At 36.7% G+C, this 72,089-nt stretch overlaps 2 protein-coding genes, 1 long non-coding RNA gene and 1 other non-coding gene across 4 annotated transcripts; 3 read left to right on the forward strand and 1 right to left on the reverse strand.

Moving 5' to 3' along the window:
- Positions 1-7,213: 7,213 nt before the first annotated feature.
- LOC126616535 (ubiquitin-conjugating enzyme E2 variant 1D-like) lies at positions 7,214-12,992 on the forward strand. The gene is made up of 4 exons (XM_050284602.1): positions 7,214-7,402; positions 8,365-8,504; positions 11,759-11,884; positions 12,584-12,992. The coding sequence occupies exons 1-4, from the start codon at positions 7,369-7,371 to the stop codon at positions 12,722-12,724; spliced, it is 441 nt and encodes a 146-aa protein (XP_050140559.1). The 5' UTR covers positions 7,214-7,368; the 3' UTR covers positions 12,725-12,992.
- LOC126617503 (5S ribosomal RNA) lies at positions 11,281-11,399 on the forward strand. The gene has a single exon (XR_007621382.1). It is a non-coding gene; the product is annotated as a 5S ribosomal RNA (ribosomal RNA).
- A 4,317-nt stretch (positions 12,993-17,309) lies between the features above and the next one.
- Positions 17,310-20,195, forward strand: LOC126617032 (NADH dehydrogenase [ubiquinone] 1 alpha subcomplex subunit 9, mitochondrial-like). Its single transcript, XM_050285109.1, has 6 exons — positions 17,310-17,380; positions 17,692-17,777; positions 17,888-17,972; positions 18,057-18,127; positions 18,513-18,644; positions 20,070-20,195. Exons 2-6 carry the CDS (start codon positions 17,760-17,762, stop codon positions 20,193-20,195), a joined length of 432 nt encoding a protein of 143 aa, XP_050141066.1. The 5' UTR covers positions 17,310-17,380; positions 17,692-17,759.
- A 34,418-nt stretch (positions 20,196-54,613) lies between these two features.
- Positions 54,614-56,400, reverse strand: LOC126616143 (uncharacterized). The gene is made up of 2 exons (XR_007621036.1): positions 56,256-56,400; positions 54,614-55,296 (listed from the first exon to the last, which is right to left on the reverse strand). It is a non-coding gene; the product is annotated as an uncharacterized LOC126616143 (long non-coding RNA).
- Between the last annotated feature and the right edge of the window lie 15,689 nt (positions 56,401-72,089).

Raw genomic sequence — 72,089 nt, forward strand, 5'->3', positions numbered from 1 at the left:
TCATCCACTACACCCATTACATTCACTCATTACCACAACACTTACCCACTACACCCATTACATTCACTCATTACCACAACACTCACCCACTACACCCATTACATCCACTTATTACCACAACACTCACCCTTGTCCCCTTCATTATTTCTATTTTCATTCACCATTACATTTAATCATTGCACTCAATTGGTGCACATCCTTTGTCCCCTTCACCCATCAGATTTCATTCACTTTCACCTCCACTACATGCACTCATTGATGCACCACTCCTTCACTTTCCTTACTCATGTCGTGCATCATGAATCAACCTACACCTATGACGCATTTCTGCACCATTCCACCTCCCTTTCCTTTATCTACCATGTGCACAATCATTCATGTTCCCTACTTGCATTCATAGCTGCAACACCACTCCATTTTACCCCCCATGCTTTGCATCATTACTTCACTTTCACCTTTGAATCATTGCTCACACCACCATTCATCCCTCTATGCCGTGCACTTCCTCTATAAAAGGATATGTGTGTGTGGCAACCATTACAATCAGTTTTTGCTTGAGAATTCATCCCCATTTCAATACAACTTTCATCCAAACACATTTATTCATCTTCACATCCATTCCTCCATACAACCAAACCTTCAAACACTCACCAACACCTTGTGCCGTAGCAAAGGAAGGGAAGGAAAGTGCTTGGACGTGCATGCTGTCCAACTTGGATCGTTTGAGCGTTTAGGTGTCTTCTTTCTTTTGTTTTCAATGTCTAAATTTGTTTATCGTTGCTTTGTAAGTATGAGGAACTAAACCCCTTAGATAGGGGGAATTCGAAACCATGTTCATGCTTGCAATATGATTTGATTACTTTCAGTTGTGATTCATAAGTTGTGAATTCAGTTTACTTATCCATTTGAATTAAAACTGATTTGTGTATGTTGGTTAAGAGTGCACACTTAATTTTCATGCATAAATTTGATGCGAGGATATAAGGGAGTTTCACCTAATCGTTATGAACTTATATTCACAAGTAGTAAAGGTTGCTCATCACAACCGTGTTAAGTAAATTCTTGGCATAAGTTTCATGCAATTCATAGTTACAAGTGTTTCGTCAATGCTTATGATTTTCATAGAACTTAATGATTCTTGCTTGTATCTCTATTATGCAATTCATGTAGGGAACTTGTGGGGAATGCTTTGGGTTGTTGTATGCAATCATCTAATTCAATGAAACTAGGAAAATCTAAGGGTTAATTAGTGCAATTCACAGTTAATCTAGGGCATTGAGAATTCGTAGTTTATTGAAAAGCAACTGGAAATCTTTTTGTTTGCAAGTCTGTAATGTGTGGAGAAGAACCTCCTAGCTAGCCTTCCATCCATTCAATTTACTCAAATTCGTGCAGATTTCATTAGTTCTTTAATTTACTTGTTTTGTTTTCAAATTTGTCAAAACCAAAACCCCCTTTACCTTGTTGAGTCATATTAGTTAGAAACTTATTTAGTTTGTGTTTTTAAGTGTTTTGAACCAAGTTGAAACCAAAATTCGTCCAAAAGTGTGTTTAAAGTCCAAATCTGCCCAGTTTGTGTTTTTAGGCAGATTTGAGCGTTTTTAGCTTGTTTTGAGTTCTTTGAGTGTGTTTTGATTTCTTTGAGTCTAGTTTAGTGTTTTTAACTTTGTTTATATGTTTTTAAATTAGTTTAGAGGTTATTAGCAAGCCTTCCTAATCCCCAGTCCAGAACGATCCCTACTTATATTCTTTACTACAATTGATACAAGAGGGTTTAATTTATGTGTTAAGTTAATTTTCACATCAGAGCTTTCGAAGCTGGAGCTCTGTAAATGAAGCTTTCGAAGCTGAAGCTTTATAAATGAAGCTTTCGAAGCTAGAGCTATGTAAGTGAAGCTTTCGAAGCTGATTGACATGAGTGATGCTCATGAATGTTTATGTTGATTGACATGAGTAATGCTCATGAATGTTGACATGAGTGATGCTCATGAATGTTTATGTATGATTGACATGAATGATGCTCATGTATGATGGTGATTGTCATGAGTGATGCTCATGTATGTTGACATGAGTGATGCTCATGAATGTTTATGTATGATTGACATGAGTGATGCTCATGTATTATTTTGGAATATTGGACGTACTTTTGATCACCTGGTTGGTGATAATAGCGGCAGGCTTCCGAATAATTTTGGAGTACTAGACATACTTTTGATCACCTAGTGGGTGATAATAGCGGCAGACTGCCAAATAATGTTGGAGTACTGAGTGTACCTTTGATCACCTAGTTGATGATAATAGCGGCAGGCTACTGAATGATTTTGGAGTACTGGGCGTACTTTTGATCACCTGGTTAGTGATAATAGCGATAGGCTGCCGAATAATTTTTTAGAGTACTGGGCGTACTTTTGATCAACTGGTTGGTGATAATAGCGGCAGGCTGCCGAATAATTTTGGAGTACTGGGCGTACTTTTGATCACTTGGTTGGTGATAATAGCGGCAGGCTGCCGAATAATTTTGGAGTACTGAGCGTACTTTTGATCACCTGATTGGTGATAATTGAAGGTGAACCTTAAGTGGAGGGATGGAGGTTGGAGTTTGAAGCCATAGGGTCTGGCTCTTTTGAGCATATGGGCCTTCGCCCTCCACATAACAATCCAGCCCATTATTTTGGGCTTGCCGTTTTTTATTTTTTATTATTATCCTCTGATGGGGTTATACAGATGTCTCCGAAAGATAAAAAAAATAAATCACATCATTCAAAAATAAATCCGACCCTCTGCTAAATGGGTCATGCCCATAATTCTCTTTTTTGCATGCTATCACCAACGCAATTATGTCTGCTTCTTTTTATCTTCTTTTGCTTTCTGCTTTTACTTTCTGCTTTTCTCCATACATCATTTTGCTTTTTCTTTTCTCTTTCTCCCTTTATTCCTTGCTTTTGCTTTCGGCCTGGTTGCTGCTGGGACTTTGTAGTGGGATCGCAAACAGCATCATCAGCCCATCCTTGCAGTTCTTGCCATCTTTTTCACAGCTGGCAAAGTAATACGGACTCTACTGAGTTAGCTTCATTTTGAAGCCGTCGCCAAGACTCGCCAGCAGCTTGGCGTTGCTAAAGTCGCAAGTTATGTAGCTTCATAGGTTTGGCAGTTGGTATATGTTGTAACCGGAGTTCGCCTCACTCGGTGGATCGTACTTGAACACTAGTCATCGACGCCGAGACCCTATACCCTTGTTCAGATGGTGCCTATGTGCAGGTCCGTCATGAAATGTATTTGAGAACCCATGAGGAAATCCAACACTTGCACCAAACATGGTGGCCTCAGGAAACCCATGTAGCGGAAACCTATGCACCAAACAGTTTTCTTATCCTTGGCAGCCACCTTCACCGCAGAGGAGACCTGACTCGAATCATCGTTCCCACTGACCGTTATCGATCCAGTAGGCCTTTTTTTCTTTTTCCTACACACCAATTGAAACCCATCGTCTATGTCCATAGTTGCACTTGTCGGCCGTTTGGCCTCCTCCGCCTCCTTCTTCATAATCTTGAACTCGTCCATTGACGAGTCAAACCTCTCCAGAGCCTCATCGTTCACAATAACGAGCCAATCGTGTGCGTCGTCCAAGTCATCAGGGAAAGCCATCGGTTTCCCCCAAACAGGCGCCATCGAGCCAATCGAGCCGAGCATCGTCTGCAATTCCTTGGTGATTTGCTTGATTGGGGCTCTGAATTCGTAGAAGTCCTTGCTATTAAGCAAGAATCGCGATGAGTCGGAGAGCTTGGAAATCGAGAAGGAGAGAGGGCCTTTGGTCAGGGCTTGGATGGCGTCGGACTTCGTCTGCGATGGCGGAGATTGGTCCACGATCACAGCGTCTTAGCCCATGACGGTTGTGCAAATGGGGGATTTTTTTGGAAAAGCCCAAGGATGGGGGTTCTGGGAGTCCAAGAAAGAAGAAGAAGCAGCGACCATAGATCTGGGAGTCTATGGCGCTTGAAAAATACGGTGAACAAGTCAGACTTGCTATTGGGTAGCTGGCGATGGTAATGTTGGTGCACGAGTTTTGGAGTGGGAGTGTTTGGATGAAGAGTTTTGGGAGCAAAAGTTGTGTACCCAATTGGGAACCCCATTAAAAAGCTTCAAGCTTTGAGGTTTTGGGTTGTGAGTCGGTTACAGAGTTTGGAGATTTGAAATGGGTTTTTTGTTTAGTTTCTATGTGTTTTCCAGAGAGAGAGAAAGAGGAGTGATGGTGTTTAAGGGATGAGTTTTGGAGCTTAGTGAATGTTTTTTCTGGAAAAGTCCAGTGGGGTTTGTGGGTTTTTGCAGATTCACGGCGGAGGTGAAAAAATGAAAGAGAATCGACATAACTTTTCGTATCGTTTCCTACAGACGGTACCAAATGTTGATGCACAAAACCGGGAGGTCTTGGAACAATGTAAATCCGACTGTGAATCTGCAAGAAAGTAAAGAATACAAGATATATCGTGGTTCACCCCAATATTTAGGCTACGTCCACACTGATGTTGATATATGACTTATATATACAAATGGCTTCTTCAGGGTCTTCATTTTGATTTGTACATTAATGGGGATGTACGAGCTGGATTGATATTTTGACTAGTACGAAAGTAACGTGGAACTGCGCTATAACCGGAATCAAGGTAGGGGTTCTTGGGGGCCTCTATAATGATTGAATGTTTGGCCTTATTAAGCTTTGTGAACTGTAACTCGTTCTTGTTAATTTGTGAGAATTGATGTGCTTATGTTTGTTTGGTAATTAGAATGATTGGTTTTGACCACTTACTATTCTTGGATATAAATTGCTGGAAATGTTATATAACTATTGTTGATATTATTCTTCAAGTAATTATGGCATGCATATACACGATGGAATCCATATCATGCATTTCAATTATGAGAGGCATGAGTCGTGGGAGTTATACGGGCTTGTGCCGTGAGCATTGGAAGTACTATGTATTGGAAAGATGGATCCAACTCTCCTAGGGACCAAGGTTTCCGGTAAGCATAATTGATGGGCGGAAAAGACGATCTTTATGTGACGGACAACTTGGCGACCAAGAGAAGGACATTGTGATTGAAAGAAAAATGGAAAGTGAACGAATATGTATCATGGGTGATAGTTCATATAACGAGACACTCGAGTCCAAAGCATGGTATGGGACGTGTGAGGCCTTGTGTGTTTTGGAGTATAGATTAACGAGAATAGAGGTGGGCATGTGGGAACATTCATGCATTCATCATGGAATCATTGTTCGTAATTTCTAATGACTGAAATCGATGATTATGTGCCACTTTGTTTAGTTTGATCAATTATTAATGATGAGGTTTATGTCTTTGTTGAGCTGTGGTTTTGCTCACCCATTTATAGATCTTGCAGGTATTGAACCAAAAACCTAAGGTCTTTGTACAACATATGTAAACTAGAAGTTATCGTTATACTTTTCATATGTAATAGGTTCTAGACAAAAGAATAAGGAACCTTTGCTGTAGTTTATGAGATGTAAATCCTTATGTACATTATTAGTATCTCTAGACTTCCACTTCAAAATTTTAATGTTCAAGGAATGCTTTGGTTTCATTTTTATTTTATGTATTTATTTTTAATGCATCTTGATTATAGAAGTTCCTAATTCTATAATTGGGATGTGGTTCATGCCTCAGCTCAAAAAAATATATATTATCCCAAGTCTGGGCGTGACAGAAAAGCTGAAGCAGTCACAAATCTGTATCATTATTGTGTTGGGATATTTATGTTGCTTTGGATTGGCAACTTCTAGAACTAAAGGATCATTTTAATGAGACCAACACCAAGTTACTTCTTTGTTTGCCATATTTATGTCCAGTTGACTCCTTCTTTTGATATCCAAAAGTGATTAAGTCTTGCTAGTTTTATTAACTATAAATGAGCATCTATTTGGATTCGATTGGAGACTTACATTCTGGATATGCAATCTAGCATTGAGTTTTCAGGTTTAAAAGAGATTGAAGATCTTGCAAAAATATGGTTTAGTGGAAAAGGACAAGGTATATCCACTAGCTTGCTTGTGACATTAGCATTAACTCTTAATGTTGCTATTGCTATCGATGAAAGAGAATTTTCGGCCATAAAATTTCTAAAGATCGATTGAGAAACTTGTCTTGGAATATTGATACTAGCTACCAGTGTTGTAAAATATGTTAAAGCAACTGGTTCCTTATCTAGTTTGCTAACTTCTTGTAAAGATTGGATATATTTACTCTTAGTTCGAGAATCGATCATCAAACTAATTATCTATCTATTTTATTATGTAACTTTTATACTTGATTAGTTATCTCTTCTTACACTAATTAAATATTTTGAACTTCTAATTGTTGGGTTTCGGAGCATCTTATTGGATTAATTTAATTCAAATAATTGAATACGTAGAGGTAAATAATAAATAAACAAATATATATCCGGTTGGTTATAATTGATAAAGCAACAAACAAAGAAGTATAAGAGATTAGCTTACTTGAATCTCTAGCCACATGCATGTCGCAAGATTGGATCATCCCTATGCTTGCAATCTTCCTCTTCATGATTGATCACGCGAAACTCCTCCAGTGTTGAGCCTCTAAGACACCCACACAGAAAAATCCAGCAATGGATGATGGAGAGATTCATTTAATTGTGCTAGCAACATATCTCACTTGTATCAATATAGAATGGGCGGCACCAAGGTGCTTTGGCATAGGGTTTTTTTCTCTTTTTTCTAAAGGACAAAACTAAACAGTTTTTGCATTCTATATATTGAGAGAAACACAAGGAGTAAATGAATACTCCTTGCCCATTGTGATGTTTTTTAATGTTCAATAAAAAGATATATGCGTTTGTTAAGATTCAGTTAATGTTATATTGAATTTTTTTATGATTCAGTTAATGTTCAATAAAAAGATATATGCATTTGTTACGCCTTTGATGTTGTATGGCTTAACTGAACTTTCATTCTTACTTAAATGATTACGATTAAGTCATGTCAACATCTTATATTGATTTTTTTTTATAAAGATAATAAAACAAAAAATAATGTGTGGAACGAGCAGAGAAAAGGAACCCTTTTCAGCAGAACACGGTAACTGTTGTCTCCCCTCCGCCAACCAAGTTATTTTTTTAAGCAGCTCTAACGAAAAGCTTCCGTATTATTTATTTTAACCAAGTAAAAACTGCAACAAGTGTGGCTTTGAACTTTAACTTCACCTTTGCTGCTGCCGAGTCCCGAGTCGTCGTCCCTCGTCCATCATTCTCTCTGCTTTTTCTCAACAAATATTCCCTACCCCCAAAACCCCTACCCGTCTCTCAATCCGATTCCAAACTCCTCCTCCTCTTTCATGACGATTGGTTCAGCCGGATCCAGCATCGTTGGTATATCAATGGTTCCTCTCTTTAATTTATTGTGTTCGTCTTTTAATTTTGCTTTTGGTTTAAAATTTATCGAAATTTATTGTGGATTGCTTTTTATTGCAATTGGAATCGTTATTTGAATTCGATCAAACTGATTGGTTTGCTTGTTTGGTTAATCTGTACTGAATTAGATGTTCAAAGTTAAATGGGTTTTTCATTGACTTGTGAGGTTGTAAGGATCTATAGTAAGTAGTTGACATAAGTAGGTAGAACAGATAGTTGTTTTTCGATGGTTGAATCGAAGATTGAAATACTCCGGCCTCATATGCTATCTAGATGATAAAGATTAGTTATTATGTATATTTGGTCTGTAATGATTCCTTAAATATGGAAATTGTTTAACGGTGTATATCTGATGTGGAAGGCATAATGGGTAAGATAGGTTTCAATGCATTTCAGTTGATCTAACGATTAAAGACGGTACTCATTAATAACCTTATTTGAGTACATTAGTTGAGGAACATTTTATGTTTTTATAGAATCCGAGTCTTGTAAGCAGCTAAATTAAAAGGCAACTTAAGGAGGTACCTTTTTCGGAGATGTCATTACATGGTGAAGAAGTGTTTATTCCTAGTCTTTAATCGAACGATCCATGATTGTATCCTTAAGTAACTTACTTATTTTAGCTCTCTATTAAAGCCGAACAAGATATATGTGTTTGTTACGATTCAGTTAGTGTTGTATACCCTACCATACAAAGGACATAACAAAGTTTATGGGGAAGTTTCACTGGTTTTGATGTATAGCACCATAACTCTCTTTTTTGAAAGAGTGCTGTCGACAGTTGGACACCCATACAACTAGAACAGTCTATTTAATCTGAAATCTGTTAATGCCTTGTTGAAGTGACTTTATTTGATCCCATGTGTAATGTGTACGTTGCAAGGTTGGGATGTTTAATCATATCTTTTGATGTTGTGCAGTGCCGAGAAATTTTAGGTTGCTGGAAGAACTCGAGCGTGGAGAGAAGGGTATAGGAGATGGTACTGTAAGCTATGGAATGGATGATGGAGATGACATTTACATGCGCTCTTGGACGGGTACCATAATTGGTCCACTCAATGTAAGCAAGTGCCTCAATAATCCCCCAGCCTCCCTGTTTCTTCTCCTATGAATTGTTCTTATGCAAACCATTTGATTTGATGGTTTGATGGTATTAGTTTTGTGAATTTGATGTGTTGCATCATATTTATATTCTTTTAACTGATTCAGTCTCATTCAAGATGAAGTTTTTTTTTATATTCTTTTGTCTAGATCTTCTCATATCAGTAATTTCACATTCACTTGGTTTATAATTAAATGAGTGCAATGTAAGAAAGGCAATCCCACAGAGCAGACAAAATTTATTTATGATCTAGATCTATGCACTTTAGAGGTTATTGTAGTAGATGAGTCTCCTGCATGAAAATTGCAATGGGCTTTCTCAAGCAATGCTTTAATAGTTGTTCATGAAGAGACATCTAATGAAGCTACCATTATTGAGTCACATTTAGGAAATATGTACAATGATTAAGACAAGTTTATTCTATTGACAAAACATTTCTTATTGTTTTTGCTTTTTTACTTTGCGTGTGTATTTAGATATTTGGATTATTTACGATCTGGATCTATGCACTCTAGAGGTTGTATTTTAGTAGACAGGTCTCCAGCATGAAAATGGAAAATGGGCCTTCTCAAGAATTTTTTTAACATTTACATATTCATTAAGAGACATCTAATCAAGCTACCATTATTGAGTCACATTTAGATAATGCATGTACAATATGATGCTTAAGACAAGCTTATTAGTTGACAATACATTTCTTATTGCTTTTGCTTTTTCACTTTGTGAGTGCATTTAGATATATTGAGTTGTCAGGACATTAATATCTAGTCATTTAAAGTGTAAGAACAATTGGAGGTGAAAATAAGTGAGCTTGCAGTTACTATTAGCTCTTGCAGGTGTTATCCTTTGTCCAATTTCCTTTTAGTTGTGTGCTTTTGAGTGTGGCATGTTTGTGCTTTATGTGTGGATTTTTCTGATAATTCATATCTTGGTGACTTAATATGATACAATAACACTTGTTAGAGAAGAGATTTCTCTTTTTAGAACTCTATACTTAAGGCTACAGGGTTAACTATATTGAAGCGTTTTTGTCTCTGAATAAGGATCCTTACGAATCAATATTACTTTCTTTGATGATAAAGTTGAAGTAATTGACGGTAGGTCTTATTTAGTTAGTGAGTCCAGTAGTCTAGTTAGGGTTTCAAATTTCTAAATCTATGGATTGCTAGAGTTGATATTCAGGTATTTTGTTTATGAGAAGCATTCATGCCTAGGTTTCTCTATCTCATTAGTGGCATGATTGAAATCATGGGTGTCCAAGAGGTTATATATTAAGCCTAAGTTCTAGTTTCTTAAACATAACATTGAACCTTGCTTCAAAAAGTTGATGTCCTTGGTACCCCTCCCCTTAGATATCTCCACTCATCAATGTAGGTCTGTTATGTAGCGTCATTCATCCATGCTAGCATATCTGTGGGAACATCAGTCTTGAAATGGTAGCCTTTTTGTTTCTTAGGTAATTTCACTTATCAATGGTAGCCCTCTTCTCTCGTAGTGGCACTCATCGACAGTAACCCTCCTTAGGTGGCTACACTAATCAATAGGAGCCTTCTTCTTAAGTATCTTCACAGTTAAAAGTACTTTTGGGAAGAATTCGGGCATTCTGTTGTTAAAAGGATGCTCTTGGAAAGTTAGTTCTGACTATCGCCCCAGTTATTGCTTTACCAGATTTCTCCTATCCTTCAGTGGTGGATTGATACTTTTGGTGGTGCTATAGGAGCTGTGTTTTGAGAAGGGGGCATTCCAGTTGGCTTTCAATTTTCTTGTTTGGCTAACCATCCAGTAGTCTTTGTGGTGCTAACAATGGAGTCCTTTGTTCTGGACCAACCTATTGAGATTCTGGCAGACCACAAAATTGTTCATTTCTTGGATCAGTGCATTTTAACCTCTGATCGGCAGAAATTGTTGTTCAATTTTTTTTGGATATGAGCACATTGTTGAACACCAGGTAGTTCACAGAAAAAAAGTGCCAATGCTTTGTTCCACCAGCATGTACTTTTGACCATGATGGGTTTGTCTAGTTCCATGCTCAAAAACTTTAACTGAGATTGAAGCAGCTTATAAGACCAAATCCCAAGCTAGAATCCTTACTAAAATGTTTACAAGACGGTTCAATGTCCCAAAGATGGGTGTCCTCCAATAAAAATGGAGTTTTTCTCTTTTTACTTTTCTGGTGTCATGCCCTATAACCAAATGGGCTGCAGAGTTATAACAAGAAAGCTCATGGATTTTAGACTCGTGCTTGATTTAGGCTTTTGAACGAATTAAGGGAATGAAACAATGATCAGTGTTATGCACATACATTGGATTCGATTAAAAATTATGAAGAAACCGCCAGTTTGTAAGGAATGAATAGTATGCAAGGTGAATTGTTCGTGATCACTTTAGGTTTTGTGGGTGGGGAGCAAAGATGATGAAATTTTTTTTCCCTGTGGTGGATTTGCCTTCTTTGCTAGCTATATAGTTGTTGTAGGAATTTAGAGGAACTTTGTTTTAGCATTCAGTTTCTTGTTTTGCCGCTGGAGTTAAGAGCAACTTTGTTATAGCTTTTTGCGTATTTACTTATGCTGTACTTGGTGATGGTGTCCCTCTAATTATTCTCCTGAAAATAAATGCTTATGTGTCCGCCTGTGTAAGTATATCTTACATTGCCGGTCCCAATCCCGGATAAAGGAGGAGGGGGAGTGCGTCAGGTAGTCAACAGCCGGCACTCCTATCTTACGTCGAATCCTTGGAATGCGATCATACCAGCTCACATGCACCGGATCCCATCCAAACTCCGAAGTTAAATGAGTTTGGGCAAGAGTAGTACTAAGATGGGTGACCTCCTAGGAAGTTCTCGTGTTGCATCCCCCCACAGCCGACCCCACCTGGTGGGAAAAGGCTTTGTTCTGTTGTTGTTGTTGCTTGATTTCCACTTGGGCAAAGATTTCATCAATTTATGGTTGAATATTGGTTATGTCACTTTGTGGTAACTGGTAAGGTAGTTGCTTTGTCCAACCAATTAATTTAGTAGTGGAGTTTGTCACTGCTTGTTAGAAGTGAGCAGTTTTTATGTTGGACTGTTTTGATTTTTCTTTCTGACATTATTTTTACTAAATTTTAATTCTGTATTGTTGTAAGAAGTTGATATTTGTAAGCATGTTTTGTATTTTACTGGTTCATATGCTAAAGTTCAAACAGAAATGATTTCTGATCGTTGTTTACCTCAGACTGTTCATGAAGGACGCATATATCAACTTAAGCTTTTCTGTGACAAAGATTATCCTGAGAAGCCACCAACTGTACGATTTCATACACGCATCAAAATGGCTTGTGTCAACCATGAAACTGGCGTGGTAATGTTGTAATTTTTATTTAATTATTTTTTTGGTTAAAATGTTCCAAATTGTCCAATAAATCTGTTGATTTTGTAAAGTATTTGAACTGTTTGTTTCGTGTCTTACCTGGGCTTGGCTTTGCTCCCAGTATTATGTCGGGCTTACCATCTACTCCTGGTAAGGAACGATCAGAAGGAATGCATTTGTGGAACCCTTGTAATGTTATTAGTACTCTTTTTTAGCGATGATAACCCTTGTTTGGGCTTCCGTTATTAGGTTGGACAAGTTTATTTTCCCTGTATTTAACATTTGAATTGAAATTAAAAAATGTGTGCTTGATACCAGGAAAACAAAGTAGTATAAATTATTGTTCCAAAATATACACAGTGAAACAAGGTGAGGAAATTCATATCTTGGGAATCTCAATTTCTTCAAAAGACTAAACATGACTTTTAAGGTTTGTATGGTTGTACGTCATAAGAATTAGGAAGGCAGTCCGTCGGGAATGCCCTCTTGAATAACTACTTTCAGTTTCAGTCTCATTACTAAATGTAAATTATTATTTGGACTTAGCTTCCTTGAATCTGTCATAGGTTCCATCTTGTTGCAGTGATTGATCAGACATCTCTCAGAAATTTCTCGTTCTCATTTCCTAATTTCCTGTTCAGGAGTTGTGTTTGACTCCCGTTGCTTAATTTGTTGAGTGATTGGTAACAGGTTGAAGTAAAGAAGTTTGGAATGCTGGCAAATTGGCAGCGGGAGTTCACCATGGAAAACATACTGATACAGCTGAAGAAGGAAATGGCAGCCTCGTACAACCGGAAGCTTGCCCAACCACCGGAAGGTACATACTACTAATTGGAGGCAACTTTGAAGGTTTGTCACATTTGTTGAAAAACGAATTGGCATAGGCTGAAATGCTTGTACATATGTACAATACTTCAATTAATGGTAGGTTTAACAAAAAAAGAAGTGGTCCTTAAGGAGCTTTAGTATCACTTGCCCCCTACCTTTCTCTTTCTGGTATTTCTTTTGTAAACTTTTTGAATTAGAGTTTTCTCCATGTCTTGATTGAAATACTGAAATCATTTGTGAACGATTAATCGTTTCAGATGCTTTGATTGCAGATTTTTCTTGTTTCGTTTCTTATAAGTTCTTTTTCGAAGGATAATTTTACTGTGGTCGGAAGATCTAAACAACCCTCTAGTCACACGATGTTTTGGATATTGATTTAAAAGGTAATCCATGTGGATTAAAGCATCTTAGACAACCGGGGAAATTATATGTTGGGGTGGGATTCCAGGTAATTGTTTACAAATTAGTGAATTACTACCAAAACCAAAATTTGTAGAGAGGAAGATACATTCTTTTGTTACTTTTGGCTTCCAATTGTCTTTTGCTAGCCGCAGAAGTATGTGATGCTATAATATTTGTCACTTTGAATAAACATTTAAGGCTTCGTTTGTTAGAGAATATTGGCATGGGTAATACTATTCATTATATTGAAGGTATTTTGATGGAAGCAATGAACGACAACTTCCTTAAGTTAAATGTCACTCATGAAAAAAAAGTTCTCTTTTAATCCTACTATTTTTGTGGCCTAAGAACTGAACGGAATTGGTGTTTAACGCCCTTATGTAGTAAATAGTCACCGGTTAAACTAATCTATCCTCACGTATTTTTATATGGTTCACACCTGCTAAGTTATCCACTCCAAAACGTATGTATAATTTAGTCGGTTTCACAAATTCGGGCTTGCTCCTTCTCGGTTGCCTCTATGGCGAATCTGCTCGTGCGCAACATGCGAATTATTCTTCTTCTTCGGCCGGAACCCTTTATCAAGTCGATGATTGTGAAATTCCGTCATTTCTTGCCCGTTGATTTAGTTTAACCGATTGAAATATTATTTACAATCTAACGTACTAATGAGGCCTTAAGCTTTGTAGTTTAATTGTTAAAAAGTGTATATGTTGCATCATGAGTTCTTGTGTTCAATTCTCGTTATCTATTATCATTTACATGTAGGATTGATTGAACTATTAAAAGTAAATTAGATAGTTGTATAGCATAGCATAGTATGTTAGGCCCTTGCCGTGTAGGCCCTCCATAACATTATTATCCTTTAGTATAGTCGTAAATGGTTGCTAGGTGATGACTCAGCAGAAGAGATATTTTGTCTAATGTTGTTAATGGGTATATATGCCCCTTTTGTAATGGCTCTGAGTTATGCAATGAATGAATTTAGTCTTTAATTTCCTCTTTCCCTTATCTTTTCTCCTTTCATCTCTTCTTTGTGACTAGAACCCTAACATTAATGATAAGCCTATTTATACCCTTATATTTTTAGTAAATTAGATTGTCACAATCACATTGTAGAATTGTCAAATCTCAAGGGTGGGTTAAGATTAATACGGATGGGGCGGTGAACGGTCATACAAATATTTTTTGGGGGGGGGGACTAGTAGAAAAACATGTTTGCGCGACGGAATTTTGAGCAACGGAGCAATTTTCGTCGCGCAAAGTATGTTTGTGCGATGCAAAACACAAAATGTCGCGCAAACTTCATTTGCGTGATGCCACTTTGCGCGACGAAGACTGGCGTCGCGCAAACATCCTTTGCGCGACGCATAAGTTTCTGTGTCGCGCAAAGGCTGTTTGCGCAGCCAACTTTGCGTGACATACGTGCACTTGCGTCGTGCAAAGCTGTTTTGCGCAATGCAGTGGCACCTACGTTGCGCAAAGTCTTTTTTTTTTTTTTTTGGGTTCTTGCATTGCCTTTTTCTTTTGTGGTATCCACTTGTGTAAATGTTTTAAATTGATGATCGAATTAGTTCATTGTATTCATATAGGGTTAAAGAGTGTAGCTGTAAAAAAATCATCAAAATCAGAGTTAAAATAACCGTTAAATTTTGATTTTTCGTTAATAACCGTCGAAAAGTTTTGTCCCATTACTTGATCTCTGAATGTTTTTTTTTTGTGATTTTTGGTGTATGCGATCTCGAAGTGTATACAAATAATTTTGACGGTTGGATCATTGAAATTAGTTTGGTAGAATGCGTATCCCATCAAAACAATAGATTCACTAACACTTAAAAGTTTATTTATACTTTCATTAAGTATAACTAGTGTAAATGTTTTAAATTGACGATCAAATTAGTTCATTATATTCATATAGGATCAAGGAGTGTAGATGTAAAAAGTAATCAAAATCGGAGTTAAAATAACCGTTAAATCGTGATTTTTCGTTTATAACCGTTGAAACATTTTGTCCCGTTACTTGATCTCTGAATGTTTTTTTTTTTCTGATTTTTGGCGTATACGATCTTGAAGCATATACAAACAAGTTTGACGGTTGGATCGTTGAAATTAGTTTGGTAGAATGCGTATCCCATCAAAACAATAGATTCACTAACACTTAAGAGTTTATTTATATTTTCATTAAGTATAACATAAGATTTTGTGGTATCCACTAGTGTAAATGTTTTAAATAGACGATCGAATTAGTTCATTGTATTCACATAGGGTCAATGAGTGTAGATGTAAAAAATAATCAAAATCAGAGTTAAAATAACTGTTAAATCGTGATTTTTCATTTATAACCGTCGAAAACTTTTGTCTCGTTACTTGATCTTTGAATGTTTTTTTATTGCAATTTTTGGCATATGTGATCTTGAAGCATATACAAACAAGTTTGACGGTTGGATCATTGAAATTAGTTTCGTAGAATGTGTATCCCATCAAAACAATAGATTCACTAACACTTAAGAGTTTATTTATACTTTCATTAAGTATAACATAAGATTTTGTGGTATCCACTTGTGTAAATATTTTAAATTGACGATCGAATTTGTTCATTGTATTCATATAGGGTCAAGAAGTGTAGATGTAAAAAATAATCAAAATCGGAGTAAAAATAACCGTTAAATCGTGATTTTTTTTGTTTATAACCGTCGAAATTTTTTGTCCCGTTACTTGATCTCTGAATGTTTTTTTTTTTGTGATTTTTGGCGTATGCGATCTCGAAATATATACAAACAAGTTTGATGGTTGGATCGTTGAAACTAGTTTCATACAATGCATATCTAATCAAGTTCAATGGTATATATATATATATTATATAAATTTATTTATTAAGTAGCTTTAAATTTATTTATTTTGTACGTGTAACACTTAAGAAATTGAATGATATGCATATTTATTAAGTAGTTTTAAATTTATTATTGTAGTTCGGGTCGGGTTTTTGTTAGAAAAAATATATTATTGTGGGGTTTATGTAAAAAAATTGAATTTGAAGAAAGTAAAATTCCATTTTTAGTAAATTTTATAGTAATTTTTTTTATAAAAAAAGTACCTTGCGCGACGCCACAATGTGGTTGTTGCGCAAAAACGTTTTGCACGACGTCAAGATGTGCACTTGCGTCGCGCCATTGTTAAAATTTTGGCAAGGCAATTGTTTACAATAGGCGGTTCTTTTAAACTTTCCCGATTGTTAAAAAATAGGCAAAATGTATACCTGCGTCTATCTTCCATCTCTCTCACTCGGTCTCTCTCTTCCATCTCTCTTCCCTCTCCCTCCTTCTCTATCATCTCGCCCTTTCTCCCTCTCTTTCACTCAATCTCTCTCCCTCTCTCTCACTCGGTCTCTCTCCTCATCTTCTTTCCATCCATCCCGACTGCACCCAGCCAATAGGCAGCAGCACACTGAAGATTGACCCAGGTATCTATCTTTTCTTAATTCTTTATTTTTCTTCTTTCTAAGGTCAGAATCAGGCTTTAATGCCTTAACTTGAAGATTTTGGTATTGTAATTAGATTCAATCTGGAAAATTAAATTAGAAATTGGGGGTTTTAGTGTTAAATCGAATTTTGGGGTTAGGAATTTTAGGGTTTTAGTGTTAAATCGAATATTAAGATGTTGATGGTGTTGTGCGTTGTGAGTGTGAATGAAAAACCAAGTAAACTTAGGTAAATTTGACATCATGAATCTCTGGGTGTGATAAGCGTTTGGAAGAATTTCTATATCGGATATCGTCTCTGTGTACTACATTGAATATTATTGAAAGAGTTAGAATGTTTAATTGTTGTTGCTCCGTTAGTTTTCCGGGAAAATGTAGGAAAAGTAAACCTTTTGTCGAAGTTATTTCTTTTATTGAATGTATGAACTATATGAGCCCATTGGGGTAGGATAGATTTCTTATATTTTTCTCATTAAGTAAAGTTGTCATTGGAGATGGAATGCAACTTTTAAGAAGCTAATAACCAGCTGAATTCTTGAGAAAACAAAAATGTTTTATGAATGTGCCGGGAGAAGAGTGAAGATAATGTGCTAATAATGCTTTAACTATGCAGATAGAGAAAACCCAGCAAACATAGATATTGAAACTCGGTTGTACGTGTTTCACATGATTGTGTTGTTTATGTTATTTTGAAAATAATCTATCTTTTTTCAATGGCATTGTTGCTGCAATCTTTGGATCTACGGGGTTCCTTGGGCATTATCTTGTGCAACAACTTGGTGAGCTAACTGTCAATAAATGCTTTTAATTGGAATTCCATTGAATTGCATGTATGCATTGTTTCATACTGTGATTGTTATGATTGAGAAAATTTCTAGTAGGTGATTGTTGGACTGAACTTGATATGGGGAAATGTGATTTTGTATTTTATCCTTGAAAAAATGACAGAGGTATAATGGGTTGTTTGGCATTTACCTTGAGGATAATTTATGGTTTTCAAAAATCAAATTCAAGAAGAATACCAAACATCCCTTAAGTGTTTGTAGTATTTGTCAAGCATGCTAGTGTTGATTCTTTACTTCTCTTCCAGCCAAAACGGGAAGTCAGGTGTTAGTTCTTTTCAGTGGTTCTGAGGACTCCCATCGTCACCTCAAGTTAATGGGGGATTTAGGACAGGTAGGGTAATCTGTGCTATTTCTTAGTTAATGTTCCTTTGACTGGGGAACTAATTTTTCTCCATTCTTCAATTATTATGTTTCTGATGTTCTCACATTTCACTTACTCAGATTGTACCAATGAAATACAATCCGCGAGATGAAGATTCAATTAAGGCAGTCATTGCAAAAGCAAACGTGGTTATCAATCTCATTGGTATGCATTCTTGAGTCGTGACTTTATATATTAAAGATACTTTAATCTTTGGATTCAATGAAGGAACACTTTGTAGCTTGGCAGGGAGGGATTATGAGACAAGAAACTTTAGCTTTGAGGAAGTGAATCATTCCATGGTGCAACAACTGGCAACGGTAGGTATCCTGCATTGACATTCATAACATTATTTTCGTTCTTGTGCTGCTTCTAATCTTACTGCCATCTACTTCTCTTAAAAGTTGGTTCCCAAAGCATCATCCTTAACAAAAATAGTAAAAAAGTGTTTATCAAGATTATTTTGCCACAATTACGATAGTTTGTTGTGTATCATACACTTCTACACACATGTTGCAGTGTGCGATGCAGCTATTTAGCCTGCTTGCAATTGGACTTTTCTTTCAAGATAGATAGAAGTGTCTTTCGGGATCTGAAATTCTGTTCAATATCCAATTGGTGGAGATATAAAAGTTGGATGTCATTTATTCAGGTTTTGTTGTTAGACACATATCGGTCTTCTTTTTAATCTCTATATTTCTGCAGATTTCCAAAGAACATGGAGTTATCATGAGATTTATTCAAGTTTCTTGCTTGGGGGCATCTTCCTCGTCTCCCTCTAGATTTCTAAGGACTAAAGCTGTTGCAGAGGAAGCTGTTTTAAGTGAATTGCTTGAGGTAGAGTTATTTCCTTTCCTTCTTGTATGTTGGCATGCTTATTTAAGGAGCAGTGTCTAACATTCACTTTCATCAATGGGCCACCATTTTGAGACCTGCTGTGATGGTTGGTACTGCGGATCGGATTTTGAATCGCTGGGCCTTTTTTGTGAAAAAATATAGCTTTCTTCTGCTTGTTGGGGATGGATCTACTAAGTATGTCTTCAATCTAACAATTGAATGCCTATTTATTTTAATTTTTCAAATTTTGTAATTTAACAACGTTGCTCATGGACATATCTTTTTCTAAACCTTCATTAAAAGTTATTTACTTCCTTAAGTTTCTCACAGAAAGCTGTAACCTATCTTTTAACTTTTTATTTTCCTTTTTCTGATTACTTACAGATGTTCTACATGACTATAGGTAGGAAAAATATGTCAGCCTCCTTTGCTTTGTTCCTACAATTTTTTTGGAACAAGTATTCTTTTCACAAGTATTTTTGTTGCCCAACTAGAGCAGCTATGATAGTCACTTTGATTTGTTTTACTGATATGAATTTACAGCACATGAGAAATCTTCGATAAGTTTGCATATGGAGGAACTGGAAGATCCAGAAAAATTTGCAGAAGAGGGGGGCAAGGTCATCACGGGCCAGGAATATGTTTCTCGATTGCATGAGCTTAAAGTTGAATTAACTCATGCATGGCATGCCGATGATCGTGTTACACCCTGAAATTATCAATAAAAGTACATTTTAATAGATAATTCAGTTTAACCAATTAATCTTACCTGGAGAGAATTTGTAATAGAAGAAAACATTAAGCATCAAACCTAGAAGACTACTTGTTGTAGATTTTTCTTTTTTGTTCGGACATCTTGTATGTACATTTTCATATATTTTATAATTAAATATTTTTTCTTGGTTTATTAATTATTGTTTAGAATTTAATTATAATATTTATTAAAAAGTAAATAAAAAAAATTTTGCAAAAAAAAAAGGGTTTGCGCGACGAAGAAGTAACATACATTGCGCAAAGTGGCTTTGTGCAACGCATGTCCTATGTCGTGCAAAACTACTTTGTGCGACATATGTTATTTCTTCGTCGCGCAAAACTACTTTGCGCGACGCAGCCCTACGTCGCGCAAAGTAGTTTTGCACGACGTAGGTTACTTCTTCGTCGCGCAAACCCTTCTGTCACTGCCTTGCTATGACGGTTGACGCGCGACGAAAGTTCATTGCGCAAATGTTTGTGCGACGGTTTTTGACTTTGTGCGACGAAGGACCTGCGTCGCGCAAAGTATTTTTTTTACTAGTGGGGGGGGGGGGTGTTGGAGTGGTGTTGCGGGACTGGAGGGGTGGATTTTTGGCGGCAGGGGAGCAATAGTTTCCAGGGATCACTTCGGTGCCGCTCCTGTAGATGTTTGCCGTGCGGTATGGTTTGTAGGTGGCACAAGTGCAAGGCTTTCAGCAGGTCGTGGTCGAAAGTGATTCGTTGAAGGTTATTACTGTTCTTAATGGGACCTATGCAGATTCATTGACTTTAGGTATGATTGCAGAGGATGTGTTATAGTTAGCTTCCACCTTTTTGAGGGTGAAATTTATTCATGCCTCTCGTTTATATAATGGGGTTGCCCACCAGCTTGTTGCTTTGTCTAGTAACAATAATCTAGTTTGGATTGCGGAACCTCCTACTTTTATTCAAGAGCTCCTCCTCTAAGACATATGCAACTCTGAATGAGTTCAGTTATTCAATACAACGCTTCCTTTCCAAAAAAAGAAAAATCTTGAGATGTTGTTGCAATATTCTATGACATTAAGTGTACATGGGTATTAATTGGTCAGATGAAGGTTATGAAGGTATAAGATATGTTTCTTTGAATCTCAACTCGTTAATTTCACGTTCGATTGAATGCAACATAGTAGTGTGGATTTTCCACAAAATCTTGTGCCATAAACAGTAATTCAATATAGTCAAGATTGTTAAACATGATCTTGATGTCTTAGAGATGAGTCAAGGTCGACCGCCGTTGGACTTGGAGGCCGGGAATTACAAGAAAAGAAAGATAATACATGTTATTGACGACGTATTACCTATTTTCACTATTGTTGTTGACGTATTACGGGGATACTCTGATACTCATTTCAATCAATTTCGACGAAAAAATGATTTAACTGCTCAAATTTGAACCAATGGTAAAAATAATAATATAAACTAATCCAAAGAAACTCCAACCATAAAACTCATCGCAAACTTTGCACAATTATTTGGTCGAAACAACATCATCGCAAAAAACATGTCTTTTGGAAAGTAAATTCGACAACGATATAATTATTTACGACCACATTTCCATTTCAAAAATAAAATAAGTTTGTCACTTTGAAAATTCATTTCTGACGAAAAACTAACTACTAACAACAAGTCTTGTGCGTCGATAATAAAGTATTTGCGACGGCTAGTTGGAAAAAAAGTATTTCTAATGGGACAATTTGCGACGCCCAACGAAGGTTTTTCCTCGTCGGAAATAAGTATTTGTGACGGCAAAATGCCTTTTTCGACGACATTTGACCCTCATTAATGACACTTCATTTTGTATCACTTCCACAACTAAATTTTCAGACAAAAAAAAAAAAAAAAAAACACAATCACAATGAGAGCTTATCCCACAATTTCATCATCTTTGTCGTCATTTCATCATCTTAGATGAGGATGGTAGAATGGATTCTCCAAGTTCCAAAAAAAACTTTAAGTCTTCACACCAAGGAGAGCATTGATGAGGAGATGAGTGACCTAGGAAGATTTAGATGCTAGTAAAACCCTCATAGGGTGGCCGACCTCTAAGAGAGAAAAGGGAGCTTGTGTTCTCATCTTTTCTCCAAAAGAAACCCCAAGGATGAAATGGCTATAAAGTTGCCTTTATACCACCTCACAATGGAGTGGCAAACTTGCAATTAAGCCAAGTTCACTACCCCTCTCTCTATGGCTGGCCATTAAGGGTTCATTAGGTTTTCAAGCTCTTTGCATTTTCAAGTTGTCATACAACTTGAGTTAATAGGCTTGACATTCAAATCCCATTGAGCCTTGCAGCCCAAAACTAACCCGAGGTCTATAATGAACATATTCATTTGATTAATTAACATATTAATTAATCCTAGCATAAATAATTAAACCATTTAATACTCCTTACTCATCTCCGTTGTTTCGTCAATCTCTACCTTACTAAATGTACGATCCATTAGGTTCTTTTTAGCGAGGCAGTGGGCGATTGTTACTTTTAACAATCGATTGTGAATTGAAACATACTTTCAATTCTCCCTTTAGCGATTACTCACCTTTGGGCTTCCACAAACCATAAGTGACACCTAGCAGTATGTCATGGCTACCTAAGCTAATCAGAAGAGGTGGAGAACCTATTCAGTTTAGGATTACAATGCAATACGACATTTCTCTATTACAATACTCTTGACCACTTTGTTTGGTTTGATAGTTTATTCATGTCTACTATCCAATGTGATTTTTTTACTTATATGATTACCTTGAATGTGATTTGGAACGACTTCCTAAATCTCATTCATACTCTGGCTAGAGATTCTTAATCATATCATAAAGTATTCTCCCTCAAACGGTTTGAATGTTAGAGATCCCTTGTTGTGCATTCACTTGCCTCCATGACTAAGTGGCTTAACCCTAACTACGCCATGGACACCTCTTGATGAAGGAAGATTTGTGAAAACATGTTCATTTAAGCAACATCTATTAGCATGCAATTAACAATTAAAGGCGGAATCATGCTTGCATGCACTTAAAAAACAAAACATTAACCATGAAATTCAAAGCCTAGTAGATTGGTGAACCAAGACTCAACTCAAATCAAAGTGAGTTGAGAAATTTATACCTTTGTAGATTCCTCTTTGCATAAGCAAAGGCTAATCACCCAAAGAGAAGGCCTTCATTCCTTGCATCTTAAATCTATGGATTTGGATGGATGAAAAGGTTTCTCCAAGTTCTCAAAATAGAGAACCTCTAAGTCTCCACACCAAGGTTAGATTGGAGAAGAAATGAGTGACCTTGGAGGAGTGGGATTGCTAGCTAATCCCTCCAAGGGGGCCGGCCTCTTTAGAGAGAAAGGAGAGCTTTGTGTTCTCTCCAATTTCCTAAAAGGAAACCCTTTAATGAATTTAGGCTATAAAGTCCTTTATATAGTCCCTTCAAATAAGTGACCTAAAGAACCAAAAAGCCATTCTTCTAACATGGCCGGCCACTTTAAGGGATTTGGGCTTTTGGGCCCTTGTGAATCTTTATTTATTAAGTTGTCATACAACTTAAGTCCATGGGCTTTGACGTTCGAAGCCCATTGGGCCTTAAGGTCCAAAATTATCCCGAGGTCTTTAACGAACTTATTCGTTTGATTAATTAACATATTAATTAATCCTTGCCATAAATAATTAAACCATTTAATTATTCTTACTCATCTTCATTGTTTCTTCAATCTCCACCTTACACGGTGTACGATCCATTAGGTTCCTTTTAGCGAGGCAGTGGGCGATTAAAACCATTTCAAATCGATTGTGACTTGAAACTTACTTTCAATTCTCCCTTTAGTGATTATACATGTTTAGGGCTTCCACAAACCATGAGTGACACCTAGCAGCATATCATGGTTACCCAAGCTAATCAGAAGAGGTGGAGAACCTATTCAGTTTAGGATTACAAATGCAATACGGTCTTTCTCTAATGCAATACTCTTGACCACATTGTTTGGTTTGATAGTTTATTCATGTCTACTATCCAATGTGATTCGTTTACTTATATGATTACCTTGAATGTGATTTGGAACGCCTTCCTAAATCTCATTCATACTCTGATAAGAGATTTTCAATCATATCATAGAGTATTCTCCCCCAAACGGTTTGAAGGTTAGAGATCCCTTGTTGCGCATTCAATTGCCTCCATGGCTAAGTAGCTTAACCCCAACGATGCCGTGGACACCTTCCTTTTGGAGTGACTTTTGACATAATCAAAGATCAAGGACTTAATCACAAGACAACTGTGATGCCTCAGGTTAAAGGACTACTTTTCATTATCCCAACCATGAGTTCTCATGTGACATGAATATGAGAACTCTTCGTTGATCGTGTTCAGTGAACTCATTCTCTATTGAGCACCTACGTACTTGTCTTGATGTCACACACACCAATGACTCGAGACTAGTCACTCTCCCTGAGAGAAGACACAGCATGTACTGATCTTAACGGACCGTCAATGCCCAATTGGCAATCCTATGATCAGGACCGTTTAGGATGTGTCTACAAAAGAATGGTCTCATGAATCTAACTTCTTTAGATTGCATTCTCCCAATCACATATTCCTTGGACTTATCGTTTAAGCATATAACATTTATATGAGACGGCTCAAACAATAATCTTTGCCCTTTATATTTAAACTACATTAGTTTAACTTTGTGAAATGTCCGTAAAGTATCATCATATGATTGGTTTTAGGGCACATTTCCAACACCTGATGGAGTGACTTTGACATAGTTAAAGATCAAGGACCTAACCACAAGACAACTATGATGCCTCAGGTAAAAGGACTACTTTGCATTATCCCAACCATGAGTTCTCATGTGACATGAGTATGAGAACTCCTTGTTGATCATGTTTAGTTGACTCATTCTCTATTGAGCACCTACATGCTTGTCTTGGTGTCAGTCACACCAATGACTCGAGACCAGTCACTCTTTCTAAGAGAAGACATAACACGTACTGATCTTAACGGACTGTCAATGCCCAATTGACAATCCTATGATCAGGAACATTTAGGATGTGTATATGAAAGAGAATGGTCTCATGAATCTAACTTCTTTAGATCACATTCTCCTAATAACATATTCCTTGGACTTATCATTTAAGCATATAACATTTATATGAGACGGTTTCAAACAATAATTTTTGCCCTTTATATTAAACTAGATTAGTTTAACATGTGAAATGTCCGTAAAGTATCATCATATGATTGGTTTTAGGGCATATTTCCAACATTTCCGACGCCCAACAAGGGCTTTTTCCCGTCAGAAATAAGTATTTGCGAAGGCAAAATGCCTTTTCCAACGATATTTTACCTTTGCTAATGACACTTTGTTTTGCAGTGCTTCTCTAGGAGATTTCACCTCCACACATGATAAATACATAACCACTGGTTGACATTCTGTCATCCACACAACCTCCCAAATTAGCATCAGTTTAACACACCACTTCCAAATTCTCTACATGACGAAACCCTAGCACATACTCTCGAGTTTTCTTCAAATATCTTAGGATTTTCTTACTTGCATTCCAATGTGCCACACCAAGATTCGATTGAATCCTTCAAAGTACACTCAATGCAAAAGCCAAATCTGGCCTAATGCATACCTGTGCATACTTTACACTGCCTACAAGTGAGGCATAAGGTTTGTTCTTCATGTCTTCCACTTCAAGGTCTATCACTAGACATTGACCCAAAGAAAGTTTATCACCTTTAGCTATAGGGACATCTCCACTACTACAATTGGACACGTTGAACCTCATAAGTACTTTGTTAATGTAATTCTTCTGTGAAAGACCTATAGTGCCTTTGGATCGATTTCTCACAATTTCAATCCTTAAAACAAAGTGTGCTTCACCTAAATCCTTCATGTCAAAGCTGGCTGAAAGCATGCTCTTCGTTTCAGTAAGGAGTTGAACACTGGAACTTGTTCAGAGTATGTCATCAACATACAATACCATGAAGATGAACCCTGATCTTGTTGTCTTCAAATAAATGCAGCTGTAAATTTTGTTCTCACTAAAACCAAATGAAGTTCCCACTTGATCAAACTTCTTGTACCATTGCCTAGAAGCTTGTTTAAGTTCATAAATAAACTTATTAAGCTTGCATACCAAACCTTCCTTCCCCTTTTTAATGAGTCCTTGGGGCTGTTTCATAAATTGTTTCATCAAGACTGCCATTTAAGAAGGCAGTCTTCACATCCATTTGGTACAGCTCAAGATTGAATTGAGCTGTGTGGGCAATGATGACCCTGAAGGAATCCTTGGTTGAAACTGGAGAAAAAAATCTTTGTGTAATCCAAACCTTCTTTTTGTGTAAACCCCTTAGCTACTAATTAAGCCTTGTGTCGTTCAATGTTGCCTTGGAGTCTCTCTTAGTCTTGAACACCCACTTATTCCTAACTGGTTTCATGTCACTAGTTCCCTCAATCAAACTCCAAACACCATTTTGTGCCATCAAGTTCAATTCTTCTTCCATTACAGCATACCATAATGTAGCCTGTGAACTGTGCATAGGTTCAATAAAAGTTGTAGGGTCATCATCATCACCTATATCATACTCCACTTCATTGAGATAAGTCACATAATCACTGAATAATGCATGTTTTCTTATTCTTTGATTTTCTCAATTCAGTGGTGGAAGGTACAATTTCTGTAAGATTGGAACAAGGATTGAAATATCGGCTGATACACCGATATATCGATATTTTCAACTATTGATATCGATACTGGGGGGTAAGGCCATATCTTCCCCTATATCAACGATATATCCTCGATAAGTGCGATATCTCTGATATTTTGCTGATATTCTCGATATTTCCCGATACCTATAACAAAACCCAAAAAAATTCAAAAGTTTTGAAGCAAATTGAAACCCAAAAGATTTTTTGGAGGTATGTGGGCAGTGATTAGATATGTGTGAAAGCTTTTGGCAATATCCAATTTAAAAGATTTTTTGGAGTATCCATTAATTATTACTATAAAAAATCTATGCACAATGAATTGAGGGGACATACGTGTCTTATCTGAAGAGAAAGAAATACCCAAATCCAAATATTAAATTTCTGGTCAAATATATCTTTAATACTTGCAAGAAAATGATGCACATGTGTTTGAGCTTCTTGTGGAACTCTTTATCATTTAATATTTGTTTTGTTTTTTGGTTGTTTCTTTTTTTTTCTTCAGTTTTTGAAGTCAGACAATTGGCAATATGCAATGCACTGCCCATATACCTCCAGAAAAATCTGATTACCTTTATTTCCATCAAAGCCAAAGAATCATCCAAATGGAATCCATAAAATAAAGTCTGCAAAGCCCATATACCATTGTCCCCGAACCCCCAAAACTTCCCATTGTTATCATGAGAGAAGCCTTCTTTAAATCAGAGGCTGTTTTACTTTTTTTGGGGCACCAAATCTTCACTTCTCTTCTTTCTCTGCAGCTTTTCAATTTTTATTTAGTCTATGAGCTTATTTCCTTGTTTGCAAGTTCTCTTTGATTGTTGTTTCAGGTATGTGGCTTTCCCTCATGGTTTGTATTATTTTTGTGATAGATTTGGTATTGTAAGTTAATTTAATATATTTAAGTGTGATAGATTAAAAATGGCTAGTAGTAAACCAAGTGGAGCTAGTGTGCCTGGTGGTCTTGATGTGGCATGGAAATATGCTTGTCTAATAGAACGCAATAAGCACGGCACAATATGCACATTTTGTGAATCCACATTTCAAAGTGGTGGAATTACATGGTTAAAGTATCATTTGGCCGGATTTGATCCACATAAGAGTGTAAAGAAGTGCAGAAAAGTACCACCAGATATTAAGAATGAGGTAATTGCATGGATAAAGGATAAAGAATCTAGCAAACAACATAAGAAATCTGTTGAAGAAAACATAAGATCTACAACAAGAGGGGGATACATGGGCAATAAAAGTAGCAATCCTGTTGATGATGATGATGATGAGCATGGATATGCATATCCTCCATACATGCACCCTGCGGAGAAAGAAGATTACCTTGCTGCCATTAGAGTGTCGAAGGAAGAAGAATGGTTTAGACAAGGAGGAGTTTATAGAATGGGAAGAAAACGATTTGCAAAGGGAGCAAGTGGTAGTAGTCAACCTCAATACCGTCGCACTCAAAACTTTAAAGACCCACTTTATCTCCTTCAAACCAATGCAACACAAGAACACTAGAGCAAAACAGAGAACAATCAAAGGCATGATTAGAAACTCAGCAGAGGTACTTGGAAGATACTGTAGCAAATTCTTCATACTTGAGAATGTGGCTCCTTAAAAAGCAAGTTCCCCTCATTTCAAGAACATGATTGCTGTAGCCCAACAAACGGGTTTTGCTTTATTCATTATGACTTTCCTTTCTTGAACTTAAATATTCTAAACACACCAATTGCTAATATGAGTTCGATTATATTAGGTCAAGGCGTAGCCACACCATCGCCGTATGAAATAAACCATAAGTACTTAGATATGGAACACACAGACATGCTAGCCTATGTGGGAAAGGTAAAGGAAGATTGGGGCGTGTATGGATGCACCATCATGAGTGATGGATGAACTGGCTCGATGAGGTTGTCCATAATAAATTTCATGGTCTACTCAAACGGGAAAACAATTTTTTTGAAATCAGTGGATGCTTCAAATAAAACCAAGGATGCAAAGTACATCGCCAAATTGTTGAAGGATGTCATAAAAGAGGTTGGGCCTTCGAATGTTGTTCATATTGTCATCGACAATGGTTCAACCTTTGTTAAGGCTGGAGACATTTCGCACTGAGATGGCCATTGTTGATGCACAAAATCCAGAGGATCTTGGACCAACGTAAATCCGGCCATGAATCACACAAATGCTCAAGAACATAAAAATGTATCGTGGTTCACCCTAATGTTTGGGCTACATCCACACTGATGTTGATTATGTATGTATGTATGGATTACAATAAATCAGCAAGGGAGCTTTCTGTGGATGAAGCCCTTGCCATTTTTCTTTCTGTTTGGCTGAGAGGGTATTGCCCTCTATTTGGATGTGTGAGGATCTGAGATCTGAGGTCCTTTTATGAGGGGTGAGGGAAAGTCCCTTTTATAGAATAAGGGCTCCCTCCCCTTTTATATTTATCATGGGCTTAGGGATGAGGCCCAAAGACGAGGCCCAATATATGGTACCAACAGGAGTCCCCTAAGTCTTTTGGTTGGAGACTTTAAATCCAATCCATGTACGGGCTGAAGTGGCTAGATGTCTTGAACTAGTACTCAACACAAGGCAGTACTCAACATAAAGCAATACTCGGCTAGAGGTATCACACGTTATGAGACTGCTCGGTTGGAGGCGACGCTCGTTGCGAGGCTGCTGGGCTAGAGGCTATGCTCGCGGTGAGACGGTTGCTCGGCTGGAGGCGATGCTCGTGGCGAAGCGGCTCGGCTCGTGGTATTCCTCATTACAAGTATCCACTTTATGTCGACATGCTCTCAGTATGAGTTGATTCTCGACATGACTTGAGTCCACTTGTCGGGTTTGCATATTGGGTTCTTTTAATCAGCAACAATGTTGATCAGTAAAATCCATGCCATGAACCACCAAAGTTATGTCACCCTAACATTCAAATAATATAAGGTATAATCTAGTCAGACTTGCCACATGTTATGGAAAATAGTCATGTGATAAACCATTAATAATAATGTAAAACATATTATTATAACATGTCACCCTGTTCGTTTAGGCAGTAATGCAATTTATATAACAATAAAATAATGATAGTAGTAATGATGTTTATGCGTTGTGACCCGGCATAATAAGTGATGTAGTGGGTGTACATCTAGCAAATTATCATTGCAATAATACAATAATACTCAAAATGATGTAAGTGGGTGTACGACACGAATAATACTCAATTATCGAATGGCACATTAGACACATACTAAGCTGCATGCAACATGACAAACACTCAGTGCATGCACATGTAACACACAGATGCAAACATTGATACATCAGCATTATGTTACACAAAAGGTTAGCAGCACAAAAGGAAGCATGGCAATACATACAACACAGATGCAGCTGAACAAGTGATAATTACATAAAATTAAACTATTATGTGGTAGTGCATTATTGCATGTACATAATATATATATATATATATATATAAATACATACATTTAATAATTAGATATTTACGTAGCATGTTGATACATCGTGGTGTTAGAAAGGAGGGTTTTTAGGTGAATGTGATCAGCCTTCCCATGTGTTTAATGGTTTAAAATAATAAAATATGTGTGATGTGATATGTTTTTGGTCAACATAATATTAAAATAATAAACAATATAATTGTAAAGGAAATGATGCTCTTATCTTCTCCGATGGATTTTTTCAGACAGAGGGATAGTGGCAAGCGTTTGTAAAGCATATGCACACTGTAAAAGAATATGCTCATTGTAAAGCAAATGTTGTCCCTCAGTAATGATGTGAGGATGTGGCTTCTTTTAGCCATGGCAGACAATACCAAAGGAGATTAATAATAGAAATATTGTAAGAAAGCTTATCTTTTTCCTGGTTTTCCACTGGTGGTTGTGGTATTCGCAAGAGGTGGGATCCCTGTATCTGGAACCTAAAAGCTCTTTTCCCCTCAATTTCACAATTCAAGTAAACATATCCTCAGGTTCTGGGCCTTCAGAAAGTGATTTCATATGGCTATCACCCTGCAAAGAAGATGCAGGGGATGGGTCATTGAGCTCTGCACTCCACCCGCTAAGCATCTGATCCATTTGGTCCTCGAAGATAGCCATGTCAGCAGTCCGACCCTCTTTCCAGGCAATCTGAATATTGGTGAACATCCCTCGAAGCTCTTGGACTCGAGTCCTTGCTTTTTCCTTCAGTAGCTTGTGAGAAGCATACGGCAATTTTTCGATCCCGACTCGAGAGAAGTATTCGCCGCTACCCTGACTCGTCTCAGAAATGGTGAGGCCCTCAAAACCATCCCCATCGAGTTGTAACTTGCTACTGTTTCCACAGGTTTAAGGTCCGACGTGGTGACACCTCTAACGGCCAGATCCAACCGAATGGTGAGATATCTGATTTAGGTTTTCTGGTTTGGTTTATTCGCAGCTGCTGTTGCTCTGCACCGTGTTTGAGTGACAAGATAAACTATCGGAGCCAAGAAAATGATCAACTTTTTATCTCTGGAGGAGGGTATGATCCTTATCATCTCCTCAGCAACGTGCTTGATGAGAATCACAGCTATCATCGTCTTCCAAGCTCCCGTTTCCAGCACCGTAATCGTGTTCTTCTGCTTTGCAACCTCAAACACTTTCACTAGGTACCTTCTAGGGATGAACTAATCAAGAAAAGTGGGCTCCATGATACCATTAGACTCTATGTTTGTAAAACTTGAAGGATTTTTTTTCTGTTATCTCTCTTCTGGAGATTCTTTTGATGAGAGAGAAAGTGAGAGCTTTGGTTTGAAGGTTGTGAAACAAATAGATAGAGAGAGGGAGAAAGATGGATTATTTCCTTTGGTTTTGGTGGGTTGGACTCATCGAAGCTCGATGCTGCCACCTCGTAGCTGATCGCTGCCCGGACCAAGGTAGCGAACAAGAAACAGCGTCAGCCGAGCCATGTTCCTGCTGATATGTCGGACGGGGGAGATTTTGCTGCTTGAATATTGGCGAGCAGGAGTCCTGGCTAGGTAGCTGTAGCCAGTCAGATGAATCCATGCAAACTTGCAGAGAATTATGACCCATCAAACAAAACTCACCGAACCCAGATAAGTGAGAAAGTGAGAACAGAGAAGGAATGCTTGAGGAGTAGGGAGCCAAGTGCATAGGTTTTACAGTGACTGTGCAAGTGTTTGGTTCTTAGGTTTCTGCAGATTCACAGTGGAGGTTTGATGAAAAAATGAAAGAGAACCGACATAGCTTTACGTGTTGTTTCCCACAGACGGTGCCAAATGTTGATGCACAAAATTTGGAGGATCTTGGACTAATGTAAATCCGGCCGTGAATCACACAAACGCTCAAGAACATAAAGATGTATCATGGTTCACCCTAATGTTTGGGCTATGTCCACACTGATGTTAATTATGTATATATGTATGGATTACAATAGATTGGCAAGGGAGCTCTCTGTGGATGCAGCCCTTGCCATTTTTCTCTCTGTTTGGCTGAGAGGGTATTGCCCTTTATTTGGATGTGTGAGGATATGAGATCTGAGGTCCCTTCATGAGGGTAAAGGAGAGTCCCGTTTATAGAATAAGGGCTCCTTCCCTTTTTACATTTGTCATGGCTTTAGGATGAGGCTCAAAGACGAGGCCCAATATATGGTACCAACAACCGTCAAATCAAGAAAATCGATCCCCCCAGTAGAATGATGGAATCTTCATGGTGATTCTGCCTCAAACTTGCAAAAAATTGCTATGCATATATTGTCACAGACAACATCATCATCGGCATGTGAGCGAAATTGGAGTACATTTGCTCTTATTCACACGAAACAAAGGAACCGTCTCGCATATACTAGGCTGGAAAAGATTGTCTTTTGCTATTATAATATGAAACTTAAGCTACATGATGAAGAGGCCGAAATGAACAAGGTTGCAGAAAATGACTACATAGAACTTCTTGACATTGTAGGGCAACCATCTAATGATGATAGTAATCCAATTCAACAATGGATTATGACAGCTCACTTGGATGATGAACAAGGCAACCCTGATACCGTTATAGCATAACATGCTGCCCAAGAAGGAGTTGATGTTGATAGAGTCATATCCGAAGATGTTAGGAGTGGAGATACTTCATCATTTGAAAGGGATATGCTTAGCACTCGGCAAGGTCAAAGACGTCCCTTGAGAGACGATGCCAGTACTAGTAGAAAGGAAAGTTCATCCAATTCGTCAGATAATGATGTAGGAAGTAATGCTGGATCAGGAGGTAATGAAGAAGGAAGACAATATAGCCTATTTACTATCGAGGCTGATTTTACTAATGCCACCCAAGATAAGGATCATGGATGTAGAGAAGTTGGACCAGGCATTGGCGCAATTGGGAAGCAATACTCAGGGAAAAGCAACCAATCAATCCATCTGAAGATGACATGGCGATCATCTTTGGATCTATAAGCATAGGAACTAGACCTAGTACTAACTAAAATGAATCTTATGATGGCTATAGGTTTGTCATGTCTGATTATAGTGGAACTAGTTATAGAGCTCAAGATGATGAAACAGACTATGAACTTACTAGTTGGGTTAATCCTAACTATCCCATGTATGGGAGAACATTAGGGAGCTCAAGAGAGACATATGTGCACCATGTTCAAACATGGCTTACAAACTGCTTGGGTTACATGACTTGGTATGACTATTGTATGAATCTAGATGGTTGTTCCTCATTGTTTGAACCTCATAGGAGCTCTTCATTTATGTAGTTGGACACTTATCTAAATTGTAATCTAATGTTTAAACAAACTATGGATTTATGCATGGTTTATTCATTCTAATAAACATTTTATTAGAAAACTTTTCGTTAACGCGCATTACATACCACTTATATTTCATCATATGTGTATCTTATTATTAGTAAATTTTGAGTTTTATTTGTTCAATACATTCATTGATAATGTACATAACATCTATGAAAGTTTTAGACCAAAATTATGTGTTTCAATGCCTATATCTGTCATTTTTGTTGATTTTTTCCAGATACCTAAAATGATAACGATATATCCCCCGAAATATCAGTAAATTGGAGGCTCGATATTATCTGCACAGTCGATATTTTAATCCTTGGATTGGAAGAGCCTAGTGAGAATTATATGAACTAGAATCTTCCACAAACTTGGCATTATTGGTTTCAACCAATCTTGTGTGAGAGTGTGTGGGCAATAAAACCTAAAACCCTTGGATTTCTCAGGATAGCCTACAAAATAACAACTTGTAGTTCTGAGATCCAACGTTTTCTCCATTGGATTATACAATGGTGCTTCACATTTGCATCCCCAGCTGTGCAAGTGTGCAAGACTTGGTCTTTTACCTGTCCATAATTCAAAAGGTGTGGTCTGTTGCTTCCAGGTCTTAAAGTTGTTGCCATTTAACTTCTCAATGTTCATAAGATTGAGCATATTAAAACCTGCCATTAGCATATGTAAAGATTCATGTAGTGACTAATGAATGAAAACTGAAGTTCAATGTCACTAAAAAACTATGGATCCAATCACACTTTTGAGCAAGAGATTGTCCATATAATCAAAAGTATGAATCTTATAGATTTGCATAACCAAGTATAAACACCAAAGTACATATAAAGTACCGTCATTGGACAATAATAAGCATATTATGTCTCTGGTTTCATAACTCACTATACATCAACTTATAGCTAACCCCAGTAAATAGTTTCTTAGAAAATACTTTACTTGTTAGTGCTTACAAATTGCTTGCTGTTCGTCTTTATTGGAACTCATGAAATCAAAATAGTATCTCTACGAAATATTTCACGAAATCAATGAACAATACCATTATATCTCTTAATAATATGACAATATGTTGGAATAAAAATACGCAGCAAGTATGATTATATATTTGACAGTCATGAAAGTCCCAAAATAAATTTAAAAATAAAATAAAATTGAACACAGCATGATGGAAATGTGTTTATATCACAAACATAACTTATGCCAGATGATATCATTAAATTATGCAGTGGAAAAGAATTGCAAAAGTATACATTTGATCATAAATGAGTCCAAAATTTAAGTTGACTGGCTCTGATACCACATGTAAACCTTTATATGTGGAACTGAAATTTAATCAACTGAATATTTGGACTACATGTTAATACGATGGATTAGTATAATCACACTAATATAAACTAATAAGAACACAACTCTTACGTGCAGAGTTTGCCATAATGATAAAAAAGCAAGCAACGATAATGTTGATAAAACTAGGGTTTGCAGTGGTAGTTTACTGCAGAAACTTATGGGGAATGAAGGCTATGTTCTTCTCTTATGTGGGACTCAAATACATTCTACAAATGATGGGGGATGCATATATTGAACTGGTATCCCAGAAATGCAGCAGTTTTAATCACATAAAGTCATAACTGCACCATGTTAGCCTTATGAGGTTATACAATTAAAACACAAATGAATGAGTAACTGACCTGATTCCAATGACGGCCATGGAAATCGAACACAAAAGTAGTAGGGCATGGCAACACCAGGATCTTCTTTAAACTCCTTGCCGGGTACAACTACTCTATGGGAAGCATTATGTTGTGTTCTAGGGCTTATAGAGACCCATGTTTTATATAGGCTAAAAGCTAGGGTTTCCATCCTTAAAGGAAACCTAAACTTTACTTTCTTAGCCTCCAAGTCAAGTATCATAATCATATTCAATTAAGGATTCCATCAATCCTATTTCCAATATAAGACACCTTATATAGGATTGATATCTTTAAGAGATCAAATCACAATCAACATTATTCTCCAATATTACATTCCTATTACATGTAGTAGACCACTTAAAGGTCGATTTATATTGGATAAATCCAACATTCTCCCACTTGGTCTACAAAATGTAATATTCATGTTTCTACTTGAGATTGGAGATTAATGTCACTTTAGTGGCCATGTAACAGTGATTACATCTCATCCTTAATGCAGCTTCTATCAAATGCATTTCTTAACATGGAACTAACAAGGTTGTAGGATTGACACAACCCAGAACCTTCATAATCACACATGCTAAGATCCTCATTCACATGAAACACAAATTATGATCAAGAGATGAAACTTTAAATTAACTTTAAATTAACCAAAATGTCTTACTTTATATCATCTCAGGTCCACCTTATTGTAACTCACAAGTTACCCTTTAAGCTTTTTCGAAGCCTTAAATCTGCCAATGCAGATATCCTTCATCTAATGAAACCACCATAACCTGCAGGTGTGAATACATCTCCAAAACAATTATGCATCACTTTCATTAGATCAATAATAATACAAACGATGTTTGTAGCCAACAGACACAATTGAAAATACAAAATAGGCACATGTCCAAGTAAAATATCCCAAAAACTTCATAAAACAAATTAATTCAACACTTGTGAGCAAGATGAATTAGTATGTTTTTGACACTGATCTATGCACCATACCAGTTACATTCATAGTGATTTCCAACACCTGCGGGCAAGATGGAAATCCTCACAACTGAGGTAGTGCACAAACCATGTCATGCCATTTAATATGCAATTTGATAACAACTTGATATTTGATACATATTTCATCAAATAATTGATTAGCACATGAAAAATGTGACTTAATGAATCCAACTGGAGATTAATATGAATACATGGATTCTATACATACTTTATAGGTCATCTACAAATGTTAGGCATTACTAACATGAAACTCAAACTCCCACTAATCTGCAACATCGTTACTTAATTTGGAAATCAATACTTAAATCATACTTTTGAAAATATGCCTTTGGGAATAGCCTTACTTAGTCAATGAATGCATATTACCTCAATGAAAGGTACAACTAAGCATGAAAGCATTCACTGCTGTTTACACAAAAAACGTGCATCCAATAACCATCTTATATGTATTAATAAGTCCACATTTATGCTAAGTCCTTATGAGCCCCAAAACAATATGATCAATCATGAAATCTAAATGATTGCAAGTAACAGAAATATGTACACATGTACTAAGTAGCCATTCGTGCAACTTAAACATATTATTGTTATTCGAGTAACACAAATTCATGGAAGATAGAATAACACTTTTAATAAATTCATGCAAAACCACTTAATGCTCAAAAGCTCCCACTAAGTTTTCAGAGTTTATACTTGCAAATAAGTTAATGAGTGTAAAGCCCAATTTTCGTTCACTAATTCCCCCACTTGGGCAAACACTCGTTAATATATTCTTTCAAAGATGTTCCTAAAGAAAATTGCTCTATATTTTAGACATAATAAAATAGACATCTCAACCAACATAAAGTTGTCAAACAGAATTTCAGCAATGAGTTACACTTACTTTAGAATTTATCATAATTAATTTACAAGCTTGATGGCTACCAAAGTTATACTGATCAAAATAGACATACTAATCTTCATAAAATAAAAATATAGAACCGTTTTGGGTCTAAATAGTAGTATAAAGTCATGTCTCAAAAAGACCAACACAATCTGCCAGTAAAACTGCCTATATGAGCATGGGTTACTAGTAAATTCACCATAATTAAAATACATGGCAAAAAATTACAAACATTTGCAGACACATATTAGACATTTATATGTTGAACATATTCAAAATTCAGGTCATTTGGTGACCATTAGATGTGTCATTCACCCGATTTAAATCAAGACACGGAATCTGCCAGAAACAATTATGTGCATCTATCATGAATTTATGCATCCATAACAAATTCAATCTCGTATCATTTCAATTTTGATGTCCAAGGGAAACTTTAGTAGTCAAATTTCATCCTATAAACCGACATTGTAGTTCAAATTGAAAAGATTTACAAGCATAAAATTTAAACAATGCGTACCTTAGCAATCCTTGATTAACCTTCATGGGTCGAATACTTTGCATCAACCAGTCTCATGAAGAGATACAAAATACGTCATGATGCAACCGATTTCCATGCCTTCAAACCACAACCTTTTATGGGGCTCATTGTGGAAATATTTGTCACTAATGGCATGGCACTTTACCCAATAAACTTCATGAAACTAAATTAATTTACACCTATATGCAAGAAAATTAACTAGTTTCTAGTACTAGATTTTATGTCACAAAAGTACCTTCATGAAAACTTCAACACCTATAGGCAAGATGAAGATTTTCACAACTTCTGTGAAATAAAACCCATACTATGCCATCTTAATTAAACTAAAAGAAGTAATCCACACCTGTAGGCAAGAAGATTATCCCTTTTATTCTAATTAAGATGCAAAGTTGACCAAAGTAACTCAAAACACAGTCCCATCATCAACTAAAATGTTGCGGCTTGCTTTAGTTGAAAGGACATTGATCAACTCCGCCCTGAAACAATACAAGAAGTCACATGGATTAATTAACTGTAAGTGACAAAATTATGATAACCTACTTCGAGCTTCGAGTCTTGCCAACAAATGACACTAATTCCTTCATGACTCCCTTTGACATTTAAATTAATCTCAAGAAACCTGACAACATACTTGAAAGAGATTAATCACATATAGAATAAGTTTCATTCCACCACAAGAATGTCAATACTTATCATTATGGAGTCAATTACTTAAAAGCTAAATTGCTCAAATGTTTTCTTAAGTTAAACATGTTCCTTTCCTTTTTATATATTTCTTTCCGTAGTACAAAACTACTAAACGTAGCATTAAAATCATGCATTAGCTTTGTAAATACCAAATTAAATAAAAGGAACAACCAAAATTATTTTCTTCCATAGAAAACATCTCCAATATGTGCCGTACATTAGCCTTAAAAAGTTATTTTCTTCTCCCCTTATGACACATACAAATTTAGTTTAAATTCTTAAGGCATAGGAAAAACCACAAACAATAATACATATTTGAAATTCATGCTTATCAACTAAGCCACATACTTTGAATGGATTACATACCTCATGCCTTCATATGTTCACCACTTCTTTGTAAACATATATATAATCACATGACCAACCAATTCTCATATAAGAATAGATAAAAATACAAATGAGAACTGTCCCATAATTACTACAAACCTTATTCATTTGTATAATACCCTTGTTCTTGTCACTGGATGCTTTTTGTCATTCTCAGTCAATCCACAAATTATGCATCAATTTTAACAGTTAACTAGTCATGTATAATTTAAAAGGAAAACTAATGAAAAGGGCTTGAAAACTTTGAGTTTTAATGATAAGGATAAATTAAAGGGTAAAGTGAATAGTACCTGGATTGACTTTTTAGTGTAAAAATGTGGTTTTTCGTTAAAGTGAACAGTACCGGGAGCTTTTCGTTAAAGTTCCCTAATTTAAATAACTATACTGAGATAAGAAAACAAAATTGTAGACAAACCTGATTGATTAGTCATGCACATTTCGTGTGCTATTAATGGCATAAAAGTTCATTCACATCTCGTGAAAATTAGTGGAAACAACACTACAATTCACTATAGTTCAAAACTCACGCAATATTAAAAATATGTTATCTCATGCTTGAACCAAATTAGCCATACAAGCAACACTATACATGCCATTTGCTTAACAATATTAAAAATTTGGTTAAAGCAAATTAGTTACAATTTATCATATGCCACGGTCATGGAAGAAATTGTGTCACCTTACACATCTTTGAAACATATCGGTGATGCTATAGATGCAATAACAAAAATTGCCAAAATTTATGTTGACCTGCTTTCAAATATAGACATATATAAACTGTTTGTACCATACTTGACCAATCCCGAAACTACTGAGCATCGGTCAACGTTATACCATCAAGGACCCAGAAGAGTTTCCCTCCAACCAGGAGGCCAATCACAGCACGACACTTGATGACATTAGAAGCCAATCATAGCGCGACACGTGTTAAAATTAGAAGCCAATCACAACACGACACGTGTCAATACCAGAATGAAACTAGAAACTCTCTTCTATAAATAGAGATCATTCTCTCACAATATTTCCTAATGTCATTTGTACTAAATCATTCACTAGTACTCACTAAATGAGAGCTTGAATCTATGTACTTGTGTAAACCCTTCACAATTAATGAGAACTCATCTACTCCGTGGATGTAGCCAATCTGGGTGAACCACGTACATCTTGTGTTTGCTTCCCTGTCTCTATCCATTTGCATACTTATCCACACTAGTGACTGGAGCAATCTAGCAAAGGTCACAAACTTGACACTTTCTGTTGTACCAAAGTCCCCACTGATTTTGTGCATCAACAACCTCTGATGATCAAGTAAAATCTGACCATCAGATTCCTGCAGCTAGTCAAGCTTCCTTTTCATGTTTGTAGCATAGTCATGTGCGAGCCTGTGCAACTGTTTATTCTCATGCTTGAGCCCTCTGATCTCCTATTTGAGACTTATCACTTCAGCCACCAATGATTCAATTTGGCGGGTTCGAGCAAATAGGCGTTGGGCCATATTAGACACAGAACATGCACACTAAACACTGAGAGCCAGAAAATCCTTAACAACCAACTCATCAGACCGTTTAGAAAATAGTCTGTTATCTTTGGGAGTGGGAAGGTTCCTAGCCACCACTGCAGCGGTCATATCATTCTTCATCACATAGTCCCCAACGGTAAAAGGACCAGTAGGGGATAAGAAGGATGAGCGCCATATGTTGTCTTGAGAAGGCATGGCTGGCTCTTCACCAAAGTTCAAGTCAAAACGACGGTCGGATGGGCCAGACATTCTCAGAAATGATGAAGGAGAAATAAGGTGCAATAAATCTCTGAAGTACAAAAATAAGGGGAAAATTCCTACAAGCAATAACTCTCTGAACATACTTCTTGCACACTATTGGTGCCCCTATAAAACAAAGGGCAACAGGGTTGTTGGTTCAAAAAAGAGGCACCACTCTCTAGATTTCAAGAAGTAGATTTTCCTGAGTAAAATATGTCAACAATCCCCACACGCAACATCAGCTCCTGGGGTACCACAAATAACTTTGCCAAAGATCTCTGACAAAGTTTAGACACATAAATTTTGAAGGTTCAGCTACCCTACCATTACCCATAATGGTAAAGGAAGAGCACCACTGCTTGATAACTGGAAAGTCCCTGTGTGTCTCAACCTCCGTGCTCCATGTCAAAGCAGACTAGCAAAAATATCCAACCTTTACTCACATCAAGAAAACACTCCCAACAGGATTACTTGCTCAAAAATCGAAGAGGCACCGCTATTCGACTCTTGAGAGCCAGACTCACAACAGGATTGTTTTCTAAAAAATCGAAGAGGCATCGCTATTTGAATCTCGAGAGCCAGACTCCCAACAGGATTGCTTTCTCAAAAATTGAAGAGGCACCATTCTCCGAATCTCGAGAGCCAGGTCCCTGACAGGATTGCTTGTTCGAAAATTGAAGAGGCACCGCTCGTTGAACTTCAAGAGCTAGATTTCCTTGGATAAAGCTTATCTGCAATCTTCACACGCAACATCAGCTTTCCAAATACCACAGACCACTTTTTCAAAGTGCTCTGACAAAGTTAAAACATGTGAATCTTGCAATTCCCACTACGTTGCTATGATCAAGAAGGGTAAAGGAACAACATTACTACTTGCTGTTAGGACAATTCCTATATATGTCGACCTTCATCCTCCACAGCCAGGCAAACCTGCAAATAAAAAAAATGCTCAAATTTTCTTCACATCTGAGAGGGCACTCTCAACAAAGTCTCTCGAAATACTCAGCTTATTTTCCCCCCGATAATACCTCTGCAAACAAGCCACACTAGAGCCAGAGTATCTCATATCATCAGGGTTAAAAGCAAGAGTATCCTATATCATGCTTTTTCCCTGTCTTTTCCTTTGGCGTTGTTCTTACCTGCAAGACAAGGAGAAATAGAGCAATCAGTCAGCACTTGGAATCAAGTTTCCAGTCAGGAACTGACTGCCTGGAACCCCTTGCCTGATTATTTACCTGGCATTGCTCTCGAGTACTTATCTTCAACATCTTATGCTTCCAAAAAAGAAACCACATCTGCCCGAGGAATAGATAGGGCAAGTGAGAAGGATACAAGGAAGCATGTGGAGACAAGCGTAACAGAACACGTGCTGTTTCATCTATTACTTTGTCAATAGAAAAAGTATCCCATATCATCAAGGTTGAACGCACTCTTGATTTGATGGACTTGTTTTGACCCTCAAATTCTTGAGTCGGCCTTATACTATGGAGGAAACCAGAAAACCCTCCAGCCTAGTTCAAGAATAAGCCTGTGGAAAGTTACTTCTTCAAAAGCAAAAGTATATCATATCATCTCTTCTCCATTTGCTTCTCCTTATCCTTGTTGCTGTTTACAACACAAGGAGAAGGAGAACAATCAACCGGAAGCCGAAGTCAAACCTCTGATCCAGGTTGCTTGCTTGGAAGTTTGATTGCTCACCTTGTCTGTTACCTCATTCGGCAAATCTCCTAGCTTGGCGACTTGAGAGACTCCTACTATAGGGTTTGTATCGCACTTAACCAAGCCCGAAACTACAAGTAAGCTTCAAGTGAAATTGATACATTACCTTGTGCATCTTCATTGGTTAAAGATACCACCCCTGGATGGAGGAAAAGTACTTCTAGAAAAGATGTCACATCTACATATGAGACAGATAAGGTAAGTGAATATGATACCACACTTTGGTACTTAGAAGTTTCGTGATTACTCAATGGCTTGGATCTTGCAAGTCCCCAACCGAGGAGCTTCCCTTACTCGGGAACTTAGGGGAGCACTGTTTGTACCATACTTGACCAATCCCGAAACTACTGAGCACCGGTCAACGTTATACCATCAAGGACCCAAAAGAGTTTCCCTCCAACCAGGAGGCCAATCACAGCGCGACACGTGTCGACATCAAAAGTCAATCATAGCGCGACACGTGTCAATGTCAGAATGAAACTAGAAACTCCCTTCTATAAATAGAGATCATTCTCTCACAATATTTCCTAATGTCATTTGTACCAAATCATTCACTAGTACTCACAAAAGAAGAGCTTGAACCTATGTACTTGTGTATACCCTTCACAATTAATGAGAACTCCTCTACTCCGTGGACGTAGCCAATCTGGGTGAACCACGTACATCTTGTGTTTGCTTCCCTGTCTCTATCCATTAGCATACTTATCCACACTAGTGACCGGAGCAATCTAGCGAAGGTCACAAACTTGACACTTTCTGTTGTATCAAAGTCCCCACTGATTTTGTGCATCAACATAAACTTAGCATATGCATTCCTGCAACACAACTTTAACATATGTTATCACAATCATAGGTACAACATATCCCAATAGTATTGATAAATTATAGAATATGACTAATTCTGTCTCCTACAATCAGTAAGATGTCATGACATGGTTGGATTTTGTGGGAACAATATAACACTTCATGACTCCAACATAACCATTCCTTATATAATTTATCGTGAAGACCAAAAGGAAAGATCATACCAGAATTTCATGTACCGATGTAATACGAACCTCTTCATTGGGCTTGTTCGACTGAGGGATCTTAAGAAATTCTCCAATGCAAGGTTAGAACAAATGTAAATACATACACATGCTATGCAAACTGTAGATACATAATTGGCTTAAGAAAATTATGTATACTTGCTTGATCAAACAATTGCTGGCACTTATGCAATTGTTTCTTGTCACATTAACGTATCACCCGTAGCAATTCATATAGAATACAATTCATGGAAAATAATATTAGTTCTTATTCAATAAGCATATGCCCATTTAGATACGTATTGCCACAATATATAAAAATTGGATCCATAATCATGACATACTTAACCGATATATCAATGTATGTACATGCTCTAGAATAATTAGCACATCACTCGTGCACTTATATCTTTATCTTATAAGCAATTTAAGCTTTCAGGGATCAACCCAAATATATATCAACCAAAATACCATAAACCATTATGGAAATCAAAGTCAATGAAACAAACCATTTTGCTTTGGTAGATGACTTCGTTCTGCTTGCTAATTGGAGGGACCTCTTCAGTAAGGTCAGAACAAATATAGCATGCTTACAAAATTGAGATCATCAGTGTGCACATGGTAAATCAATTCAACCAAAACACTAGCATGAAGATTGAAATAGAACAAAACTGTTATTCTTCTCAGTGCCATGGTTTCCACTGTAAAATACATAATATAAAACCACGCCTTACATATTCTTTACGTTCCTATATGATTATAGGATTCCAATTCCTATATGGTTTTTAAATTTCATGCTTCAATTCCATAATTTAATTCATGCTTAATCAAAAACGCCTCTAAGCGTAGTCCAATTTCCAATTGGCAAGCAAAGCTATGTGGTTATATGTAATACACCACATACAATATTATGGATTCGTGCTATAATCAGGCAACTTGTCTTGCTGATAATAATCAGGGTATCAATTAGCATAGTTCTTAATAAATTTCCCTTGACTGCAACCATAATATTAGCGAAAAATATTCTTGATTAAAACTGAATAATTATGCAACCTGATCATAATCAACAATTGAACTTATTCAAATAGCATGGTGATGTTGCCGAGTATATGCAATGACAATTTGGATTAAACACGCAGTTCAAGAGAATATTATATAATCCAACATTAAACCTAATAGGTTTTTAATTATATAACCAGTGGCTCTGATACCAATTGTTAGCCTTATAAGGTTATACAATTAAAACACAAACGAATGAGTAACTAACCTGATTCCAACGGCGGCCATGGAAATTGAACACAAAAGTAGTAAGGCACGCCAACACCAGGATCTTCTTTAAACTCCTAGCCGGATACAACTACTCTATGAGAAGCATTATGTTGTGTTCTAGGGCTTATAGGGACTCGTGTTTTATATGGGCTAAAAGCTAGGGTTTCCATCCATAAAGGAAACCTGAACTTTACTTTCTTAGCCTCCAAGTCAAGTATCATAATCATATTCAATTAAGGATTCCATCAATCCTATTTCCAATATAAGACATCTTATATAGGATTGATATCTTTAAGAGATCAAATCACAATCAACATTATTCTCCAATATTACATTCTTATTACATGTAGTAGACCACTTAAAGGTCGATTTATATTGGATAAATCTAACACACCACCCATCGTGGTAGTAGTTATGTCACGATGAAGAGAGTTTGCAACCAACTCATCCTCTTGATTTTGTGCGTTAGTGATTTCCCTTTAGGTGTTTCATATTGTAAGTCCATTAATAATATATCCATTAAGTTTTCTCAATATATAAATGACATGGTTTTGTTACAACTCACATTATCGGAAAAACCTGACATCAAATGGCTCAAATGGCAAAGAAAGGTCACACAAGAAATGGCGATTGGCACCTAGTGAATGTGTAGCTTTATGCTTTGGTTAGTTGTCTATTATGGAGTACAACTTTGAGTATGTAAATCCGGATATAGCGCCACTCCTAAAGGCCAGATGGACGAGATAAAGAAATAAAGATGCCTTATTTGAAGGCATGTAACTATTCATGAATCATGAAAAGTTGCAACTCTTCATTGTTTAGAGAAATACATATTTCGACCAAAAGACACCACTTTTAATTTTCATTCAATAAATTTAATATTATAATAATAAAATTAAATTGCCAACAAATCATTGGTCAAGAATACAACGAACTCAAACATTATTTTCTATTCCAAATTCTAACTTCCAAGTCTCATTACTTCACACCACTAACTCTAATATTTTATTATATTTATATGACATAAAATTAATCTTTAACATTTCATTAAAAAAAAAACCTTAACATTAAACCTTCACTTTTTGTTTTTAGAACAAACGATTTCATTTACACTAAGAGAGTGAGAAAGTGGGGTAAACCTCACAATAGACTAGCAATAATGTGATTCAAATTCGCTTTTGGTCTCACTTACAAGTAAAGAACAATATCATTAGAACGTAGTACTAAGTGACATTAAACCTTCACTTTTAAATGCGTGAGTAATGCAAAGTCAAATGAAACGTCTATGAGATGTCATCAGGGATATAATCAACCCAAGGTGGGTGCCTTGTCAAAACCTCGTTAGGTAGCAAAAACCCAGTGGGAAAAATGCTCCTAATCGTAGGGAAAAAGAGTATATTAAGATCAAGCAAGTATACTTCAGGATACTCCCCTGAGTTTGACACAATTCCAAAGAGAGCTAACAATGTTACAACTCAGAAAGTTTATGCATACCAATTCCTTGAACAAGATTCTGAAACGTCACCTTTTGCAGTGATTTGGTGAAGAGGTCAGCCAGATTGTCTTATGAACAGATTTGCGTGACTTCAATCTTATGATGCTCTTGTTGTTGATGTGAGAGGAAGAACTTTGGTGCTATGTGCTTGGTGTTGTCTCCTTTGATGTAACCCTTTTTGAGTTGTTCGATGCATGATGCACTGTCTTCATAGATCATTGTCGGGACGTCAATGACGGGGTAAAGATCGCATGAGCTTCGAATATGGCCCATAACTGCTCTCAGACAGAAGCATTCCCAAGTAGCTTCGTGTAGGGCGAGAATTTCAGCATGGTTAGACGAAGTGGCAACTAAGGTCTGTTTAGTTGACCTTTGTTGCTAAAATTAGATTAATCGAAATCAACCCAATTAAGTCCAAATTTTAATGCTCACAAGTGCACAAATTGTTGTATAATATAGTAGGCAAGCACAAGATCGTTCCAACTAAGATTGAATGTAATTCTAACTATCTAACTAATTTAAGTTTCACTTGAATTGGAATAGAAAAATTGATGATTTGAATAAGAATTTTGAAATGGTGATTGTAAATAAAATGAAATGAACTTAGCTAAGTGATGACAACAACAAAGTAAACAAATTATAATTCAATTGTGAAAAGCACTAGAGCATCCGATTCACCATAACCAATCCTACTTAATTCCAACAGTTAATTATTAACGAATAAACATCCAACTTGACGGTCTAGTTCCTCTAATTCATATAGTATCCATGGCATCTAGATTACTACATATAATATGTGCTAATAATCTATGGCATCTAGACTACTAAACACACACAAGTTCATTAATAATTTGGGAACTAACTAAAAGACCGCATGAAACCTAGTGTATGGCATCTACAACAAGGAATTCATGGTACCATTTGCAAGACGCTAAAACCAAATTAATAACATGGCATATGCGTTAACTCGCATCACATGCACTCGATTCAAACCCAAGTGGTAGCTAATCACAAGAATTAAAATCAAGTTCATAAGCACAACAAAATGATACTCAGGGAATGCAAATTCATAAATAATTCAACTGAAATATTAAGCAATCATGGTTAGGCTACATCATAGCCCTAGCAAAATGAAATTAATTCCAAAACATAATCGAAAGTGGTACTAAATCCTTAAGAAATAAGAAGAAATTTAGTTTAGAAAAAGCTTGAAAAATCCCTTGCTTTGTTGCACCTCTCGTCTGCCTTCTTCCCTTACTCCCTGTTTTTTTTTTTTCTTGCCTCTTCCAATCATGACCAGGTTGCCTCTTTGATTCCTCCAATCAGCTGTTTCTTTTTTGTAACCGTCGAGACCTTAACGCCCATTTATTGATTAAAAAAATAGCAGATAAGAAGCGGAAAAGAATTGAATTCTTCACCAGCCACTTCGTACACTCAAGCACCCACGTTGCCTCTTTTCACTCTCCGCTTGATTGGTAACTGATATTTCATCATCCAATTCCACTTCCAATAAATCTTGAACTAGCCAAACTGCCCACTGCAAGTGAAAGGAATGGGCAGCCAAAATGTGAAAACTGAATATGCCCACACCATTCGTCCACCGATAACCCACAAACAAGAGATTGAAATAGAAATTCGGTGTGTCGGTTCTGATCTACTCATTTCATTCTCTCTTCCTCTTCTGACATGGTGTGTCGGTTGTAAGTCTAGGAAAATGAGATAAAATAATGCAAATTCTTCTTTCTTTTGTGGGTTCGAGTTCAAGAAAAACCAGCCTGGTAGTCACGTGCATAAATTTGTTGCACTAATAGGTTGACAAGTCAACTTCCTTTGCTTGCAAAAGGATAGAAATGCTGCTCCTTGTTGGACAAAAGGGCAAACCTGGATAACAAGTTTAGCTTTTTAATAATTCCCAAGATTAAATTGGAGCCTAACAAGTCTTTTGTGTGAGCCAATTATACAATGGTTACTTTTTTAAACAAAAGATAAAAGAAAGCAAGCCAGTTATATTGCAATTCAGTCATTTCTTTTCCCTAGCCATAATGGTACAAAGACATGTAAATTCTTTCATTTAAATCCAACAGATCATAGGAAAAATGCAATTTGTCGGGCAAAATAAGTAGTATAATTTGTGCTCACCAAATACCCCCAAACTTAAAATTTGCTAGTCCCCGAGCAAAGAAAGAAAAACATGAAAAAGTAAAAGCATGGAAAATGTTAGTTTCCCCCTATGCAACCCTCAAAGAAATCTAGTCAAGATTTCAGAATAATCAAGAATTTTCGTAAGCACAAAGCAAGTGAATCAAGCATATTTCAAATGTTAGCCGAAACCTTTCAATCATCCTTAAGTTGTAGTGCGTGTAATAGCCATGCCAATGCAATTCCAAGCTTCTTAAATCATCATATGCAAACAAATGACCTTCTCACAAGACATACACTCATTCACACACATTTCTGGGTTATGTATTTCACTCTAATGATCTCATTAAAACATGATGTCATATGCTTGCTTATCAACCTAACTTGGAATCAATTTCAAGTAATTCCTTGGATCAAAAGGTCTTTTGTCGGGTTGTAATGGGGCTAAAGGTGATAGGCTAATGAAAGAAAAGATGAGGAATTCAAAAAGTGTGAGAAAGTATACCGTAGAGGTCTTCCAACATCAACAACACAACCTAAAGCACCAACTTCTTCCCCATCACAAATTCAACTGGGAAGTTACATTTTACATCATAATCTAACACTTCCAGGATAAACACTTTCATACTCCTCACTTATGATAACAGTGAATATACAAAACACATTTCCACATCTGAGCATTTATTCAATTTTTTTTTACACCAATGAATGAACTCATACTACCCCCACAGAAATATCGAGCAACCGGCAGATTTTTTGTAGCAGTTTCTGGCTATTAATGATGCTCAAATACACAAAGCTACAACACCCCTTGTTTTCGTATTTCAATGTAGTCACACTCTCCATCCAGTTCTTCTATGTAAACAAAATCCCAATTGCACGACCTCTGTATTTTTCAAAACAATAAAGGATTGGTATGTGCATAAGAGCTCAACTCCAATATTGGAGAATGGTAGGGAGATATGGCTAACAAAGAAAAGGCTCAATTTAAGGCTCAAAGGGCTGCTAGGATAAAATTAACATATAAGGTAGGCATGAAAGGCTCAAACGATCCAAAAATTGCCTATATCCTTTCCAAGTTATTACAGGAATTGATGAATGAATTGAGAGGTATAAAGCAAGTTCTAGAGATACTTGTAAAAAAGAAATCAAAGGCACAAGAATAAATGTGATTGATGCATGGTTGTTCAATCATATTAGGCTCAAAAGCTCACAAGGGTTGCATTAGATTGCTAAATTTACATATGAAGCGCCAAGTCATGCTCTAGTTTCACATCAACAAGGCTATGTGCATTCGTGTTTCAAGGATGATCCAATGTGTACAAAGCTAACAAAGGAATGAGGAGTTTCACCTACAACATGCTTACTACTTTCTCAATCACCATCGTTTGAATTCAATCCAATCATATCGTTGAGTTGGGAAACTAACAAAAATCTAAAACAAAACAATGATTTTTGGATTTTCAGAATTTTTTTTTTTATTTTTTTTTGAAAATTTTTTGATGTTTAGGTTTTTTTTTTTTTTTTTTTTTTTAGTACTAAGGATAAAACTAAAAAAAAAAACTTCCAGTGCAACGCATCAGGAAACAAACATAAAACATAACTAAATGAAGCAACATAAATACAAAGCGTCAGTTCTTGTTCAATTCATAATTTTCTTTTCATACCCCCCAACTTAAATTGGACATTGTCCCCATTGTTTAAAAACATAAGAACTAAAGAAAAACAAAGACACTTCCCTGGTTTATGCACCAAATGGTAGCCATTGTGTTCCAACTCTTAAATGCAATTTCCAAAAAAATCACCACCGCAAACTTTGATGTTTCAGTCCTAACTTGTGTTGGATGACAGCAACATGAACCTACAAAAACAAAGAGTAAAAGGAAAGAATGAGTAGCCGAGCAAGAGAGAAAGCAAAATTCAAAACTAAATAAAATGATAGAAAATAAAAGGAAACAGAGGAAAAATAAAAGGAAAATTTGGGTTGCCTCCCAAAAGTGCTAAATTTAGAGTCTTTAGCCAGACTATAGTGTTGCTCAGGCTCGATCAAATAAAGGGATGTCAATCTTCATTGCATCGAAGTTGACTTCCAAATAAGGCTTCAATCGTTCATCGTGAACCTTGAATGCATTCCCGGTCTCCAGATTTTGCACTTCAACTGTACCATGAGGAAAGACTTGTAATACTAGAAATGGGCCATACCAACGTGAACGAAGCTTTCCAGGAAAAAGCTTCAATCTAGAATTGTACATAAACATTTTTTGACCAACATAGAACTCTTTTTGCAGGATGTTTTTATCATGCCAACGCTTGGTTCTTTCCTTGTAAATTCGAGCATTCTCATAAGCCTCGTTTCTCAACTCCTCAAGCTCATCTAATTGAAAAGCCTTTTCTGTCCAGCAGCTTGAATTTCGAAATTAAGCTTCTTGATTGCCCAATAAGCCTTGTGCTCAAGTTCAATTGGCAAGTGACAAGCTTTCCTAAAAACCAATATGTATGGAGACATCCCAATGGGCATTTTGTAAGCTGTTCTGTACACCCATGGAGCATCATCTAAACGAAGAGACCAATCTTTTCGTGATGTATTCACCAACTTCTCCATAATTCGCTTAATTTCTCTATTTTACACCTCCACTTGGCCACTAGTTTGAGGATGGTATGGAGTAGCGACCTTATGAGTGCTATTATACTTTTCCAAAAGAGCTTTAAACTGCTTGTTACAAAAATGAGAACCTCCATCATTGATAATTGCTCTTGGTGTTCCAAACTGAGTGAAAATGTTGGCCTTGAGAAACCGTAGAACAATTCTAGCATCATTGGTTGGTGTGGCAATGGGTTCCACCCATTTGGAAACATAGTCGATAGCCACCAGAATGTATTTGTGTTGATATGATGAAGGAAAAAGCCCCATAGAGTCTATGCCCCATACATCAAAAAGCTCAATTATCAAGATGTTGTTCAACAACATCTGATTTCTATGAGAGATATTACCAAGCCTTTGACATCGATCACAAGCAACAACAAATCCATGAGAATCCTTGAACAAGGTTGTCCAAAAGAATCCAGATTGCAGAACTTTGGCAATGGTTCAAAACACTTTGCTGCTCATCTTCGGGAACACACCTACGAATGATTTAATCTGGACAATGCTTAAAAATAATGCTTCACTATAGAGAAGAATTTCTTCATTTGTTGAGAATTCAAATCCTTCGGAACCACCCCATTAGCCAAGTAATTTACAAAGTTAGCAAACCAAGGGACCACACCACGTTGGACAGCAAACAATTGTTCATCAGGAAAAGTTTAAGTGAATGGAACAATGACATCAACATCTTCTTCTTGCACTATCCTGGATAAATGGTCTGCCACCACATTTTCAGACCCTCTTTTATCTCAAATCTCGAGATCAAATTCTTGGAGAAGAAGTAACCATCTAATCAACCTTGGCTTTGCATCTTTTTGGATATAAGATATTTCAAGGCAGCATGGTTAGTGTACACAATGACCTTTGAACAAATAAGATAGGACAAAAACTTGTCAAGTGCAAATACTACAGCTAACAACTTTTTTTTTCAGTGGTTGAATAGTTCAACTAGGCATCATTTAGAGTGCAACTAGCATAGTAAATAATATGCGGTAATTTTTCTTTTTGTTGTCCCAAAACTACTCCCACAACATAGTCACTTGCATCACACATCAACTCAAATGGAAGACTCCAATCAGGTGCTGTAATAATAGGAGCTGATGTGAGAAGCTTCTTCAAAGTGTTAAAACTAGACAAATACTCTAAATTGAACTCAAATGTGACATCTTTTTGCAGTAGGTTGCTAAGAGGCTTGGCTATTTTGGAGAAGTCTTTAATAAATCGCCGGTAGAACCCTGCATGGCCAAGGAAACTTTGAAATCTTTTAACTGATGTAGGTGCTATAAGCTTTTCAATAAGCTCAGTTTTTGCTCGATCAACCTCAATGCCCATGCTAGAAATTTGATGCCCCAATACAATGTCCTCTTGCACCATGAAATGACATTTTTCCCATTTTAACACTAAGTTCGTCTCTTAACACCGTTTCAGCATAAGAGTCAAATTATGAAGACAATCATCAAAGGAAGATCCAAAGACAGAAAAATCATCCATGAAGACTTAGATAAATCTTTCAATCAAGTCAGAATAAATACTCATCATACACCTTTGAAAAGTGGCAGGTGTGTTGCAAAGTCCGAAAAGCATTCTTCGATAAGCAAACATCCCAAATGGACAAGTGAACGTCATTTTCTCCTGATCTTTCAGCGCGATGGCAATCTCGTTATATCCAGAATAGCCATCTAAGAAATAGTAGTGTTAATGGCCTACAAGTCTCTCCAACATCTGATCAATGAATAGCATAGGGAAATGATCCTTGCGTGTGTCATTGTTTAGCTTCCGGTAATTTGTGCAAACTTGCTAATCTATTTTCGGTCTTATGGGCACTAACTCATTGTTGTCATTTTTAACCATAGTGATTCCTTTCTTCTTTGGAACTACTTGAACCGGACTTACCCATTTACTATTGGATATTCGAAAGATAACTCCCATGTCTAAAAGCTTAAGAACTTATGCTCGGACAACTTCCTTCATAAGTGGGTTGAGTCTCGTTTGTGCCTCAATGATAGGCTTGCTTCCTTTTTAAGAAGAATTCGATGCATACATAAGGTTGGGCTAATGCCTTTGATGTCAGTTATAGTCCATCCCAATGTTGTAAAGTAATTTTTCTCTTTGAGAAAAGTTAACTTGGTTGCAATAATCAATGGAAATGACTCAAAAGCACCTAAAAATGCATACCTCATATGGGTAGGCAATTGTTTCAAGTCTACCTTCGGTGCAACTTTAACAGATGGATAAATTTTCACCGGGGCAGGTCCCAAAGCTTCGTAATGGTGTCTCCAATGCAGATTGTGTGGAAGGGCAGAATTGAGAATATTGACAATTTTAATAACTTCTTCCACTTCAACTCTGGGCATGTATGAATGAATTACACAAGCTTCGAGATGTTCAGTTGGATGTTCTGCTCGGAACTGCTCGCTCACAATCTGATTCAAGATATCAATACTAAAACATTCTTCCTGCTCTCTTGGATGCTTAATAGCTTCAAAACTTTGAACACCACTTATTTGTCTTCAACTCGCAAATTAAGCAAACCACTTTTGACATCAATCAATGTACCGGCAGTAGCTAAGAATGGACGACCAAGTATAATTGGAATCTCTCTATCTTCTTCTATATCAAGAATCAAGAAATCCGCAGGTAAGATTAACTGATCAACTCAAACCAACACATCTTCGACAATGCGTCGTGGATAAGTGATAGATTGATCCGCTAGTTATATAGACAACAATAGTAGATTGCATCTCGCCCAAACCTAGCTGTTTAAAAATTGAATTTGGCGTCAAGTTAATACTAGCACCAAGATCACATAAAGCATTTTCAAAAGAAGATTTTCCAATTGTGCAAGGAATCGTAAAACTCCTTGGATCGGTCAACTTCAGTGGCAACTTCTTTTGTAAAATATCGCTACACTCTTCTGAAAGCATTACTTTTTCGTGCTCCAAAAGCCTCCTCTTGCTCTTGCATGCATCCTTTAAGAACTTTGCATAACTGGGAATTTGTTTCACTTCATCAAGTAGAGGTATGTTAATGTTCACTTTTTTAAATAACTCTAAAATATGAGAAAACTTTTGGTCTTTCTTAGCCTTATGAAATCGCTGAGGATATGGAATGGGTGCAACATTGGCCTACTCCAAAATTTAATCGCCTAGATGTGTAGAATTTGATGTATCAGAAACAATATTAGGCACTAGAGTGGCTAAATTCATAAAACTCTCATTTTGTGCTTTGGTGACAACATTCTCAGACATTTCAACCAACGTCCCATTTTCTTCACCATTTGTCTCTACAGTTCTCCCACTTCTGAGTGTAATAGCCTTTAATTGCTCCATATTCCTTGGATTAATCTTAGTTTGACTGAGAAACTTACCCTTTTCCCTCTCAACCATTGCATGTGCAATCTGCCCAACTTGATCCTCTAGCTTGCGAATAGATGCTTGCTGATTTTGTAGAGAAGTTTGAGTTGCTTGCATGAAATTATTGGTGTTTTGAGCGAGAGTGTTGGTAGTTTGAGCCAATTAAGCCATCATATCTTCCATTGAACTTTTCTTGGCTTCATTGTTCTGGAACGGTGGAGGTGGGTTCATTTGATTTTGTTGATTATTCTTCCAAGAAAAATTGGGATGATGATGCCAACCAGGATTATACTTGTTAAAGAATGGATTAAACTGTTGGCGATTGAACTTTCCAATTTGATTGGCTTGTTCTTCAATGAACTCCGGAAATGAACCCTTCATAGGACAATCCATACTAGAATGTGGACCTGCACAAATTTCAGACATATTAGAAACCATTTTTGATTGATTAGAAGACATTAAAGCATCAAATTTCTTATTTAAGTAGAAATTTGGACAAGCATAGCCGTAAATGCATCAATCTCATGTATGCTAGCTTTCTTTGGTTGTTCTCTTTATTCACCCCAATTTTGAGAATTGGCAGCCAAGCTATTGAAAAGTGTAAATGCCTTGTCAACAATTTTAGCCATTATAGCACCCCCATTGGCAGCATCTATCATTCGCTTATTGTCAGTGCTCAAACCTTGATAGAAAGACTGAAGTTGCAACCATTCTGGCAAACTATGATGTGGACATTTTAGTAACAAGTCTTTGAATCTCTCCCAACTCTCATAGAAAGTAGTAAGAAATAGAGAGGGAAGAAAAATGTAAGATTTATGGGTTGGGGCATCTGGTTATTGTAGTAGTTGTTGTTGTAGTATCTGAAAGAGAGAGAGAGAGAGAGAGAGAGGAATTCAGACTTTTGTGTCAAAGCATGGCTGGAAACTAGTTTGTTGGGTTCTTGACTTTGAGTTCTTCCAGATTCCATAAAACTTGAAAGCATTAAAATTTTTGGAATAAAGATAAAAGACCTTTGAAATTTGCACTGCATTGCACGCTCAAGACTTTGGAGTCTCCCAAGGAGTATTAAAGTTGTTGGAGAAAAAAAAAGGGATTTCATTCTTTTATAAAAAAAAATATAAATAATAAATATTTATATTTTTTATTAAAAATGGAAACGAGGCGGGTTCGGGTATGGATTCAGAGTGGATACCCCCATAATCATAACCGAACTTGAAACCGACCAATTTACCCAACGGTTACCCATAACCGTAAAAAACCCGAAATTTGATCCTCGAAACCGAACTGTTCGGATCAGTTACCTGTGGGGATCGGGTTTGACGGATTAAATTGCCATCTCTAATTCCAAGTAGTTATCGAATTCGGTGGAAGTGAATGGAGCCAATTCTTCGCCTTATCTTTTAGGGAAAATGGGAACATGTGTAATCTGATAGCCTCACTTGGCACATGATGAATCTTGAGAGTGTCATATGTCTCGAGGAACTCATTGATATGCAAGTGAGGATCTTCAGTAGTCGAGCCATAAAATGATGGCATCATTTGAATGAAAGACAACTTCAATTCGAAGTTATTGGCAGCAACTTCCGGTCGAACGATGCATGATGGTGAGGTTGTCACAGTAGGAGTGGAATACTCCATCAACATTCGGTTCTTGTGCGGATTAGGGAGAGCCATTTCATCAGTCGGTTCTTGCTTAGTTTGCTCTCTTTGTAGGTGATGGAAAATCCTTTCAATCTCTGGATCAAATGGTACAAGCTCTATACTCCGAGAACGGCAACCGTGCATGAACTTCAAAACATACCTAAAAGCAAAAGAAAACAAAAACAAAAATTAAAATCACACAAATAACAATAAAAATAAGTTAGAAATAGAACTAACTCAATCTTCGTCGACGGCGCCAAAAACTTGTTGCTAAAATTAGATTAATCGACATCAACCCAATTAAGTCCAAATTTTAATGCTCGCAAGTGTACGAATCGTAGTATAATATAGTAGGCAAGATCATTCCAACTAAGATTGAATGTAATTCTAACTATCTAACTAAATTTAAGTTTCACTTGAATTGGAATAGAAAAATTGATGATTTGAATAAGAATTTAAAATGTTTATTGTAAATAAAATGAAATGAACTTAGCTAAGTGATGACAACGACAAAGTAAACAAATTATAATTCAATTGTGTAAAACACTGGAGCATCCGATTCAGCATAATCAATCCTACCTAATTCCAACAGTTAATTATTAACGAATAAAATTCCAACTTGACGTCTAGTTCCTCTAATTCATATAGTATCCATGGCATCTAGATTACTACGTATACTCATATGTGCTAATAATCTATGGCATCTAGACTACTAAACACACACAAGTTCATTAATAATTTGGGAACTAACTAAAAGACTGCATGAAACCTAGTGTATGGCATCTACAAGGAATTCATGGTACCATTTGCAAGATGTTAAAACCGAATTAACAAAATGGCATATGTGTTAACTCGCATCACGTACACTCAATTCAAACCCAAGTGGTAGCTAATCACAAGAATTAAAATCAAGTTCATAAGCACAACCAAAAGGTACTCAAGGGAATGCAAATTCATAAATAATTAAACTAAAATATTAAGCAATCTGGTTAGGCTACATCGTAGCCCTAGCAAAGTGAAATTAGTTCCAAAACATAATCAATATTGGTACTAAATCCTTAAGAAATAAGAAGAAAATTTAGTTTAGAAAAAGCCTGAAAAATCCCCTGCTTGCCGCACCTCTCGTCTGCCTTCTTCCCTTACTCCTTGTTTTTTTTTTCTTGCCTCTTCCAATCATGGCCAGGCTGCCTCTTTGATTCCTCCAATCAGCCGTTTCTTTTTCGTAACCTTCGAGACCTTAACGCCCATTTATTGATCAAAAATAGCAGATAAAAAGCAGAAAAGAATTGAATTCTTCACCAACCACTTCGTACACTCAAGCACCCATGTTGCCTCTTTCACTCTCCGCTTGATTGGTAATTGATATTTCATCTTCCAATTCCACTTCCAACAAATCTTGAAGTAACCAAACTGCCCACTACAAAAATATGAAAACTGAATATGCCCATACCATTCGTCCACCGTTAACCCACAAATAAGAGATTGAAACAGAAATTCGATGTGTCGGTTGTGATCTACTCATTTCATTCTCTCTTTCTCTGCTGCCATGGTGTGTCAGTTGTGAGTCTAGGAAAATGAGATAAAACAATGCAAATTCTTCTTTCTTTTGTGGGTTCGAGTTCAAGAAAAACTAGCCTGGTAGTCACGTGCCCAAATTTGTTGCACTAATAGGTTGACAAGTCAACCTCCTTTGCTTGCAAAAGGATAGAAATGCTGCTCCTTGTTGGACAAAAAGGTAAACCTGGATAAAGTTTAAGTGAGAACAAGTTTAGCTTTTTAATAATTCCCAAGATTAAAATGGAGCCTAACAAGTCTTTTGTGTGAGCTAATTATACAATGGTTACTTTTTTTTTAAATAAAAGATAAAAGAAAGCAAGCCAGTTATATTGCAATTCAGTCATGTCTTTTCCCTAGCCATAATAGTACAAAGATATGTAAATTCTTTTATTTAAATCCAACATATCATAGGAAAAATGTAATTTTTCGGGCAAAATAAGTAGTATAATTTGTGCTCATCAACCTTCAAGAGATTGCGATACCTCCAACGGTAAAAACCTAACCCGTTTGAGAACACACCTTGTGCGGATCAGATAAGTATCTTGCGTCAGTATAACCAACAAGGCGAGAATTGACTCGAGATAAGGGGGTGCGGCATCACTCGAGGATTCGTAGGGATAGAACAAGCTTAAATCCATGGTACCCTTAAGGTAGCGGAAGATGTCTTTAACACCAGTCCAGTGTTTGCGTGTTGGTGCATTACTGTATTTTGCCAAAAGATTAACAGCGAAGGAGATGTCAGATCTAATGCATTGAACTAAGTTGTGAAAACAAGTATTTTAAAAAAAATGTATATTTACTATAATTAATTTTTTTAAATAATAGTATATTAGTGGGTTTTTGTTACATGTGTTGTTTTTATTTTGACTCGTTAGACTCACTAGATCCCACCCATTCATTTTTACTATACCACCTGTCAGTCTACCTCAAGCATTCCTACGAATACAACACCTGCTCTTCTCACTTCATGCAAACTGACAGCACCACCTTCCATTTCATTCTTCTCATTACTTTAGCAATCATTACGAGTGCTTACTGTGCACTCTATTGTGATGATCGTATGCAGCTATTAACTTATACGTGTTTCATGCTTAATCCCTGCATTTGACACCTGCACCTACAATTTGATGACTCTTATACTTGGTAACCCATTGTTCATGACACCTACAACTTAAGTGGAACATGTCTTGCATGTAGCTGTCAATATCCTAGATGATTTCTTACATTCTATTGCCACCACTTCATTGAAAGGCTTAGTCACGCATTTAACATTAATAATAGCCGACTCCAATCCCCTATAAACAAGAGCAAGGGCTCCATTCTTTTGAAACCACAGAAGCATGCAATGCATGCATTGCGTAGAGATAATGTATATATAGTATATATCTATGTGTATATATATGTATATACGTGTGTGTGTGTGCATGTGTATTATATGTTTAGAGAAGAGAGATTAGAAAAGAAAATAGAGTGAAAGAAATACATGGCATTAGGAGTGATCAAGGAGTTTGCTTAAGTACGTGGAGTCTAGCTATTGCACTAGTGACATGGATCTTCGTTTTAGCTTTGGATTTGAGGTAGGGGTTTCTTGGGGAACTTATCACCATTGGGGTATTTGTCTTGTTTAAGCTTGGTGAAATATGTGTTATACTTAATATATCTCTATAATTGATATAATTATGTATTTTGAAATATGATTTATATTATTGTTGATAATGTGGATATTGTGATGATGATGGTGATTATGTGCATATGTCATTGCATATTGAAGGGGATGGATTTTATTGGTTTCGAGATTGGGATATGGAAATGGAAATATTCTTTTGTGCGGTTGAGTTCGACTCTCGTAGGGACCAGCAAGGTTGGCAAAAGTGAAATAATAGGAATGGTATGAAGTAGTGGGGATTCTGGCGACCGAGAGAAGAACAAGATGACAACAAAAATGGGAAATTTTGGGATGATTAAGTTATGAGGGTTAGTTTATATAATAGAGCATTAGGACCATCGCTGCAGTGGTAAAATGCATGGTATGAGATATGCAGGTCCACCTGTTTTATTATATAAATTAATAGATTGGGTAATTGAAGTTAAGTTGCATTTATGGAATATAATATATATTTGATAACATGATATAATTTATTTATATGAGCATGACACTTGGCTTAGGGCTGGTTTGGTATTGCTGTGCTTTGAAAAAAAGCTGCTGTGAGAATAAGCGACTGTGCTGTGAGAATAAGTGGCTGTGAAAAAAATTAGCAGAGTGTTTGGTAAACTTTTTTGTAAAAGTGCTTTTGAAAAAAAAAACAGTCTGATAGTGGGTCTTTTCATTAAAGGAGCACTGTAGCTCCGTGTGCTTTGAAAAAAAGCCAGTTTTCCAAAGCTACAAATAGCAGCTTCAGCTTATTCTCACAACGGCTTCCAAAATAAGCTTTTTTTTTTCAGTTTACCAAACACCTAAAACCCTCACAGCTTTTTTTCATGGGTGTTTTTTTTTAAGCACCTCACTCCCAAACCACCTCTTAGCTTTGATAATTACCCTTGATAAGACTTATATCCCTACTGAGCTGTGATTTTGCTCACCCTATACATTTTAGACCTTGCAGGTTCGGTACAAAATTAACAAATGATAGACGAGTTGAGGTTGTGTTAGAAGAGAGATCTAAGAGTTTTAATTTATTATTTTTGTACACTCTGTAAGGATTTTGGAGTTATTTTTATAACAGAAGTTTAGTTTTTTTTCATTTTTATTTTTACTTTTACTCACGTGCTGGGTACGGGGTTTATTTTTTCACCGACCTTGAGTCCGGGGCGTGACAGAAGTACAATAAAGCGCTTATCACACTTAGATAAGGAACTTCAGTCCAAAATCTCTTCATCATCCTCTTTCGGATGGAAGGGATCTCGTTTTGCATGTAGCGATCAAACGACCATAGGAGTATACGAAGGCTTCACCTTATCATCGTTAAAGCAGCGCAACACCTTCTGGTTGTAGTTCGATTGATGTACTAAGATTTCATCCGAACAATGCTCTATCTCGAGATCAAGACAGTATTAAGTCTTTCATAGATCTTTCATCTCAAATTCCGACTTCAGATGCATGGTAGTTCTTGCGAGCTCTTCAAGAGTTCCGATGAGATTCATGTCATCTACATATACTACAACAATCGCAAAACTAGAATGTGACTTCTTAATGAATACGCAAAGGCATAGTTCGTTGTTTTTATATCCCTGACTAGTTAAATACTCACTAAAACGGTTATACTACATTCTTTTGGATTGCTTCAAACCGTAGAGTGAATGCCTCAGCAGAATTAAAAGCGTGTTTCGGGGTTTGGAAATATTTGATCCAGTTAATGTTAGTCTTTCGGGAACTTTCATATAAATTTTTGTATCAAGATCCCAATAGAGATATGCAATTACTACGTCCATCAATTGCATGTGGAGTTACAGGTTGTGAGAAGCCTTGCGCAACAAAATGAGCTTTGTAACACACAATTTCATTCTTCTCATTACGCTTCTGAACGACAATCCACTTTTAGCCAACGAGCTTCACATGTGGAGTTACAGGTTCAAGCACCTTACATTTTGCAAGCGAATCGAGTTTGACTTGGATTGCTTGTTTCCAATTTAACCAATCAATTCTACGTCGACATTCATCAATGAAAGGGGGTTCAATGTCATCGCTCATCATGATCTCAGTAGCTACTGCATATACTAATGCATCGTTGATGATCATTTCATTTCTACACCAAACATCATCCAAGCTAACATAATGGACTAAAATCTCGCGATTCTAGAGAGGTGGATTCGTCTCTTCAAGGACGGTTCCGTAATCTAGAATTTCCTCATGAGTTGGATAGAATAAGTAGGCGACAGTGGATTCACGGAAGGCTCTTCAGGGCCCTGTGTCGTGGGTTTCCTCTTCTGTGGGTGTAAATCCTTTGAACTAAGTGGTCTGCCACACTTGTGTGTGGGGGCAAATAATTGGCTAGCACTAATGTACGTTGATCGGCCAAAGTGGCATCCTAGTCCTCTATGAAGGAAGTCCATTATACATTTGGTACATCTATCTTTGTAGGCACATTCGCAACTGGAATATGTGATCTTGTCACTCACGCTAGATCGATGAAAGGATTTGGCATGCTCTGAGCTACACTCTAAAGGTATAATATGCACGGCACTTCACTCTCAAACTGAGCGATGCGAGGATCCAAATGAGACAAAGTGGGAGTCGTCCATAATAATTTGCGTCCTTCTTTAGGAACGTCAACATTTTTATCTCCCCCTAACGACGGGAAGATTATCTCATAAAAGTGACAATCCACGAAATAAGCGGTAAACAGATCGCTTGTCAAAGTTTCTAAGTAACAAATGATTGAAGGAGAATCATATTTGACATAGATTCCCATTTTTCGTTCAGGCCCCATTTTTGTACGTAAGGGCGGCAAAATCGGCACATAAATCACACAACCAAAAATGCGTAGATGTGATATGTCGGGTTCGTATCTAGTAACCAACTGAAATGGGCTATATGGTTGGGTTGTAACAGGCCTCAGGCGAACCAACATGGTTGCGTGTAATATTGCATGGCCCCAAGCAGTGATTGAGAGCTTGGTATTTATGACCAACGATCAAGCAATCATTTGCTACCTCTGCCAGGTCGTTTTGGGTGTGAACATGGGGTATTGGATGTTCAAATTTAACCCCAACTGACATGCAATAGTCATCAAACGTTTTAGATGTGAATTCTTTAGCATTTTCCAATTAAATAGATTTGATCGGATAATCAGGATGGTGAGCCCTGAGCTTGATAACTTGAGCCAACAATTTAGAGAATGCAGTGTTCCTTGTGGACAACAAGCACACATGTGACCAATGTATGGAAGCGTCAACCAAAACCATAAAATATCTAAATGTTCCGCAGGGAGGGTGAATCAATCCACAAATCCCCCCCTGAATCATTTGTAAAAATATAGGAGGATTCGAACGAGTCTTGTCATAAGAAGGCTTAATAATAATCTTTCCCATGGAGCAGGTTTGACATGTGATTCCTTGAATCAAACCTAAACTTTGGGTTAATGGATGCCCTTGTGATGATTTAAAGATACGACGCATCGCTGTTCGTCTAGGATGTCCCAAACGATCATGCTAAAGTGTAATTTCGTGCGCGGTCCTAAAGGTAAGGCCGGTCATATAGTGTCTTTCTATAGGGCGTATGGTCAGAGTATACAAACCACTCGTAGTACGCTCTATCTTCTCTAGAATACGCTTCTAGCCATATTCGTAAGAAGTGATGCACAAAAATTCAACTCCGTTTTCTACATAGGTTTCAGCTTGGTAATTATTATCTCTAAAATCCTTGAAACTTAACAACATTCTTCCGGAATGCAAAGAATAAAGTGCCTCATCAACGGTCAAGATTGTACCAATGGACAACATTATACGTGCCTTACCGTATCATTTGATCAGGTTGGATGGGTCTGAGAGAGTTGTCAGAGGTGCATTCTTAGGTATGAAGTTAGTGAAATAGATGTGTTCACGCAAAACGATGTATGTGGTTGCACTATCTGCCAGACAACTAACTGTCCCACTAGTCATACCTAGAAATACAAATTAATTTGAATCGGTCACATGCATAAAAATTCTAAAAACAAATATCCATTCCAAATAACTTAAGTATTCACGGATGGTAATTAATAAAAACTTAATATCCAAAAAACAAATCACCAACAAATAATCCAAACATAAAGGAAATTGTTCAAAACTAAACAAAAAACAAGGGGGGGGTTCAGCCACTAGGTGGAATTCGGCCCCCATGGTTCTAAATTCAACTAAAAAATAGCTCAAGTCTAATATTCTAATCTTCCATAGGGTTGGTATCCATCCTCCTGAAAGTCAGAAACCTTCATCTTGGTACTCTTCAGTTCTTCCACTTGCACAAAGTTTGATTCAAACTTCTTACTACGAGAATGATATTCAACTACCACCTTTTGGGGAGCTCGGCAAACACAAGACCAATGGTCCTTTGAACCATAGCGATAACACATATCTACATCTATGGTTTCAGGTGCTTTGCCCTTATTCTTGAAGTTTGGGGTCTTGGGAGCAATGTTAGGGCGCTTCTGGGCTCGATTTCTTCCCTTAGGTGGGCCTTGGTTTTGTTGACCTTTACAGGGTGGCTTCTGGCCGCCCTTACCATGCCTATGTTAGTGTTTTGGGCATTGGTTTGTGCTACAATGTACTTCATGCACAACAATCGTCCCAGTAGGTCGAGCTTGAAAATTTTTCATTAACAGCTAATTCTGCTTTTCAGCAATAAGTAAAACAGAGATCGTCTAAAAACTTAGTGAACTTCTGAGCCCTATATTGTTGCTGCATGAGAACATTAGTAGCAGAGCAGGTCGAATAGGTCTTCTCCAGGAGATCCTCTTCAGTCAAGTTCTCGTTACAGAACTTGAGAAGTGATCGGATTCAAGAAACTTCATAATTATATTCATTCACAGACTTAAAGTCTTTGAAGTGCAAATGTTGCTAGTCATATCTTGCTTCAGGCAAGAAGATGTCCTTTTAGTGATCAAAACGATCAACCAAAACGACCCAAAGTACCTATGGATCTTCCTTAGCAAGGTACTCGGTTTATAGTGTATCATGAATGCGTCTTTGAATGAAGATCATGGCAGTGGCTTTCTCAGCTTTCGTCAGTCGGGTTGTTCATCTCATCTTCAATGGCAGCACGTAAATTCTTTGCAGTGAGGTGGAACTTCACATCTTGGACCCACTTGAGGTAGTTTCTTCCAGAAACCTCCAAAGCGGTGAAGTCAAGTTTGTTCAAATTTGACATGTTCCTATCACAAAATAAATGGACAAGATGTGGTTAGTGCAATGGAGAAAAAATGAATCCATTCACATAGGAGTAGAACATTCAAGTTCTAATAGACATGTATTGGTTTAAATGGACAAGATGTGGTTAGTGTAATGGAGAAAAAATCAATCCATTCACATAGGAGTAGAACATTCAGGTTCTAATAGACATGTATTGGTTTAAATTTACAAGAAAAAAAAAACTTCCGGTTTTTCATGGGTGATGTTTTGAAGGAAAATTTCAGGTTTTCAAACAAGGCATGCTTCTAGAAACTTCAGGTTTTGAAATAATTATGAACTTCAGGTTCATATGTTCCTGCAGACAAACATAAATATATATACAGAAATATGCAACAAGAAAATATGTAAATAGATCTTCAAGTCTTGATAATAATTGAATTAATTATTTGGACTTCAAGCCAAAATTAAATTTTGGGTGAAAAAATTATAAAATCCATAAGGCCTAAAAAAATAGGCATTTAAACTTGGAGCCCAAAATAATGGGCCAAAGCTGACGAGTGGGCTAAGTAATTTAAAATGTGCGGCCCAGGCCCAAAAATTAGGCTGGGTTAGGCTCGGCAAGAATGTATGCCCAAGAAAAATAGGCATGGATCCGCTGCTTCACAGCGTATGTGTTCCCCAAAGGCGCGATTGAGTGCGTTGTAGGCCAGGTGCATTGAATCAGCAGTTACGAGCTGTGATGTGGTGCGGTTGGGTGCAGGGAACCTGTAGAGCTCTACAGGGGCTGGGTTCTACTGCGATGGGGACATAGAAACACTAAAGCGCAATTGGGTTGGTGTCATTTACCGGCCGCGCTTTGAGTAAAAAGCCCATATGCACAAACGTTGGCTGTAAATGCAAGCCCAAATGGATATATCCTAAATAAGGGCGCCACTTGTGTGCAATTTAGACACGGATACACCAGCACAGCCGTTGGGATCTAGTGCGGTGGGAACACCGTGGCCAATAGGCAAGTGTTGGACGGAGAGAAGCATCAAAGGCCAAGGGCTGATGTTTGCTGAAAGATAGGCCAAGCCCAATTAGGCTTAGGTTTTTTGATCCAAACACTGTAGCGTGAGCTAGGTGAGCTCGCCAGAGAAGAAAACCGGCACCACTGCTTTAGGCAGCTATGTCGTGGTGCAAAAAATCATGGTCAAGGCCGTGGGTTCAACGACAATCCAAAAATTTGAATGGAAAGTAAAACTCTCAACGTTGTTTTTCGAAACCCTAAAAATTAAATCAAGATTTCGAAAGAAAAACCGATGAGATTCAAACGAATCTCATTCGAGACTCGTTGATGATAACTTCTGGTTGTTTGGGAGGGTAGCCGTGGTGGCTAGGCATGGCTGCAGACCATGCTATTCGATGGTGCAAGAGATGCGATGTCGTCTGGGAATCAGGTTTAGGGTTTGGGCCTGGAGTCGTGGCTCCAAGATTGGGTTTCTCAGCTCAGGGAAAGGGATGACCCGTGCGAAATGGTTGGGTTTCAACAAAACCCTAAAAAAAAATTAATTCAATTCCAGATTATAAAATTAATGAAATTTGATGCATATTCAATACATAATTTAATGCATGGACAGATATATAATGCAATTCATGGCAATATTAATTCACATAATTCAACAATTACGGATATAATGCATACACAATTTATGTAGAATCTAAAATTCGAAAAACGTAAAGTTGGGTCATGCATTATGGTGAATGTTGATGCTATTAGAGCTGCAAAAACATTGAGATAAAAACCATTGTTTTGAAAGAACATGACTGCGTGATGATATTGATGAACTGGTTTGATGCAGAAAACTTCCACATCAGATTCCTAGTGTAGCAGTAGGAGCGTGTTGATAACGTGTTGTGGCCTATATTTAATTGACAAGGAAAGAGGGATGTTGGCATAGAGAAAATATATAAAGAGAGAGAGAGAGATGTGCTTGTAGGGTTGTATAGAGGATGTGTTATTCTCCCTACACAGTGTCTTCTCCTCCAAAGAATACAAGTCCTAATAGGGAAGAATAACTAGAATAAAATCTAATATAGGATTTAGACAATCGCACTTAAATAAGAAGTTTATAACACTTTGATCTTTCTCTTTCACAGTGCAACCACAAGTAGGACTCCATGTCTCCAAAGCTATTATTCTATTCAATTGTAAAATCTATCTTATTCTCTGTAACTTTTTATTGTTTATTCTCTATCTTACCACTTACTTAAGTGTTAGTGTTTAGAATTTTTTATTGATTCTTCCTATTAAATTTAATAGTATACATGATAAGGTTATTATGCAACGATTAATATTATACATGCTTATAGGTACTTTTAAAATGAATGAAAGAACTTTTAGTGAAAGTGTTTTTGGGTTCCAAAAACATTGTAACTAAATTTTGGAAGAATCACTAATTATGTACTCCTTTCAAGAAACACTTCAAATTCTTTGTTTCATGATTCACTTCCATTTTAATTAAGGATTGGTTCTAAAAATACTTTTATTAAAAGCACCTGCAATCATTTTCAAAGTATTTTTAAACACACCATTATTTATTATTATGTTATTATGATGCTTTGGTAAGTAGTTTTATAATTGATATCCGCCACCTTTTTTACCTTTGTGAAATGCCTCTTGTTAAATGAAATTCTGGCCCCACCACTATTCAAGAGGAATAGAACGATCACAAATGAGTTCTGGATACATATGCATGGAAGTTTCTTTCACAAATAAGGAAGACGTCATCCGCAACAAAATTCGTTTAACTAAAACTATGATTTAGCTTTAGCACATGGACAAATACTGTACTTATATATTCAAAACGCGTGCACGTTTATTTGACTGTGAAGCAAGAAGCCGGCTGGAAGTTGATGCAGAGCTTCCAAAGTCTTTCCTTTTGAAGTTGACACGCTTTTAAACGCGCTCAATCATTCCCGCAACTTGCTTGCAGTCGACCTCTTTTTAATTAACTATTTAACACAAAGCTTGCAATGCAGTCAATCCAACCAACTAGCTAATTTAAAATATTAATACAACAACAAAGTTATCTGATCCTGTATTTTAGAAATATACGTTTATTATTATTATGGGTAAATTACATAGTAACCCCTCATGTTTGAGGTCTATTACAACCCCATACAACATCTTTAAAACATTTCACTTTCATAACTCAAGTACTATTTTATTTCAATTTCATACATCTGTTATATTTTCCTTCCATTAATCCGTTAAGTGCTGATGTGGCTGCCAATGTGGCACACTATGTGGCAAAAATAATAATTTTTTAATTAAAAAAACCTAAATTTTCTATATATTTATATTAAAATTAAAAAAAATTAAAAAAAAACCCCAAAACAAAAACCCAAATCTATCCCCCAAATCCACGAACCCGACGATGGCGAGACGGGATCTGGGTTCTTTTTTTGTTTTTTTTTTTCTGGGTTGCAGGTAAGGGGTCGGGGGAAGAAGATGAAGATGGGGGAGAAGAAAGGGGAAGAGGCGGGCTAGTAAGACGAACTGAAGGGGGGTTTTTTTTTTTTCTCTTTCTGGGTTGTAGGGAAAAAGATGAAGTGGGGGAGAGGTTTGGGGGTTGTGGGGAGAAGAGAGGAGGATGAGGGGAATAAGGTTTTAGTTTTTCTTTTTTATTTTTTTTATATTTAGAAGATTTAGTTTTTTAAAAAAAATAAAAAAAAAAATTATTTTTGCCACGTGGGACACATTTGGCAACCACGTTAGCACTTAACAGATTAATGGATGGAAAATGTAACGGATGTATGAAATTGAAATAAAATAATACTTAAGGTATGAAAGTGAAATGTTTTAAAGATGTTGTATGGGGTTGTATTAGACCTCAAATCTGAGGGGTTACTATGTAATTTACCCTATTATTATTATTATTATTATTATTATTATTTTATATACATATATTTCTATTTTAGTTTAAAGAGTTCAATTGAAACCCAATTTTATGTACAAATCCGATATACCATTATTCTCAGCTCATTCAAATAGATACCTTTCTACCATTCTCAATTACCTTCTTCTTGGCTCTAGAATTGATGACTAGATTGCAACGTACCTAATTTGTATGAGAAGTGCTGACAGAGCACTCTATTATGCATACTAATTGAAGCTATCAGTTGAACATGACATGCATATTAGCTATGCATTTGACACCTTGTACATACAATGCCTTAGTCATCTTTGGCCGCAAAACCATCTAGTTGGAAGCAAGTTTGACACCGCCTATTTCTACTATAAATAGAGGTTGCATTGCATTCTTTCATTCACCATTTTAGGAAACATATGTTGGTTAATGAGAAGCCATGCATGTCTGCATGCATGGTCCTTGTATAAGTATGTGTGTGCCTCATCCCAGTCTCGACTCCGTCGTAGCACGATATTGTTCACTTTGGGCTTACCATTCCCTTACGGTTTTGTTTCTAAGAACTCAAACGAGAACTTCCCAGTGGGTCACCCATCCTAGGATTGCACTTAACTTCGGAGTTCCAATAGAATCTGAAGCTAGCGAGTTCTTCTCATTCTTAGAGTAAATCAAAATGTCATCAATGAAGACGATTACAAACCTGTCTAAGTACGGACGAAATACCCGATTCATCAGGTCCATAAAGGCTGTCGAAACATTAGTTATCCTGAAAGGCATCACAAGGCCTTTTAGGAATTCACTAGCTTTGAATTCCATCGGAACTCCGAAGTTAAGCGAGTTCGGGCGAAAGAAATCTTAGGATGGGTGACCTACTAGGAAGTTCTCGTTTGAGTTCCCAGAAACAAATCCGTGAGGGAATGGTAAGCCCAAAATAGACAATATCGTATTACGGTGGAGTCGAGTCTGGGATGTGCAATTTGGTATCAGAGCCACTCTACCGTTCGATGTGGATGTACCGGCGAAGACGCCAGGTTCCCCTTAAGTGGGGTGGATTGTGAGATCCAACATCCATCAACGAAGATGGGGTAATGTGTCTTATATGTGCATGCTCCCCTCCCTATAGCACAAGGCCTTTTAGGAACTCACTGGCTTTGGATTCCATCAGAACTCTGAAGTTAAGCGAGTTCAGGCAAGAGCAATCTTAGGATGGGTGACCCACTGGGAAGTTCTTGTCTGAGTTCCCATAAAAAAATCTGTGAGGGAATGGTAAACCCAAAGCGGATAATATCGTGATACGGCGGAGTCGAGTATGGGATGTGACAGTGTGTGTATATATTACATTATATATATATATATATGTATATGTATGCATGTCTATATGTTAGAGAGAGATATTAGAAAAGAAAATAGAGTGGAAGAAATACATGACATTAAGAGTGATCAAGGAGCTTGCTCAAGTACGTGGAGCTTAGCTATTTCGGTAGTGACATGAATAAGTAAGTGGAACTTAACTATTTTGGTAGTGACGTGGATAAGTATGTGGAGCTTAGCTATTCTGGTAGTTACGTGGATCTTTGTTTTAGCTTTGGAATTTAGGTAGGGGAAATACAGCAGACGTTTACGGAAATTGATTTTATTAAATTTTGTAAAGCACTATAATATTCTTGATCTTTTTGGTTGATTAATGTGGTTGGATATTAATTGGCTAATTACTTCAGTTAAGTGTTTACTTGTTATTGGTTATGAAATTATTGCTGGAATGTTATTTGTTGAGAACATACTGTGATACGTGTGAAAGATGAAATGACATTATTTGTGCATCACTCATGTTGTGAGATGTGGTTGGAACTTCAGTGTTGAGATTGGAATTCGGAAAACGAAGGTAGGTCGAAAGGATATTTTGTGTAGTTAAGTCTATTCATTATGAAACTAGTTCCAGGCAAGCCTAGTGTGCACATTAGAATAGGATATCGATGGGATAAATTATCGATGTGGGTGATTTGGGTTGGAGATCAATGAATTAGATAAGGTAACTAGCTAAAGGGGTTTATGAAGTTGGGATATCTTATGAGGGTTAGTTTGTATAATAAAACATTCAAACCACCACTGCAGTGGTAAAATGCATGGTATGAGACGTGCAGGTTTGAATGTTTTATTATATAAATTAACGGGGGTTGCCAAAGAGATTGCATTGCATTCATGCATTGTTGTAAAAAAAAATGATTTGATATTTGGTTATGTGATTCCATGACACTTAATTTAATATTGTAAATTTACTGTGGTAAGGTTATGCCCCTACTGAGCCGTTGAAGCTCATCCCTCTATTGTTATGCATGTATACGAACTAGACATTTAAAAGAGTAGACATGATGAGATCAGATTAAATGTGAGAATAGAAAGTTTATTCATGTAAATAATTCTTGATTTGTTTAAGAATCATGAGTTATTTTTATAAAAGAAATTTGTTTTCTAGCCCGTTTTAATTTCCTTTTATTTATTTAGTTTTTAACTCACGTTTCTGATTCGGGTTCGAATCTTTCTATCGATCCCAGGTTCGGGGTGTGACAAAAGTCTTTTTACATTAAGTGGAGTCAGCTGCATGAATATTAGAATGTCATTGTACTCGGTTCTGTGCTTAATTTAAAATACTAATAATATTATAAAATTGTTTTTAATAAAGGCAACCTACATTTTAGACCATCTCCAAAGGAGATGTCAAATCCTAAGTGAAATGTCATGTAATTAAATTTGAAGGTAGGAGCAAGCTCCAACCGATATGTCCATCCTATGGATTAACATATGAGTTTTCATATATCAAATTTGACATATGAGAAAATGTGATGTCAAATCATTTTTAATTATTTTATTGCATAGGTCCCATTAATGCATCAGTTATAGATCTTGAAAATTTATTATAATTTATTTCTTTTTACAATGGGTTCTAAAAATATCACTTATAACAAAAAAAAATCAGTTGAAAAAAAATAGAAAATCTGACATTGTCACGTCAGTCATCAAATTAACATTTATAACAAAATGAGATGCTAAATCCTAGGTGGAGATATGACTGTGCATATTTGACATAAAAAATCCTTCTAACTGAAGTGTTATTTGTTGACTGGATTTGAAGGTTGTGTTTAAAGCATCTCTAAAGGAGATGTCAAAATCCTAGGTGGAATGCCACTGTGCACATTTGACATCAAAAGTCTCTCTAACTGAAGTATTATTTGCTGATTGGATTTGAAGGTGTTAGGTTGATATAATAGGTATATTTTGTATCTCTTTTACCTATTAATTTAGTCATGGTTTGATATAAAACAGTTGGATTTGATGTGTTTTGTGTGAATTTTATAGAAATTATGTTTCGGAGAAAATTGGATTTTTGAGAAGAATTACAGGGAAAGCACAAAAGAAGATCGAAGTGAGGTGCTGCTACGTGAGATTTGTGCTAGTACAAAATTGTCTAACTTGTGTAAATTGGAAAGCCCAGAGTTCTAATCTAAAAGGTGGGCCGGTGCTTATTTAATTTCCGAATCCAAATTGGTTTGCTCTCCCTTTTCCAAAAGGGATAAAGGTGAATTCTTTGCTGCTAGAGCTTGGGGACAAAAATGGTAGAGAAAGGGGGAATATAAAAAGGCACGACATAAATTGAAAGTGGGCTTTCTATCATCAGGCACACACATACATGCAACAATTTGGCAAGTACCCCAGAGAGCTCCAAGTTTTTCGTCCATGTTTGTTAATAGTTTGATCATCGAATTCATCCATGCTTGTTAATAGTTTGATCATGAACTAAGTCCTTTTACTAGGACTAAGGTGTACTCTTATCATGAACATATAATTCTCATTATTATATATTAATCTCAGTTATTTTCCATGTTGAGTAATTGTTATTGTGTTTCGTCGTTATCAAATAACTGGCCATTATGTGTGTGAAGAACTAAATTGTGACTGACAGGTTGAGTTTAGTAGATTGCTTCTCATAACAATTACCATGAATTACATAATTGAGTAGACATACTGGTTATGATTTGTGTAGTATTGTGTAATTATCCATTGAGCATAAAGGGTTTCAGTTATCTATATCTGTGGCTAGACATAGCAGGGGTAGATGGTTAGAAACACGGTTAGTATATTCTGACAGGAAATATTGACGAATCAAGGGATAATTGGTAGCAACATGGGAATAATTTGATGTTAATATGAATAACAGGTTTAGATGGGATTGAGAATGAGGAACCTGATGTCCTAGTGCTTCCATATATTAATCTTGCATAATTCATTCACTTTTACCTCGTGTTCGATCAATTATTATTTTTACTTTCGTTTAGTGTCTTTGCATAATTAAAGTTGTCATCGTAATCCTTCTTTTATTTCAGTTTAGTTTGAAGTCAATCTAAATAGTAAATTTAGGTTAATCCGATCCTTATTTGAACGACACTCTACTTATCACTATATTACTTGGACAATATTGTACACATGCAATTATCAACAACAGAAGGCTTGGTGATTTGGAGTCTAATTTCTGTCAAATTTATTTGTAATTTATTTTAATGGTAGGTCTCTTATTCCATTAGCATTTCAACCAATAAAATTTTGTTTCAACAATTTTTTTTTAATAAATATAACCATTTAAAGCTTTACATTAATAAAAATATATATA

This window comes from Malus sylvestris, chromosome 3 (assembly GCF_916048215.2).
Source record: "Malus sylvestris chromosome 3, drMalSylv7.2, whole genome shotgun sequence".
Lineage (NCBI taxonomy): Eukaryota > Viridiplantae > Streptophyta > Magnoliopsida > Rosales > Rosaceae > Malus > Malus sylvestris.

What these genes read in the sequence shown, in the direction of transcription:
- LOC126616535 (XM_050284602.1), top strand. Translation starts at nt 7,369, where the DNA reads ATGACGATTGGTTCAGCCGGATCCAGCATCGTTG. An exon ending in AGCCGGATCCAGCATCGTTG is followed by an intron (nt 7,403 to 8,364) that starts GTATATCAATGG and finishes GATGTTGTGCAG; the next exon opens with TGCCGAGAAATTTTAGGTTG. An exon ending in CCATAATTGGTCCACTCAAT is followed by an intron (nt 8,505 to 11,758) that starts GTAAGCAAGTGC and finishes TGTTTACCTCAG; the next exon opens with ACTGTTCATGAAGGACGCAT.
- LOC126617032 (XM_050285109.1), top strand. An exon ending in CGTGGTTATCAATCTCATTG is followed by an intron (nt 17,973 to 18,056) that starts GTATGCATTCTT and finishes GTAGCTTGGCAG; the next exon opens with GGAGGGATTATGAGACAAGA. An exon ending in TGGTGCAACAACTGGCAACG is followed by an intron (nt 18,128 to 18,512) that starts GTAGGTATCCTG and finishes ATATTTCTGCAG; the next exon opens with ATTTCCAAAGAACATGGAGT.